Here is a 72,089-nt window from a genome sequence, read left to right as displayed (position 1 = left end):
CACTAAAATGAAGATGAAAATATTTTCGGCATCTTTCAAAACCAGCTGTTCCCTCATTTTTTTCGCTCGACTCTTGGAAGAGAAGGAAACTGCTGGTGACCGCTATGTCAATGAAGTGGAAAAACAAAGTTTTCCACCATTTTATGGATTTAAGGAGAATGTGGTAGGAACCAGTTCTCTGGTCGGATAGGTCTGTGCTACACATTTGCTGAATATAGTCATGAATGGTGGCAGGCTGCTACACCACTGATCGAGTCCAATGCGCCTCGGTTCTTAACAGCCTTTCTACAGTGCTCGATTCATTAGCACTATGAAATGATAACAAACAAGTAATGGCTCGAATATCCCTCCACTGAATTGCTAAAATGTTCAACATGGATCCCCATTCTCCGACGTTCCCATTGTTTACAGTCCCTCAGAATAGCAAGAAAATGTATGTGATTTGTGTTGCACATGTCACAAGAATTACAACCAAGCCTTTTTAATTCTATTAGCAAATTTGGTGACCTGTAAAAGTTATCGAACCATACATTATAGCCTTGATGAACAAGTGGCTGGACCAATTCTAAGACTACCTTATTTGCTAGGCCAAATACCCTACTGTCGTGACTGCCAGTGTAAATGTCAAAATCTATTGTGTAACCGTTGTCTGACGCTGCTAGAACCCACAATTTGAACCTCCACCTAGTTAGTTTATCTTTCATAAACTGTCTCAAACCTGATTGTGACTTAGCCCTAACCATACGCTCATCGACAGTTCTATTTTGGTTTGGCTGATAAAGTTTAAAACATGTGGCTTTTAAGGTGATCGATGAGGTAGCGCAGTTTGCGTAGCCGATCACTGTTACATTCAGTGGCGGGATCAACGATATGTAGCGCAGCCATTATAACCTTGAATCGATCACACGTTGTGAACGCCCTAGCCCATTAGCAGTGTTGTAAAGAAGCCTTGCTCCAATACCGATGAACGTAGGGTAACCATACAATGCCCATGTAAATTGAGGTCTATAAATCGCATTAACTCCTCAAGGGTAACAACGTTCCAACCATCTTGACTATTACCGTAGCTAGGTTTTTGTATAACTAAATGCCATCCCTGGGCATTTGTAATTTTGCAAATATCAGTAATGAGAACCTGTGTGAAAAAGAGGAGGAAAAAATCTATTTCAACTTATCTGTGGTGGATCAAAGAGCACAAGTGACCATGGGGATGTCAACTCATGCAGGATGACTAGGTCTGCAATGGAGCGGTCTTGGTGCCTTGCGGCCTGCATCTTCATGCGTGAAGAATCCTCTGTGTCACTCTCTTCATTGACAAAATGGACTGCAGCAGGTTCTGCAGAAGCATTAGGTGTAGAGGCAGTAATGTGGGCAAGTGTGTAGTGAGCAGGTACAGACCTATCTGGTGACCAGCAACCTGGTGCCTTGAAATAAGAACATAAGAACATAAGAAAGTTTACAAATGAGAGGAGGCCATTCGACCCATCTTGCTCATTTGGTTGTTAGCAGCTTATTGATCCCAGAATCTCATCAAGCAGCTTCTTGAAGGATCCCAGGGTGTCAGCTTCAACAACATTACTAGAGAGTTGGTTCCAGACCCTCACGATTTTCTGTGCAAAAAAGTGCCTCCTATTTTCTGTTCTGAATGCCCCTTTGTCTAATCTCCATTTGTGACCTCTGGTCCTTGTTTCTTTTTTCAGGTCAAAAAAGTCCCCTGGGTCGACATTGTCAATATGTTTTAGAATTTTGAATTCTTGAATTAGGTCGCCGCGTAGACTTCTTTGTTCAAGACTGAATAGATTAAATTCCTTTAGCCTGTGTGCATATGACATGCCTTTTAAACCCGGAATAATTCTGGTCGCTCTTCTTTGCACTCTTTCTAGAGCAGCAATATTCTTTTTGTAGCGAGCTGACCAGAACTGAACACAATATTCAAGATGAGGTCTTACTAATGCATTGTACAGTTTTAACATTACTTCCCTTGATTTAAATTCAACACTTTTCACAATATATCCGAGCATCTTGTTGGCCTTTTTTATAGCTTTTCCACATTGTCTAGGTGAAGACATTTCTGAGTCAACAAAAACTTTTTCAAGTTTTTCAATTTCCTTTTTCAATTTCAGTATCTCCCATATGATATTTATAATGCACATTTTTATTTCCTGCGTGCAGTCCCTTACACTTTTCTTTATTAAGTGTCATTTGCCATGTGTCTACCCAGTTCTGAATCTTGTCTAGATCATTTTGAATGACCTTTGCTGCTGCAACAGTGTTTGCCACTCCTCCTATTTTTGTGTTGTCTGTAAATTTAATAAGTTTGCTTTCTATACCAGAATCTAAGTCATTAATGTAGATTAGGAATAGCAGAGGAGCTAATACTAATCCCTGTGGTACTCCACTGATTACCTCACTCCACTAGGTCGTTGTACACCTACAAGAGGAAGTATTTCACTGCCACGACCACTAGAATGATAGTAAACACCATGAAATCTGAAGGGAAATGACATTTGATTGCTTCTTACTCTTTAAGACGATTACATTCAACAATGAATTCAGTTTGTACTTGAATCTGGGACCAGAATTAGGCACAAGGGAGGAATTTTAAATGGCTCACTATTACACAGTGAATCTATATCTAAAAGCAACCTTTTACTATTTCTTTTAACTTTGTGATTACAGGCATGCATCTCACCAATGCTGGAACAAATGTATGGAATAGTACAATATCATATTTAAATTTACCCTACCCTTGACTAGAAAGGGTGCAGTTCAAGTTCAGAATTTCAATTTTTTTCCAGTTAACGCCTGCATTGTGGGGTTTATGTTTACTTGAGGATTCACTGTAGCATGCATGTGTGTATGGGTTGGTATGGGGAATATTGGGTTGGCAGGGAGGGAGTTAAATTTCTCTCTGTCACAACATGTGGGAATGTGGGAAAGTCATGAATTGAATACATTATTAAATGATTAATTAAGGCTCCAGGCACAGGTATATAAATAGGGTTTTTATTTTAGCCATTGTGCCGTTCTATTTTGTTAATGCGTTTTGTTCTGTTTAGTGTTTTGCTTATTTGTTATTATTAAAGTGTGCATTACTGTCCTGTCACAGGTGGTGTTAGTAGTGGGATAGTGCCCTTAGAGACTCAGATCAGAAGTGCAAGTTTTGCAAAAATATATAAAGAAAAAAGAGAAAGAAAAGAGAAGAGGATGGAGGAGTCCATGGCACTACACGGGGTACTGCCCCTTTTGGGGTGAAGGGGAGTTTCCACCTGCCCCAAGGAGGAAGAAGAGGAGGAGTGGCCAGTCCCGGAGACAAGTGAGGGAGGTGCTGCTGGGCTGAGGGCCCAATCAGGGGGAGCCGTCTCCAGCTACACATCAGGAAAGTGGCCTTGGACCCCTACCTCCGTGATCGCAAGGTTATAAGTGTGTGCATCATCTGCGGGGAGCGGGGGCACTTTTCGATCAACTGCCCCCTCCAGGAGGAAGGAGGAGGAACAGCTGCCAGCTTGATTGTAGAAGGTTGTTCTCTGAGGCAAGCCAAAGAACCAATACCATCTTCAGCACCAAAAAGAGAGACCAACTGGGAAATCTATCTAAGCAACTCGAGGCCTGGAGTTTGTGCTTCATCTACGGGTAGTGGGGGCTCTTCATGATAAAGCATGCTGTTGCTGCTGCTGGAGTGCACAGCACTGCCTTCGCTGCTGGAGGGCCCCACGCTGAGGTCAGCATTGCCACTACCAGCACCACTGCCATGTCCGGAGTTCCCTGTGATGATGTCAGCATTGCTGCTGCCAGCACCACCACATCTGGAGTGCCCAGCACCGCTGCCATTGCCAGAGTGCCCCTGCTATCAGCATTGTTGTTGCTACTGCCGCCGTTGCCGGAGTGCCCTGCACCACTGACAGTGTTGCCGATGCCAGTGTTACCACTGCTGACTGCAGGTCCGGAGGAGCCAGAATGTCCGCTGGCAGCATTGCTGCAGAAAGCGTTGACAGGCCTAGAGTACCCCACACCGCTGTCAGTGTTACTGATACCAGTGTTGCCACTGCTGGCTGCATGTCCGGAGGAGCCAGCATGCCCACTGACAGCATTGCTACAAGACAGCGTTGCCAGTGCAGGCGTTGCCTTTGTCAGTGCCCCATTTCCACTTCCAGCATTGCCAGTGCTGACTGCAGATCTGAAGAAGCCATCAGTTCTGTTGTCAGTATTTCCGCTGCCAGCCTTGCCACTGCTGACTGAACATTTGGAGGAGCCAGCATTTCTGCTGTCAACATTGCTGCTGCCAGCATTGTCACTGCTGGCTGCAGGTCTGGAGGAAGCAGCATTTCTGCTGCTGGAGTGCCCCACACTGCTGTTAGCATTGTCACTGCCAGTGTTGCCACTAGCAGCATTTTGTCAACGGTGGGGACACCCTGGCAGAAGAAGGAGAGGGGAACTCCACCACAGCCCCGATCACCAACTCACCTACAAGGATCCACATGGGGAAAGAGGGACAAGAGGGTAGAGGGTTGATGTTTTGGGGGGGAGGTGGCCGATGACGACGGCCATGTGTGCTGCGCACAGAGGAGGAGGTGTCTGGCAGTGTGCGGGGAAAGCCCTGCCGGTGTAAATGTATATGTTTCGCAGGGAGGGAGTTCAATTTCTCCCTGTCACAATATGTGGAAATGTTGCTGGAGTGTGCATTGAATATATTATTAAATGATTAATTAAGGCTCCAGCCACAGATGTATAAATCATGGGTGTATGAGGGGATAGAATTAATGTTGGCAGTAGAAGTGAATGTATGTGTTCTGTGTTCCATGCTGTGCTGTATTTACGTCCTTGTCCATGTTTGTTTATGAAAAATGCTGTAAAATAAGAATGCTTTCAAAAATAGACATGTTGATAGTTTATATTTCTCAATTAACAAAATACAAAGTGAGTGAACAGAAGAAAAATCTACATCAAATCAATATTTGGTGTTACCACCCTTTGCCTTCAAAACAGCATCAGTTCTTCTAGGTACACTTGCACGCAGTTTTTGAAGGAACCCGGCAGGTAAGTTGGCCCAAACATCTTGGAGAACTAACTACAGTTCTTCAGTGGATTTAGGCAGCCTCAGTTGCTTCATGTAATCTCAGACAGACTCGATGATATGATATGAGATAAAGGCTCTGTGGGGGCCATACCATCACTTCCAGGACTCCTTGTTCTTCTTTACACAGAAGATAGTTCTTAATCACTTTCGCTGTATGTTTGGGGTCGTTGTCATGCTTCAGAATAAATTTGGGGCCAACCAGATGCTTCCCTGATGGTATTGCATGATGGATAAGTATCTGCCTATACTTCTCAGCATTGAGGAGACCATTAATTCTGACCAAATCCCCAACTCCATTTGCATAAATGCAGCCCCAAACTTGCAAGGAACCTCCGGCATGCTTCACTGTTGCCTGCAGACACTCATTTGTGTACCGCTCTCCAGCCCTTCAGTGAACAAACTGCCTTCTGTTACAGCCAAATATTTCAAATTTTGACTCATCAGTCCAGAGCACCTGCTGCCATTTTTCTGCACCCCAGTTCCTGTGTTTTCGTGCATAGTTGAGTTGCTTGGCCTTGTTTCCACGTCGGAGGTATGGCTTTTTGGCCGCAAGTCTTCCATGAAGGCCACTTCTGACCAGACTTCTCCGGACAGTAGATGGGTGTTCCAGGGTCCCACTGTTTTCTGCCAATTCTGAGCTGATGGCACTGCTGGACATCTTCCGATTGAGAAGGGAAGTAAGCATGATGTGTTTTTCATCTGCTGCTTCAGTTTTTTTGGCCGACCACTGCGTCTACAGTCCTCAACGTTGCCCTTTTCTTTGTGCTTCTACAAAAGAGCTTGGACAGCACATCTGGAAACCTCTGTCTGCCTTGAAATTTCTGGCTGGGAGAGACCTTGCTGATGCAGTATAACTACCTTGTGTCTTGTTGCTGTGCTCATTCTTGCCATGGTGTATGACTTAAACTGTCTTCAGCAACCTCACCTTATTAGTTGAGTTTGACTGTTCCTCACCCAGTTTTATTCCTCCTACACAGCTGTTTCTGTTTCAGTTAATGATTGTGTTTCAACCTACATATTGAATTGATGATCATTAGCACCTGTTTGGAATAATTGTTTAATCATATACCTGACTATATGCCTACAAAGTCCCTGACTTTGTGCAAGTGTACCTAGAAGAATTAATGCTGTTTTGAAGGCAAAGGGTGGTCACACCAAATATGGATTTGATTTAGATTTTTCTTCTGTTCACTCACTTTGCATTTAGTTAATTGTTAAATATAATCTATTAACATGTCAATTTTTGAAAGCATTCTTACTTTAAAGCATTTTTTCACACCTGCCTAAAACTTTTGCACAGTACTGTATATATATATATATATATATATATATATATATATATATATATATATATATATATATATATATATACAGCTCTGGAAAAAATTAACAGTTCACTGCAATAGATTCCGTAGCAAACCCAAAATTTGAGACCTTAAGAACACAGCTACAGGTGCAGGAAGACAATGAATACATGGAGAATATCTCAAAGTAAAAAATATATAGGCCTATAGTTTTGGATTGTCAAAAATGTATTCCTTATTAGGGATTTTTCATGTATTGCACTCTTGTGCACGCAGTACAGCAGCTTGTAAAGAATTATACGACAGGGCGTGTGTTGTGTTGCAACAACATACAGCTGTATGTTACAAGCCCTTGAGTGTTTTCCCGCTTATAAAACGGATATATATATATATATATATATATATATATATATATATATACACAGCTCTGGAAAAAATTAAGAGACCACTGCAAAATTATCAGTTTCTCTGGTTTTAGTATTTATAGGTATGTGTTTGGGTAAAATGAACATTTTTGTTTTATTCTATAAACTACTGACAACATTTCTCCCAAATTCCATTTAGAGCATTTATTTACAGAAAATCACAACTGGTCAAAATAAAAAAAAGATGCAGTGTTGTCAGACATCGAATAATGCAAAGATATTAAGTTCATATTCATTTTTAAACAACACAATACTAATGTTTTAACTTAGGAAGAGTTCAGAAATCAATATTTGGTGGAATAACCCTGATTTTCAATCACAGCTTTCATGCATCTTGGCATACTCTCCACCAGTCTTTCACATTGATGTTGGGTGACTTTATGCCACTCCTGGCGTAAGTTTTCTTCCAGGACAACCTTGTACTTGGCTTGATTCATGCGTCCTTCACAAAGACAAATTTGCCCAATTCCAGCCTTGCTGAAGCACCCCCAGATCATCACTGATCCTCCACCACATTTCACAGTAAGTGCGAGACACTGTGGCTTGTAGGCCTCTCCAAGCTGAAAATTGGACTCATCAGAGAAGATGACCTTACTCCAGTCCTCTACGGTCCAATCTTTATGGTCTTTTGCAAACCTCAGCCTGGCTCTTCTTTGCTTCTCATTGATGAAGGGCTTTTTTCTAGCTTTGCACGACTTCAGCCCTGCCCCTAGGAGCCTGTTTCGAACCGTCCTCATCGTGCACTGCACCCCAGCTGCCGTTTGCCATTCTTTTTGTAGGTCACTTGATGTCATCCTACGGTTGCTGAGTGACATTCGAATGAGTTGGCGGTCATCCCGGTCAGTGGAGAGTCGTTTTCGCCCTCTGCCGGTCTGTAGCTTTGTTGTCCCCAATGTGTGCTGCTAGACCTTGTTCTTATGAACCGCCGTCTTTGAAATTTTAAGGATGGATGCAACCCGACGCTCACTGTATCCCTCTGCCAATAAAGCCAGAATTGAACCCTTCTTTTCCTCACTCAAAACTTTCCTTTTCAACTCTTTGGGCATGGTCAATAGTTATTTTTTGACTCTAATTACTTTTGAGGTACTACTAGCACTATTTTGCCATCCAGCTGGTCCTATTGCAAGAGGATAGTGATGACCATAGGAGTGGTTTTTATACTTTTCCTCGTTAAATAAGATTTGGTTCAGGTGATCCCCTAATCAGTACCTAATCAGACACTGGAACGGAATGGCTGCCATACATGTAGAGGTGCTTATTTAAGAAAAAATTGCAGTGGTCTCTTAATTTTTTCCAGAGCTGTATATATATATATATATATATATATATATATATATATATATATATATTTTTAGAACTTAAGCTCATAGACCTAAAAGGGGGTTCTTTTCAACACAAAGTAAGAAACATCAGAATAAATTCAAATGCATTTTAAAAGAAACTCAATAAGTTTCCATGGAATACAAAGCAATACCCCCACCCCCACCACCACCAGACACACAATCTGGATTTAAAAGGAGATGTTTGACATACTGTTACATAAGTGTACCAGTTTGTGCGCCAGAGATTCCCATGAGGTACAAATTCCCTGATTTCTAAAGATTATAAACCAGGCTTTAATTACTGTGAAGTTTTATCAATAAACATACATACAGAACACTGACAAACACAGAGTTTGTTCTAATATAAACACCATGTCCTATTTAAAAGGGGTCCATTTAAATAATTAAAATGTGTATTGGATCTAAATACCACCGTTCTTTAACACTATGTTAGCCCTGCTAGTGTTTACCACCAGGGGTGACTTAGTGACCCTCACTTCCAATACAATACAATAGTTGAGGTCCCACATAGAGCACATTCACACATTATAGTTTTAGCGTGAAGAAAAATAACCTAAGTTGTAATGGGTACAATGTTCAAGTACAAAGATACAGAATATCAGCAGCAGCATTAAATTGGTTACTAGTCCTTTGTAACCAAATCGCTCAGACTAATCAGCTTGCATGCCCTGGAAAACCACTTTGTATTTCACTGTTCACCTCTTTTAGTCATAACAACTGTAGCATTGTCTGTGTTTTGTTACACTAGTGTAGTTATCAAAAATGTAATGGGATTAAAGTCACATGTACAATAAACTACAGGGAAATGTAAAAAACTGGGTGCAGTCCCCTTGGCAACACAGGCTGGGATTATATTTGAATTATGGCGCTATTATCCTTCTTGCGGGTTTAAAGAAAAAAAAAACTGTGATATGAGTTTTTTTTTTTTTGCCATTGTAGCACAATTGCAATAATCTTTATCTTTGTTTTTGTTAGGGTAGAATAGCACAATGTAATATCAACACAGACAGCATGAATAAACAATATTTGTGGATTATGGAGTCTTTAAAGGTTCTTTAACGATTGCAATGCTTTCATTGTAATTAATTGCCAGACTTCCTGGAGAATCCCAGTGGAGAAAAAACAGGAGAGACAATCATTTGTATACATGTTATCTACACAGGAACCGTCCCACTACAATGCCACTGCCAGTGCATAGACCTGTAAAGATTAAAACAATATATGGTTATTTATCCTGGCTCTCAGGCATCATGGCATCTTTTTAAGGTCACTTTGAAGTATCCAGAAGTAGAAGCCTCATGGAGATCATATTAACTCACTCCTTACACCTGACCAGGATCATAGGGGATGTCTAACAATTTCAAGCTTCAAAAGACTTTCTTTGGAAATATTGTAATAACATTTCCAAAGTGGGCTAATTTTATACATGTTCTGTTGCTACACTAACACCTTGAGCACTTAAATTGTGTACAACACCTTAGCATTAAACACCCATACCTTTCTAGGGCCAAGGTGCACTGTAGAGGTCCTTTGTCAGTGTTACACACCCATAAACATTAAATATATATAGTGCTCCCTCATTCTAAGGCTCTCGGTTATAATGCGCTTCAGATATAACGCTCCTACAGCATGTCCCCCCCAATTCCCTAAACTAGTGATTCATGCCATATTTCTACAGTAAATACAGTACTGGCACTTTATAACACAGACACCTTATTCAGCATTCATTCTAAATAAATATTAGGCATATTCCGTCGTCTCTTTCCTAATGTATTTACTTTTTTGCTTCAAAAGGAGCTGCGGCTTTCTCCGGGAGACAGACGCTTCCTCTTCGCTTCAGCCCCGCTCCAGCAGCCGAACCTGGGGAGAGCCCATTCCTTCATCCCCTCTCCCGACCCGCTGTCCTTCTCACACTGAACTTCTCACCGCCGTTTAAACGGGCTATTTATAGTTTAAAAACTGCTAATTAAAATGATCCACAAGTGGGAATGTTACCTTTTTTTCTTTTTTTTGGAAAAAATATAGTGCTGATTACAAGGTGCTTTATGCATGGTTAATTCACAGAAAGTTATATTTTTGCTTCACTATATATGCATTATAGAGAGGGAGTTATTTTATTTGGTATTTTAGTCAGATGTGTGTTGAGTCAGTGGTTGGAAATTCTGGCCTGTGATTTGTTAAAACCTCACCATTAAACTATTGCCCTAAAATCCTCACCCCACCGGGCAATAGTCTCCATCTTTCACGTGATTGGTTCTCATCATTGTCAGTCCCGCCCGTCAAAAGAATGACCTCCACCTCCTGCACCTGTTTTTTTAGTGTTAATCCCTACTGTCCCACACATCACTTCCCATTTTAGCAACTTTGGCACAATTTCTTGTAATGTGGTAAATCGGTGCAAGGCAAAATGCATTATGATAATTATTTCTAATATTTATCAATTATGTAATTTATGGAGAACACTGGTGTGGCTTTTTGCCTTCAAATTCATGTACAGTAATGTTCGTTTCGAATATTTCAGATAGTTTTTCTGCTACACTAAAGAAAATAATTATCACTTCATAATAATCAAAATTACTCCGTACTGCTGTTTTCACGTTGCACTGCTAAGGTCTTCTCTCGCTGGTCAATGAATGAGCTCTGACACAAAACGAAATGGGCAGAGATTTGTGACTCATGCCAAAATGAAATCTGATCAGAATGAAAGCTCGGCCAATCAACATTGTAATTATACTGACGTTAATTGTGGCCAATAGCAGCTAAAAGAAACAGAAGCAGTGCGAGGTAAAAGAACGCAAGCAGCACGAACTGTGCTGAATGAAAGCACATTTGAGAAACTATGTGAGTGGATAGAATGCATCCGCGTTGGATGAAAAGAAGGCGTAGTGTAGGTGTAAGAACCTAAAAGTAAAATGTGCAAACTGAGACCTTTCTTTAACCTATTGTAATAGAGTACCAAATATGCAAACAATTTTAAAGAATCTGTCCAATGTGCTGTCATTCCTTGTTAGACAAACCATGCAGAGTGACATTTATTTCACAAAATGTCTTTCTGCAATGATGGTGGCCAAGGCTAAAATCCTTTTATGAAAGTTCAATAGCTTTACACTTTCACAATCCTGGCACAGACAGATTTCATAGTGCACATGTTTCAATTACCTTCAGAGTCACTAAACAACAATACAACCAACAATAATAATATCTCTCACTGTCTCTTGGAGTGAAAGAAGCAAACTAAATATTTAGTAATTACTTTTTCTCACCAAAATTACATGAATGTGAAGGTTTAAAATTTCAGTTTGTGATTTAAACTACACTATACAAACCCATTTGTATGAAATGTATGGATTTACTCTATTTTAAATGTCCAGATTTCTTGTTATCATTCTACTTTATTTTTAAACAATAATAGTTTAAGACTGCAATATAATACCACTTGGGGTCACTGCTTTGCAATGCAACAGTGAAAATGGTAATGGAAAACATAGTCCTTCTTTTTCATGGTTATTTTTGGACTAATAACAGTTGTGAAATCATCAATGCCAGACTGAGGGACTTTAAAAAATAAAAATAAATCCTGCCCCAGAGTATTTGGATCAGATCTTTGAAAACAAATAAAAGTGCACGGCGTACAAATTAAGATCATACTTTATGTTACTAGCTCATTCCAAACTGGCTACAATTCCCATTTTTCACTTTACAAGACCTTTCTGTAATTAAATACAGATTGGACATTCTGAGTTCTGTATGTTAATTAGTTTCCAAGGTCCCCCAGGCAGTTTAGTTGTGAAAGCCTTTGAGGGGTTTGGCCAGCCCAGTTTCTCTGTGGGACAGCAATGTTGTTTGGGTGAAAATCATCCATCCCTGGCTAAGTCTGGGTTTCTTTTCATGGGACTTTGGTGGATGATTTTGGGGGGGGGGGGGTAAAGTTTTCCTCTAAACTCGCTCTGACATAATCTGTTATATTAGCATTAGTATGCCCCATAAGCAGTACTTAGTTTATCTCAAGCCACTTTAAATTAAATGAAACAACCATCTTTCTACAGTAACCTTTATAGAATTAATATGGTTAAAAGACATGTGGGTGAATCATTCAATCCAGCAAGCTCTTGATCAAAAAAGGTCACACTGAGTTGCTGATCTTAACTGATGACCCATAGGGAGCACTGCATTGGTCTTCATGCTTCTGCTATCTATGAAGGATTGTCTACCATTGTGACCCCAGGTGAGGCCAGGCAGATAGCCCCAGGATGAAGTCTCACCTCCGTGGTTCAGTACCTTGACAACATCTGAAGCCTAGATTCGTGGAAAAAAGGGGACTGGCTAGACAGCAAGAACAGAGGTCCCCTGTCAATCTTGAGTCCCGTCCACATTCATGTCGTACTAATCTTAGTACCCTGCATATATCTGTATTAGTTAACCCTTGTATTCATTCCTGATTTCATTTCCAACTCACTTGCAGCAAAGCAATATGAAAGTAGTCTAGGAGTTAAAAATGCTTAACTTATTTAACCAATAAACATCGATAGCAGCAAAGTATGTATATAGCTGCAACGATACAGCTACGAATTGAAAGCACTTATTTTGAATTTTAACAGCTAAATAGTATAGCAATGCATTAAAAACACTTGGCTTTTGTTTCAGCAGCTAGTTATAGTATTGTGGCGATCTCGGTTAATGCAGGTAGGTGCATCACACAGGACGAGGCAATCCACACACAGGTGGAGGGCGGGCGCGAACCAGAGACCTCTCGCACTAAAGGATAGCGCTGATACCGCTGTACAAAATAGGCGGCTCTTTTGCAAGGAGTGTATATACGGCTTATGTCTCCCTGTGTGATTACGTCACCTACCAGCCTTGGTGCTGCCTTCCCCTGTGCATGCCACACTCTCCCCTGCCAGCCTCAAGTCTGCCCTGGACTTGCTCCCCAGGCTACAGTCCGACGAGTGTGTGCCGGGGTGCCTGTGTCCACTTCTGTCACCAATGTAGCGATCTCAGTTAACGCAGGCAGGCTCATCACACAGGGTGAGCCAATCCACACACCAACGCAGGGCGGGCACGAACCCGGGACTATGCATAGTGCTGATACCGCTGCACAGAAGAGGCGGCTCCTTTGCAAGGAGTGTATATAGGGCTTATGTCTCCGTGAGTTACGTCACCTACCAACCCTGCTGCTGCCTTCCCCCGTGCGCGTACAGTACAGCAACATCCCACTCCCCGGTTCTCTGTATCTCTCCGTCCAATAAAGTGCACAGTGCTTCTCCGTTTCGTCTGCATATCTTCCCCACTCGTCTCAGGCCGATGCCGCTTCCTCTCATTCTCTTTTGTTTGTTCTGCTCAGCTACAGCTTCCCACACCTCACTCTCATCCATATGCATCTTCAGATAGCAACCCGAATGACTCCTTTCTCTCTTTTCTCCCAGTTGTATGCTGCTTCCTGCAGCGCCCTGATCTCAATCTTTAACTGGAACTGGAACTGGAACTGGAACTCCCTCTTGTGATCCCCACACCAGACTTTATAGTAGGTGGCTAATTAAACATTGCTTGCACCTGTAATTGAATCAACAAGTCATTCGCTTCTTACAAGTAATTTAAAATGACAGTTGGTCTGAGGAACGCCCAGCAGCAGTGTATAGAAAACACAATCGAGTTAGTGAATTACAATAAAACACACACAGTACTCAAAAAAGTATCGTCATAATAATAATAATAATAATAATAATAATAATAATAATAATAATCTACACACACTTTTGTCACCCATGACGCACTCATACACACAGCTACACCCACAACCACAGCCTGGCGGACACTTTCCAGAGCAATCGCCCCAGACAACCGCTGCTGGACGCTCTCACGAGCACCCAAACCAGAGTCACGGCTGTGTTGCAGCAACCTGGACTCTTCTCCCAGCACCCAGCTCCACCACTCGGTCAACAACGCAGTAACAGGCACAGAAACAGTGACAGCTTCACTCTGCAAAACAGAAACACACAAACCAACAATGAGGTGGCACAGTGCCCTTTTATAACATAGCTCTGCCCCTTTGTGCTAATCGGGTGCTAGATCAAACAGATACACCATTGGTCCCCAGCCGCACACCAGAACCAATGGGCACAGACAAACAACAACCAATGACAGGGAGGGATACCGAGGACCCTGTGTGCAGGCTAGCTCATAGACAAACACAGGGACAGAGCTAACCTGCAACTTCAGGCAATACAGACAGGGGAAGGATCACGATACAACGGTAATAACAGTACATGAACACAGAGGAAATACAGTACACAAAACAGATGCACCAATCACTACAGTATTATTGGCTGTGTGTCCATTCTTTCGTTGTCTCTTAAACAAACAGTTCCTGTGATTGTACTAAACTGTTTGGAGATTAAAATTCACTTTGTACTACGCGAGAATAAATAGAGGAGCCAGCATTAGTTTACATTGTGCTGCTGCTTTTATTAAAGGACAGGTTAAACTGTAATTGTGTGATCTGCTAACTGATGCCATTACTTTACACAGCCGACATCATCATGGCTTATGTGACTTACAAAAGATATGATCTCTATTCATCCACGAGACAGTGCAGTTTGTGACATATGGAGAATGATGGGTGAATGTACAGACAGACAAGTAAGCAGACAGATTTTAGGAGATTGCATTTTGCACAGCATGATTTAACTGTTAAATAATGCTGTGCTTTTGGGCAATTTGCAAAGCCAAAGGCAGGTTGTGATATAAAGTCTGTTTAAATATATTCATTCTGGTTCTACATATGAATTCTAAGAACAACAATCTAAAGCAAAGGTATAACCAGTCACGATTCCTTAAAAAAACATTCAAAGTAACCCTAGAATATTGCTTTTAGAGTTCACATACATTTCTTGTAAGCATGAAGATGCATGCTGTACTCCATTAACAGGATAGTAAATAAATGAGCTAGCAATGAGATCTGGTTACAACAGCATTACAGTTCTTTAGCTGCAGAGGGACTGCCTGTTCTGTTCATGGCATGGCACTTTATAAGCATGAAGAACTTTCAGCTTACATACTCCAAAATGAAATAATCCCTCTTCATTATAGTATAGCATTGGTAATAATTCAGGCTACTTATGAGATAAATGTGTTTATTGTTATAGCTATTTAAAAGGTATTAATTTTAGGTATTTCTGCGCAAGCATGAGTAATCGACAAAGAACGTTTCAAACAACAATAAAGGCAAAACAACTATTTTACAGATGGATAAAACTAATAATTTAAAAGATTGGAAAAACTGTTCTGTGCTAAGCCAAATTCTTTGAATACATTATGTGCTGATGAGTAGTGTCAGATGTTTAGTGCACTCCACCCGGATGTTCAGAAAGCATACTAGTTTTGCAGTCACAGACGATTACACAGTGATTTTACACATAGCACAGAGTGTTCAGACAGTGGAGTTGTTTATCTGTAATGTCCATTTGTATCTACCTTGTAAGTGTTTTGCCATTAGATGGTGAAAATTTGAACAGCAGTCTTATTTTACTTTGACTAATTTAAATGTAGCCACTTATCAATCAGGCTTGAAGATCAACAGACCACCTCTGGTCAAGGGCTCAGCCTGGGAGGTTTTCATGGACTCGTCTGGCACCTGATAAGTAGGGGGTGTCAAGCACGAGAAAGTCAACCAGTCCTTTAGTTTTCCTCCTTAATCTTGCAGGAGTTCGAAGGCTATTGCCAAGAAGGACAAGGCAAATTTTAACATTACTGGTTAAATCTGGCAAACATCTGAGGTTTGGTGAATCACACATACCGATACTTTATGGAAGACACCTTGACATTAGCAACTTCCTGGTTTATCTTGTGTAGGTTGAACTGTTTTGTTTACCACAGCAAGGGAAGTTATTGGGAGTGTTGTAGTAGCTACCCCTTCAGCATCTACACAGATAAACTCCCTCTGCCAGTAAGCACCCCAAAGTGAGATAGAAGACTTCAAAGGAAGTGGGAGGGTTAAATTGGAATTGATATTATAACAGTCAGGGAAATAGTGGGAATGGTTGGGAGAACAAGCCTTGGGTAACAGATAGTCTGGTAGAAGATTGTCAAATAGGTGTGACAGATGGAGAAAAACAAACACAGAACCTTCCCAGTATAACACTACAATATATGAACAAAAGAAAATGTACAAACAGGAGGAGGCCATTTGACCCCTCGTTGCTCGTCAGGTTCCTAGTAACTGGTTGATCTCAAAACATGTCAAGTCAGCATCAATAACATGGTTAGGTAACCCATTCCATACCTTCACTACTCACAGTGTGTGTCTCCTGCCCTCTGTCTTAAGTCTGTCTCCACTTATTTTCCCATTGTGTGTGTCCTCTTGTCTTGCCATCAATAGCAAGGAGGATGTATGCTGCTGGATCTTTGGTGAACCATATCACGGTTGAGGTAGACTGGTAATACTGGTATAGTATTATATTATTAGATCATCTTATGTTGTCATTTGGGAAATATATTTCTGATATGTAAATTTGTTTGATAAATAACAAACACAGATAAAATCTAAACAAAACTAGAAAAATGTAGTTCTAGCTTCCAAAAACAATGATATGCTGATACAAATTGAAAAGTCTGGCTGTAAGAATGGTGGAAAAACAACTTTAATATTAGTTTCTGAGTAACCCATGGCATATCAATCACATTTTCTTTTATCGTAGCTGTTTGTAAGTGTCTCACAATAACACAGTTGCAGAATCTAATTGAAATGCTTTTATCAACCAAATATTTAAACACTACTGGAGGAAGCCTTATTGTTACAGTTTTTGCTAACAGCCACTAGATGGCAGTCTGAATCCATAGTACAAATGTCGCCTCCACCACAATCCCCTTCCTGGTCCATTTTTGCTTTGTCCTATCTTTCATGTCGCACATCTGAAAATGATGCATGTGTCTGGTGGGTACAAGCTTCTTGGAGATGCACTTCTCACTGTGAGTCCTACTGTTGAAACCAGTAATCCTCTCATTAAAGCATGATCATTTAGAATTGTTTGTGCCGAGCTTTGCTGGTTTACTTTTTGTAAGAGTATTAAACCTAAATCTAAATTGTACAGATGCATTTGGGGAATTACTTTCAGAGACTTCTGGAATAGTCCTGGATCCTACTGTAATGGCATCTTCTCTCTATCTTTATTCTAAAGCTTGTCAAGGCCACTGCTTTTGAAATGCTAGTGGCTGCAATTACTCATCAAGTTGCTGTTACAAAAACATTCAAATCTTACCTACATACATTATACAACATTTACAAAGTGTCATTTGAACCATTTTAAAAAACTAAACTAAACTAATAGCATCTGTTGCAAATCTAGAAATAAACAACTTAAGAATTCCTGAGCACTTTAAATGAAATTGGCCACTTTGTGTCTTAGTTCAGTATTCACTATTTATAATAACAAAGAACCTTTTAGAATGCCTGCAAGACCAGAATTCCCTATGAAGAGCACAGACACCAGAACAGCAGGTGATTTAGCTCTGTGTATCTGTATGGCAAAGTGGTTAACTGCGTGCAGCTGAAGGTAATGCAGCAGTGATTAATAAACAGACAGACAATTAAAATCCAAGTGCAATGTTGTTTAAAGGTTTTTATATCCAATGGCCTGATGGCAAAACAACAGTAAATAATAACAATGTTAATGAAGCAATACAGTGGCATGTATTACTTATTTATAATCAGTAGGTCTGCCCTGAAATAATAACAGTCACGTTTTTAGTTCAACCACATGTAATACATACACAAACACAAACACCAGTCCACAGTGCGTGCTCTAGTGCTCGTGGTGAATGCAATTTTATTTAGTGACAACAAAAGTGCCATGTTATTGATTTGGGTTTAGTGCTGGCCTTTGGCGACAGCTCCAGATCGTGCCAGCCGTCCAATTAATTACAAACAGTATTATTAACGACAAACAAAAACAAACAAAACACTCACGTTTCACAACACAGGTTCTCCTTCTGGTTATTTGATATAACCATTCACAAAGGAACAGATCACATCACTACGTCCTCTTTTTATAATGTCACCCATGACGCCTTGGTCAACAAGCGTATCCACTCCTCCAATTCGTGGATGCCACGCCATTTCCCGTCCAGGTCATTGAGTTTGTATACCATGGTGCTGCCCCCTTTCTAGATGGTCAACTTCCACCTAACCCTGGGAATAAACTGTCATGCCATTTAGTCCAAGGCACCCTGTTTCCTTTACACAGCACTCTCACAGGTCGGGAGGGATATCTAACACCAAGAATCATTCGATCTCTGTCAAAATCTGCCTTGTGGATCCATTCCAGGAAACCTAATTAAAACATATAACAATTCAGATTTGGTCTGACTTGACTTGTTTTATTTAATTATGTAAACCTAGAACAGGTTGTACTGTAACATACTAATATTTAAATTTCTGTATAGAGAAGATCTATACTGTATGTTGATTTTGTTTTTTGACTCTCACATACCGTAATAGTCCTATAATTGAGGTTGTCTTATAAGAACTTGACATTCCACAATTTCAGATTAACCCAATTTTGTGAAATATTGCCATCAAAACCTGTTTCAGTCAGGAAACTCAGGCTATAGTTTATTTATTAAAACATAGACTAGACAACACTACCTTATTATACCTATTTTATACTACATTCTTTGGCCTTTGGCCTCTGGCCTCGCCTTTCAAAGAACCCCTGCCCATAAATTAGCTTGCAGATAAGTGGAGAGGCTGACCGTAGAGAAGACATGGGCAGGGGTGCAGGATAGCTGCCTTCCCCCGTTAGATGAAGCCAAAGAGAAGGTGAAGGTTAGGGAGGAGGAAGAGAACTCTGGCTCACAGCAGGGATGTAATGGATTGAGTTAAGATAGTAATCTTTTCCTTACCGAACATTGGACATGTTGGTAATAGGACGCAGGTAATAAATAAACTTTTGCATTCATTCCTAAGTCATAATTTGTTGATGGCCTTTTGCTGGAAGTAATCACATGCTGCTTCTTTCCACTCAGAACAGATGTGAAAATCAAGTAAAACACAAGGAGGATATTGATACCTGAACAATGGTGTACCCCCAAAGGGTGATTGACATTATTTGAAACATTAAAAAAAAACAATGCAGATGCAATGCAAGTGTGGTGTCCGTGCCTTGAAATAACCAGCCATACAGGGTTAGTTCTTTTCAACTGAGAATCTTCTATTTATTGGACTTTTATATACGTACTGCCAGTCTCTGCCCGACTCTCTATCCACATCGTTTAAGTTCATTTACATCCATTTAACCAATCAGAGGTTATTACAGACGGAACAAATCATATTACAAATGACTGCTGAGTTTCTTACACAACACAAATTTTTATTATTTTATTTTATTTATTTTTTGTAGTGTAAGCGCAGCCACCATAGAAACAGCCTAGGTACAGTCTAGGTTCAGCTGCCCTAAAAGCGGTCTGCTCCAGAGGGGAGCTCTGTGACGGCTTTGGTCTGTTTTATGCTCAACTGTGAACCCATCTGTCCCTGAGATGGCTCATGTTTGCCATGTACACTCATGGACAACGCCCCCATTGTCAGCGTCAAACAGACACAGACAACAGCAACAGAAAGCTAAGAGTATTACTTGGACAACAGCACCAATTAATATCTTTGACAGAATGCTGACAGAGACAGAGGATTCCAAAATACAAACAGACTTTTATATTTGTCCTATAATGTGAAAAGACATTTAAAGGTGTATAATTTATGTGGTATAAATGTGAAACAAGCCTAGTTACCACAAAACTTTATTGTCAAACGTAACATTATGAAAGGCATCATTTTTTAAATTGTTTGACAGTACCACAGTGTGTTGTTAGTATATGGTGAATGGGGGTGGGGGTAACATATACAACTGAAAGTCGCAGATGTTTCTTTTTGGCTGTAAAACAAATGAGTTATGCTTTTGTTGACTAGCAGAGCTAAGTATTTTGCATGGTTAAGAAAATAAACAGGAGTTATTGTTTACATTTATATACTGTAAAGCCATAAATATTTATGAGCCTTCGTATATTGCAACAGGTCGCCAGCTGGAGAAAAATAAGTTTTATGGGTGACCTAATTCAAGCATTCAAAATTCTAAAAGGTATTGACAATGTCGACCCAAGGGACTTTTTTAACCAGAAAACAGAAACAAGGACCAGGGGTCACAAATGGAGATTAGACAAACGGGCATTCAGAACAGAAAATAGGAGGCCCTTTTTTACACAGAGAATCGTGAGGGTCTGGAATCAACTCCCCAGTAATGTTGTTGAAGCTGACACCCTGGGATCCTTCAAGAATCTGCTTGATGAGATTCTGGGATCAATAAGCTACTAACAACCAAATGAGCAAGATGGGCCGAATGGCCTCCTCTTGTTTATAAACTTTCTTATGTTCTTATGTTCTTTCTTATGATTCACCAAATACTTTGGTCGCACATATTTATAGCTTTACAGTATATAAGTTTAACATATTAGAGGATTCTGACAATAGATGGTACTGATATGGAAGTCTTCGATCCTTCAGGGGCTATGTGTGTGCATTCAAGGCCAAAGCTTAGGCCTGTGCTCAGATGATAAGAATATTTAAATCTGATCATCCGTAAGCCAGCTGAGGTCTGAATTGTAAGTGTAAACACACTAGAAATGTATTTAATCATTTATAAAATCGTTGAAAATAACTAAATTTCATTTGAACTAGCTACTATTTTGCACACAGTATAGTTCTGTGAATGCTTATATATGTTCATGTTCTGTGATTATTTCACAAATGAAGTGGCCCCCGAAGGGGTAGAGTGGGTTATTTACAGCCTTCTCATGAGTTAAACAAAACCAGCACTCCATGTGCACTCATAGGCAGCGTTTGCGTGCACAAATCATGACAGTTTTCCTCACAGCGTGTTTGCCGGACTTTTCAGGAAATGCATTTTAACAAAAACATGTAACAAAAAAAATGAATTCACATGTTGTTGCGCACATTCTGAATTATGCCGCTCATTAGCTACTTGCTTGTCTGGTTACCTTTCCAACACGCACACACAAAATGATATAAAATATACTCTCTACTAAGTACAACTTTTACCACTTAGAATTTATATTTGTGTGTGTGTGTGTGCTTTTGTGGAACATCTAAAAGTTACATTTCATTAACACTATAACCGCCTTTTACTATACATTTTTATTTTGAGTAAAGATTTCCTCTTGGAGCTAGCTACAGCTCTTCAGTAGAAAAATTTCGATCAGAAAGCTGCAAAGCTGTAGGCTGCAGCAGCTCAACCTGGATTCTGTGCTGCAAGTGACACACACGCAAGAGAAATCATATTGTAACAACCCATGCATTTGTGCTACAAAAAGGACTTGGTGACTGTCCTTTGTGTTTGTTCCATGTTGTACTGTTTTGCTGAGCCATGCCACAAGCTAACGAGGGGAGGGGGATTGGGGGGGGTGTGTGTGTGTTGGTTGCCTGTCTGTCCGGGCTCACCAATCATGGACATGCATTTGCACCCCCAGAATGCTGTCGGGAGAGGGGGTCAAAATGACATGCCCGGTATTGGTGGGGGCAGATGGGGGGTGCGGTTGAGAAAGAGATAAATAGGAGTGCATGCCTGAACGTGGGGAGAAGAGTTGGAAAGTGAGTGAGTAACAGACAGAGAGAGTCAGAGCGTAAAACAGAACCAGAAGCTGCCTGAGTGTTGAAGTATAGTGCTCTCTCACTATAACGCGGGTCTCGGGGGACACACAATATGAGCGTTATAACCGAAGAGCATTATGAATGGGGGAGGGGGTGGGGGGCGCCGTGGAACACATAACAGCACACATCTCACTAAAATACAAAATAAAATAACTCCTTCTCTATAATGCAAACATAGTGAAGCAAAAATGTAACGTTTCGTGAATTAACCATGCATAATTCAAACACTATTTTTTACAAAAAAAAATTCCATTCCTACTCATGGATCACTTTAAGTAGCAGTATTTAAACTGTAAATAGGCTGGTTAAACGCTTTAGTTCAGTTCGAATCGACAAACAAGCATACCAAGTGCGAGAAGGCACGCAGGTAGGGAAAGGGCAAGAGGGATTGAGTTTGCCCAAGATTCGGCTGCCAGAGTGGTTTTGAAGCGAAGCTGAAGCATCTCGTTTCCTGGAGTAAGACGCAGGTCCTCTCTCAGCAAAAAAGTAAATACATTCTGAAAGATAATCACGTACTTTGCCTAATATATATTTAGTTTTAAAATTAATGCTGAGTTAGACTTCTGTGTTATAAGTGCCAGTGCAGCTTTTCTTCAGTCCAGATACTGTATCAAAAGGGAGAGACAGAAACGGAAGTAGACTGACAAGTTGTTTAAAGTTTGAACAACACCGTTACTGTATTTACTGTAGAAATATTGCATAAATCACTATAATACGGAATTGGGGGAGGTGCTGTAGGAGCGTGGAAAACATCCACAATTAAAATGAAAAAAAAAAAAAAAAAAATATGAAATCACAAATTCACATATTCATTCTGGTACATATTTGATCAATTCTATTAATTTAATTTTTGCCAACAAGATGCTCAGATATATAGTGAAATGTGTTGAATTTAAATCAAGGGAAGTAATGTTAAAACTTTACAATGCATTAGTAAGACCTCACCTAGAATATTGTGTTCAGTTCTGGTCACCTCGCTACAAAAAGGATATTGCTCCTGTAGAATGAGTGCAAAGAAGAGCGACTGGGTTTAAAAGGCATACCATATGCAGACAGGCTAAAATAATTGAATCTATTCAGTCTAGAACAAAGAAGACTACGGGGTGATCTGATTCAAGCATTCAAAATTATAAAAGGTATTGACAATGTCGACCCAAGGGACTTTTTCGACCTGAAAAAAGAAACGAGGACCAGGGGTCACAAATGGTGATTAGATAAAGTGGCATTCAGAACAGAAAATAGGAGACACTTTTTTCACAATGAATTGTGATAGTCTTGAACCAACTCCCTATTAATGTTGTTGAAGCTGACACCCTGGAATCCTTCAAGAAGCTGCTTGATGAGATTCTGGGATCAATAAGCTACTAACAACCAAACAAGCAAGATGGGCCGAATGGCCTCTTCTCATTTGTAAACTTTCTTATGTTCTGTTCTTCACCAGCGCTCCAATAAGTTTCACGGACCTAGTTTAAAGCTAAATGCTAAACTTTATTCAGATGTTAAACATTTAATCTATGTAAAAATATAGTGTTTCATTCCATATACTTTACTGTTTTATTAAATATAAATACAGTACATGCTTTACTCATGTCATTTTATACACATAATGCTGTATTTCTTACTGGTTTTCAAACATTCCACAGTCAATCCAGGGTACTGTTTGGCCAACTGTAAACCATGGCTTTGTTATAAAAGTTGTTAAAGACAGATCAATATCTGTTGACTAACAAGGGCTGATAAAAGTGAGACATGAGGACACTAAATTAAATCTGATATGTTTGCATTTAACCTTGCAGTTTAACTGTTGCAAGATCCCCAAAAATCAAGAATTTGATCCGCTGGTAGTAAGGAAAGATCAGTGATGTAGTTTTCTAAGTGATGTCAACTTTGCTCTGTTCCATTAAAATTACAAACTACCTTTCTGTCTTGGGTTACATAGCAGTTCCCTAATCTGCTGCATGTGCTAACTTTGCATGCAGCAGTGGAGTATGAGTCTGCAAGAGCACCTTTTTCTACAAAACAATTCAATGAAAACAGATTTTTAGCTATGTACTAATATTTGAAAATAAGAAATTTGTATGGAATTTCAACACTTCAATGAGCTTTTATTTTTCCATTAAATGCTGAAGTTATGCATTTACAAACCTATGAGTACTGCTGTGATGTGCAAATAACAAAACAGAAATGCAAAGTCTCTTTCTCTCTAAATAAGACATATGTATGTAAACATTACAAGTATAATACAATCTAAGAAGAGTTAAAATAAACTACTTGTTTTTTTATTTACATGATCACATACACATCTAACAGTATCTACATTTTTGTCAGATGTATACAAAGACATGGAAAAACATAAATATTTGGTTGAGAAACTAAAAGCTGTAAAATAACTTAGTGTGCAGTACAATATATTGTGTTCTGATAGAAAATTCATTTTTTATTCTGTGCACTTTTTAATTTAATAGAAAATTGTTTATTGTCAGTGCACTTTATGATTTAAACCAGAGTAAAACCTTTAAATTGTCTTTATTAAGCTATAAAGACATTGATGTAAATAAATGTAAATATAAGAGAGGTAATGCATATTAGTGCTAATCCATCTATATATGCTACTGTAAGGGGTGTGCACAAACACAAATCATGAAACCTCTGCTATGCAGTTTAAACCCAAAGGAGTCTGTTTTTTTTTTAAATTTTATTTCAGCTTGGTCTAAATACTGCTTTCTATAGATGTGAATGCTTAACACATTCAAATGCACATTGGTGTGGAACAGGTAGCATTTTAATACGCCTTCAATGTATTTGACATTGAATTAATTTCAATTCCATCTGAGTTTTTTTTTTTTTTGCAGTGGAAGTGCACTAAATTGGGACTAAACTTACTAGGAAGAGGTCAGAGATACAAACAGGAGGATAGAGGGTGTAGGTGGAAGAGACAGAGAGAGAAAGGGTGGAACAAAGGTAGTTTTGGACAAGCAGGACAACTCATTTCGAATTTCAAGTTGAGTTTTGCTGTGTAAGTAGATTCTTAACACAGTGTAGTTGTGGTCTGTTGGTCTTTTTGGTACTTGAGTCCAACCCCAGAAGAGCCTGGGGGGAAACACCTGTGAACCAAATGTGCCCAGTGTGAATTGTAACAGGGGCGCTGAACAAGCTGAGCAACATCTTATAAAATCTGCTTAAAACTTTATTGGCTACGACTGCATGTTTTCTTCCCTCAAATAAACTTTTCCAAAAAATGCCTGCGGCCTCCTGTATACATAAAGTAATATTTTTGTAATAGATTTCAATAGAACATCATCAAACGTCCTTCTGTAGATTTCTTTGCAGACATTATATTAGTATACTGTCCAAAGATGAAAGCTATTGGAACGACTATCAGCTCAACAAGCCACTCACATCAATCCTTTCTTTCGAAACATGTTATTAAAACACCTTCTCCACACATGTGCGATCAAAATAAGCACAAAGGCTTTTCCTCTGTAAAACGAAGAAAAGAAAACTCAATAGTATAACATCCTGTGTATGGTATGAATTTGTAAGAAAGACTGTTCACAGGGAAAACGTTTGACAATTTCACTGGAAGATTAGATAAATGAGAAAACATTAAGCACACAATAAAATTAGAAACATCTGACCCTTGCAGCTTAGATAAAGTGACATGCTATAACTGCTTGTGCAATCCAGCCTGGCTCTTTTGTGCAGTGGTTAAGGCTCTTGATTCATACATTCAATGCATGATTCAGCCTCCTGTTACTGTAGCACACTCTTGTGTAAATGGACTGCCCCTCACATGACTGGTGAATTATTTATGCAAATACATCCATGATATTTATTGTGTGTCAATAAAAAATCTGTAACTCCCTGTTGCAAGTCAGTTTTCATGACTCAGGGAGAGACAGCAGATCTGGTATTCTTGAGTAGTCTCTCAGTGGTAGGCAGGTGTGCCAGTATTCACAAACTTAAATGCACATGCTTTTGTCACAAGGATCAGGAGCTACAGAAACACCTTCCTCACAAGGCAGCGCACAACAAAAGACAAAGATGGCACTATACGTCTTACTCGAGGTGTACTCAGTTTAGTACCCAGTACTAAACTGATAAATTACATCTAATAAACCACCTCGCAATGTAATTTAAATTAGCATTCACACAAGAATTATGATTTTAGAATTGTTATCAGTATGACGTAACTTGTTTGAAGTGCCCTGTCCTTGAAATCCAAGAACCAAGAACATCTGAGGCCAAGATCAAGACTGAGATGCAAGTTTTTGTTTATAACATTTGTTATAGTTTTAAATTGTATTTTGGTTTTTCTAAGAATAATGGTTTTAAAAATAATACCTAGTTCTGCTGCTTGTATAGTTAGTTGAATAAATATACATATGTTTAATGGTGGTTGAGGTCTGTGGGCGTTTCACAGACCACAACTTCTTGGACTATTCTCTGTTTACAGTTGCTGACTCAGAGACTCTAGTTTAGCTGAATGTGTTCCACTTGTAGCCACAGACATGTAAGGTAAGCCTGCAGTTTGGAGGTCGCTCAGTTGGAACTCTTGCACTACTAGAGATTCAGAATGGAATGCACCAGTGGTGTTACCTGGCAATGTAAACACTGCCTGCTTGAAGGTAAATGAAATTTGCCTTCCTGTCTGCCTCCACGTTTTAGGAGCCAAAGAAAAATCAGATCAGCATCCCTGGTGTTCATGGCACTCTTCACAGGCGCCTTTTGATCAAGAATGTGGCACCACCAAGCCAGCCCCGGAGAATTTAGCTGAGTTCGCATAGGAAAATATTTCAATTATTTCAATATTTATTCATGTATAAAAAATGAATTCATTTCCTTAAGTAGTATTACCTTTTAAACAAGGGTTATTTGGCCTTCAATAAAGATTTTTTTTTAAGAAAAAGAAACTTTGACAAACCACCCCAACAAGCAAGATTATTTGGATATTTTCCTTATTTCTCAATTTTGTGATTAATGTGATACCACAAAGTAAGAGCACTCGAGGTGTGAATGGGTATCTGTAGCATGGGATTGTGCTACAAAGGTGTTTCAGTACAGATGGGAGGTTTGTGGAAGCGGAAGTACTTGGGACAAGTTTTTATTGCTTTTACCCCTGTGTTTGAGCAGGTGTCTGATGTAATGAACACTGTTAGGTAGAGTTGAGCCGTATAAAGACACACCTTTCTTTCTAGAACAGTAAGTAAGGCTATAGTGAAATTTCATAGAATTTAGTAAAAAGCCAATATCGGAATACTATTTGAGAATTTGATTAAAAAAAAAAGATACTGTAAAGACTCTTATGTTGTTTATTACTCATATTAGAATTGTTATACTTTTTTTTGCCTTTCAAAAAAAAAAAAAAATTGGCAAATTTTAAAGAAACAGCTTTAAGAATATAGGCCTATATGTTAAAAATGTAATGGTACATTCTCCTTATATGTTATGTGCTTGAATGTTGCTTGACCTACTTTGACTTTAGAATGCTTAACGCTTTGAAGACATGAATACGTGAGGGAATGGTGGTGGCGGTGGTGGTGGGGTGGTTCATAATCTATGATTGGCCAGAGAACAATCACAGCCTTCGATGGGGCTGCTATCAATCCATTCACTGGAGGGTCTCTTCTTTTGAATGTGGAGGAGCTTTAACAGAACAGCGATGCAGAAGTCTTAAATTGAAAATGGAAAGGAAGCTGGAGGAAATCCAGGTTTGGGGGACGTTTCTGATAACATTTGCATCCTCTGCCAACCTACATATGCTGAACGAGTGCCATCTGGGTCAATCCTGATAGCACCACACTGCCATTGCGCACACACACACACACACACACACACACACACACACACAGATGTCACCATCGTACAGTAAAAGTACATAGAAAAGTAAACAAACAATGTATGGAAATAGATATCTAGAAATATTTGTTTGGATGAAAGCCAGAGGAAAAACAATATATATGTATATTGTGTCTTGCCTTCATAATTTCAAATATTTAAAGTGTTCTGTTTCATGACCTGTCTGCCCACTGTAAACAATTGGCATGGCCACTACAACAGTAAGATTACTATTCGCTAGGTCTGGTTTGAAGGGAAACAAGGTACAGAGTTTAAATGTGCACTATGCTTGGTGCCTGGAAAGCACTTTGTCAAACAATTTTGAATGTATTTTCTGTGTCTTTTCAAAAGAAAGTGTCAAGACAGAGGCTTCCAACAATACAGCTGCTTTAGCTCCACAGTGACAGAGTCACATGCAAAACCATTTTGCAACATATTTTATAAAACTCAAAGATATAAACACAACAGGAGCAGCTGCTGGATATGTATTACATGTTCAGATCCAGCTGTAATGATTCATCATACTGTAAAAGTTGACACACTGGATGTTGTGATAAACTGTCCTGGGATAATTTCCAAAACTCAATTTTCTGAAAAAGCATGTGTCAAAGGATGGCTTGAGTAGTGTATGTGGTTACGTCAGAACCAGGAAGCAGTACACAGCAGACAGTGGTACGGAATGAAACTGCCTCAGCAGTATATTTATTAAATAACATAATAACCAACACTTTTTAAACAAAGAAAAGGGTGCGTGGGCCAAACAAAAGGTTCATAAAGCAAACAATAACAGAACTTTACAAAATGAGTACCTTCAAACTTAGCAGTCTTGGTAACTTTTGCTCTCTCTCAGTATTACCTTCCTTCTCCTAAACTCTCCCCAATGAGCTTGGAGTGGGTCCTTCTATATTCTGTGGCTGGAGCCTTAATTATCCATTAATCAAACAATTATCTTTTTAAGGCTCCAGCCACATTCCCACAAGGTTGTAGAGATGGGGATTTAACCCCATCTGCACCAACTAAACATTATTATGCCGGCTTTACGCCGGTCTCAAATAGTAAATAACAATAATTACGGACAGTTATCGTCCGCCTGCATATGAATACCTACAATAATAATAATACATATAACATATTTATCCATAAAGGGGCAGGCACCTCACTACAGCATGTCATTTATTAGATTAGTGTTCGTCACACAAAAGTGCCATTGTAGGCAGTGGTCTGGATGTCTGTGGTAGATGTTTGGAAATAAATAGGTAATAAACACACGCATGAGATCAATAGCAATACATTAAAACTCAATAACCAGCAGTCTCACATAAGCAGTTTCCTTCCCTCCTCAACCAGCAAATGTACTTTTTATCATGACAAGAAATCCTGCAGTGTAAGATGCTGAAATGTAATGGTATTTTGAAAGTAGATATTGTCTTTTTTCTGCACTGACATACAGTATTAGCAAATGTACTGATTTAATATTTGCATAGATATTGAAATGCAATGCTTGTAATTGTCAGTAAACAGTAAGTACCACTTTCTTTCTGTCTTCATAACACATTTAAGCCCTGGAATAAGTCTGGTTGCCTTTCAGTGGACTCTCTGATCAAAGGTTTTAAAATCCTGAATGGGGTCAGCAAAGTCAACCCCATCCAATATTTCAAGGTCAGCACAGAGACCAGGACAGATTTGGAATTTTTTTCAGGACAGAGGGAATGCAGCATTTTATTCACACAGAGAGGGGTGAATATTTGGAAAGTCATCAAGAGCTATCTGGATGTGGGTTCAATAAGCTAGTAGGGAATGGATTGGCTCTTCTATTGTTGTTATATATATTTTAACAACAATAAAGCAATAACAAGCACTACATTGCAGATGTATATCCACATAGAGGATGTTCACAGTAGTATGTCAGTAGGCAGTAGGACAAGAGGTTCACAGAGCTGCCCACTGTAGCTGTGAGCCACTGGTAGCACAGAGATCATATAGCCTATTTACTGCCTGCTTGCTCAGTGAACACTGCCTCATACATGTGTCAGAGCGGAAGGACATCTCTCACTCTTCAAATGGAAAACAGATGTAGTTTGAAACCCAGCACTTTCCAATTTCAGAAAAAAAAACCTGCCCAATTCTGTAAGTGAAAGAAACAGGCGCTGTGGCAGGCTCTCTTTCCAGTCAGTGATGAAAAGCCTGATGCTAATGGATTATGAGTACATGAAAATGACTGCGTCAAGGCACTGTTTAAAAGCCTAACGTTTAAACTGCAGTAAAACCTGTACAATCCAGTTCCTAAAATAAAAATAAAAATATTGCCGAAACTATTTGAACCATTTACAAATAAATAAATAGATATGTATTATTGTACATACACAGTATAATAAACACAATAATGCCTCGACAAAATCTTGTTTTACATACCCAATAAGATAATTAATACGTGTAACAGCTTTTCATTAATTATACACTTCTCCCAGCTGAGTTCTAGATTGCATATAATAATCATCAATAAAACACGCAACAATGTTATATCTTTTATAAAGTAAAGTAAAAATAATACAGTACACAATATAGAAAAGCAGATTATTATCAATATTCAGATAGTATCTCAGCTATAGATATCAATTACATGGAAAACCAACCATTCATCAATTGTCTATAATTTGTCTAGCGCCAAGAACTAATAACACTCTTAAGTCAGCAAATAGAATAACATGAGCATGCAAGCAGGAGAGCTGTTTGAGTAAATATGAGACAGTAAATATTTTAAATAAAATGCAGGTGAATTTTTATTAATAGAATATTACTAAACCATAGTTCATTCTTCCGTCATTTGCTAAATATATATTCATCCTTCAATTAGAATTCATAGCAAATAACACCCATTAATTTATTCTTAAAAAGCACCACCACCTCTTACTCAATTCCATAGATCACTTTGATTGTTCTAGCTCTGTTTATCTGGTAATTTACATTCATGAGATATTAAAACTAGCCCTTTTGTTATGAAGCAACATGACACGTCCCTTTTACATTTCACAACATCAACCTTTCTGCAACTATACATTTATTACATTCACCAAGTATAGTTTCTATAATTCTTTTCTGTTCTTTAGTTCAATTAGAGAAAACCTTTATTTGTATCTGCAGCGTTCATACTGTGTGTGACGACTCAGCAGGGCGGTGTCCTTTCAGGCTTTTGTTTAATAATGAAGCCCCTTTATAAGTCATTTAAACAATATTTCAGTTTTCTTCCAAATTTACTGAATCATTTAGGGTGTTTTCTGGATGTTACTTACAGCTGGCAGTTACAATGGTTTTTGCTGCTCATCCATTCTCTGACAGACTAGACAACCTCAGAACAAATGGGTGACTATTACCTAGAGATTTGTTACTGAGAATGAAAACACACTGCAACAGTTTTGAAGTTATACAAATCAAAGTCCAGTTTGTTTTAAACATCAAGCTTAGGGTGAGTTGATGAACTGCATTTTGGATCTGTATTGCTTCTTTGGAACCTTTTAGTTTGGGCCCTGTGCCTTATGTCTTTGTTTTTGCTTGTTACTAACAAAGTTAGCTTCGGCACTTTGACTGCAGCCCTTTGTGTCCGAGTCTCTCTCCTGCCAGTAATTGACCTTGTCAGTGAAAATACCCTTTCACAAAATACTTAAGGCAACTGCTCAATTGTGAAATTATACAAACATATAATAAATACAAAGGCACATTGGGCCATATTTTCAAAGCGTTTCCTCCATTTGTTTTAATTAACTTCTATTTTTGACAGGAAAAATAAAAATCATGTTAATCATGTGTTTTACCTCTAGGAGTTAATTAAAATGATTTGAACATATGACTTATTGCATCCAAATATTGCAACCCATTGCGTCCTGCTTTTATACTGGCCACACAAAGAAAATCACTTCTCCTTGTAACCTTGACTAGTTTTTACAAACTTACAAACGTGTCTCATTACTGTAATAACCAAACAGGAGTACCCATGTTAGAATGTTGAGAGTTAACCAAAGTAAATTGAGGCGGCAAACTTTATAGTGTTGCCATGGAGATGAGGCCAGCTTGTCTCCATCTCACTTCTTTATCACAAATTCCAGGCTCTGGAGTTTTAATTATAAAGATGTTTGACCCTTTACCTACTTCGGTCCTACAGAAAGATGTTCTCCTGTTCGTACTGTACCTGCATGAAGATTTCAGACGCTTTCTTTTGTCATACAGGTTTTCTCCATGTTGCTTTTTTTTTTCCTTTTCAGAATGTCTGAAGCTGTTTGCTTTGTGACTTTGAATTGTCACTTAGCTGTTTTTGTGTTAGTATTGGTAAGCATTCAGCTTTTTTGATAAGTGCAGATTTTCTTTCAAGAGATATCTTGTTGTGGGGACTTTTAGACATTTATTTGTTGTTCAACAACTGCACAATTCAGAATGGCACCGACATCTTGCTTTTTTTTGTTTTTGTTTTGTTTTGTATACTAGCTTTAAACTTAAAAAAGAAAAATCACAAGACAGAGTGTCTGATTGCACAGTCAGATTTATATTGATTTTAGATAGACGAGACTTCAAAATCATGTCGGATTCTAGAATGGACAGGTTCCGGATTGCAATGGGTATCACACTATTCATTTCAATAGGGATTTGACTGAGATCCAAAAATCAATTATACAGAATGACAGTATTTAGAGGTGCTAGATTAGACAGCTTTTACATTATGTCAAACACAGAATATCACTTTGTATATATTTGTAAATTAATCTACCTCCCTTCTGTAGGGTGGTTAGGATAGTTAAGATGCTGGGCTGGGAGGTGCAACATTCTGGGTCTAGGCCAGTGTCTGCGTTCACATTATCATTTGACCTTCACATTTGTGGACAAACAGATGCAGCTTGAAACCCAGTAAAGATTTATTTGAAACTACTTGGATACTTAAATAACCCTATAGAATGTTTACATTTTTGAAAAAAGAAAAACTGATATAATTATATACAGAACAACTACAACTTCCTTATTCCATTTGAAGAACAATTCATCCAATATGTGATTATTTGTTTTTTGCCATTGTTTCACAATGATGAGAGCCACGAATACTATACTTAACTCTACAGACAACAACAACCTTGGACTTATACAGCATCTTTCATGTGAGACACATCAGAGTGTTGTACATTTTTGCAGTAATTTACGAAAGGGCATTAAACATTATGGTGCACCATAATTGCAATTAGTGTGCACATTCATGATTTCCGTATTTACTATTGCAATTTTATTAATTATCATGCAAAATAGTGGGCATATTATGGTGCACACTGATTTCATTGTGCCACACTATAGTAATCAGAGTGAATATGCGATTTGTATGGTAATGCATGATAATGTATTTAAATGAGACACCCCGCTCTGAATAATGAGATGAGCTTTTTACGGCTTTAACCACTGATAGGCGCACTGTTTAAACCTATTTTTCTGGGCTGAAACCAATCTGCATCACGGAGGCATTTCTTGCATTAAAGTTTTCATATAGAGCAGTGACAACGACCTGTAAATAACATGTTATATTAAGCATGAGTAAAGGTGAACTAATGTTATATTTTTTAAATTTTATTTTATAGTTCATTACATTGGTACAAATAATAGAGTGGTTAAATAAAACACTGGACCAAACAAGAAATTATAATTTAAAACAACCTCCTCCACTAGAATTTTGAACTCCTCTGCGTGCAGTTTTTAGTTTGTGTTGCCTCTGCCTGTCCCCTGCGGAGGGCTGCTCCATTGATCACTCATTTTTGGTCAGTGTAAGTCACCTCCACCTTTCACAATATGTCACTGCCCAAAAGACACGCCTCGACTGCTGGGGGTTTTTTAAATCACAGTGGTCACGGGTAAATCTTGGACATTATTGCAAACATTAAATTATTGCTCACAACACATGTGGTTTGAACGCTATGGTATGTAAATTAGCCAAATAGTATGAACATAAATTAATGCATTCTCTGTTAGTAAATGGGCCAGTAAATTTAGATTTATGGTCCACATTAGGATCACTGCTTAATGGGCACATTGCAGCTACATTTGTGCCCTTTTGTAAATGAGGCTCATTGAGTACGAAACTAAATTAATAAAATTGAGATACACAAAAGTAGAAAACTACACTATTAAAACTTAGATACTGAGATAGGCTGTTGCAAAGACCAAACTATATAAATAAGTCCTGAAGTTAGTTTTGAAGGATTGAACAGAATCCAAGGCCCTAATACCTTTTGGAATTGAGTTCCAGAGTTTAGGCATCTAGTTTGAGAAGGCATGTGCTCCCAGAGTAGAGAGTTTAACTCTATGCTCCCATAATAATCCAAGATATTTCAACCTGGAGAGTACAACTAAAGACATGTGTAAAGTTGTATAAAAAGTCTTCATTTAAAGTGTAACATCTGCAATGCAGGCTGACAGCCAAGTAACTGCAAAGGATTCAAGTAGTTTCATTGCCAAATAAATCTGTGCATCATCAGAATAAAAGTGAAAACTGATTCTACGAACTCTGAAAATGTTACCCATATATATATATATATATATATATATATATATATATATATATATATATATATATATATATATATATATATATACACACATACTACCGGTCAAAAGTTTTAGCACACCCCCATTTTTCCAGTTTTTATTGAAATTTAAGCAGTTCAAGTCCAGTGAATAACTTGAAATGGTACAAAGGTAAGTGGTAAATTGCCAGAGGTTAAAAAAAAAGTTTAGGTTACCAAAAGCTGAAAAATAATGTACATTTCAGAGTTATACAAAAAGGCCTTTTTCAGGGAACAAGTAATGGGTTAACAACTTACAGCTGTTCTGCAGCAATGGAGGTAAATTAAGCCTTGAAAGCCGATGCTAACAATTCCTACTTACAAACCCTCTGTCTGTATAAAAGCAGTGTTGGAACAGACTGTGTTACTACACCCTCTTAAGCATTATTTGGACAGTATTGTACTGCAGGAAGTAGTATATTGCTATCATAATGGCGAGAAAAAGGCAATTAACAAAGGAAGACAGACAGATCATTATATCCCTTAGACCCCTGTAGGTCTTTCCTATAGAGAAACTGCAAAGAAATCTAAGGTGTCAGTGCTTACGATTTCCTACACCATCAAAAGACACTTGGAAACTGGAGGAAACTCTGACAGGAAGAGGTCTGGGAGACCCAAAGCCACAACAGATAAGAAGACAAGTTTCTGAGAGTCCACAGCTTGCATGATAGGTGGCTCACAGGACAACAGCTTCAAACACAACTTAACACTGGTTGAAGTAGGCAAGTCTCAGTTTCAACTGTGAAGAGAAGACTTCGAGCTGTAGGTTTGACAGGTCGAGTGGCAGTAAGAAAGCCATTGCTAAGATGGCAAAATAAGAAAAAGAGGCTTGCCTGGGCCATGAAGCACTGCCAGTGGATTACTGAAGACTGGAAATCTTCGGTTCATCACATAGGGTTTTTATATGCCATCGAGTAGGTGAAAGGATGGTTCCTCAGTGTGTGACACCAACTGTCAAACATGGAGGAGGAAGTGTGATTGTCTAGGGCTCTTTTGTTGGAACCAGAGTCGGCGACTTGCACAGAGTGAGTGGCACCCTGAACAAAAACGGCTACCACAGCATTTTGCAGCGCCATGCAATACCCTCTGGTATACACCTAGTTGGTCAGGGTTTCATCCTACAGCAAGATAATGACCCAAAACATACCTCTAGGCTATGTCAGAACTACCTTAGAAGAAAAGAACAAAAAGGTAGGCTTCAAATCACAGAATGACCAGCACAGTCTCCAGACTTAAACCCCATCCAGCTGGTTTGGGATGAACTGGACAGAAGGGTGAAAGCAAAGCAACCTAAAAGTGCAACACATTTGTGGAAACTTCTGCAACAGTGTTGGGAAGAACTTTCCGAACAATATTTGATTTCCATTGTAAAAAGAATGCCACGAGTGTGTTCGGCTGTTACAGCTGCAAAAGGTGGCTACTTTGATTTGAGTAAAAAATTTAGATTAAATTTTGTTAAACAAAACGATTCCATGATTTCTTTTTTATCTCCAATTGTTTATTTGTTCTATGCTTTAATTTCAGAGTACATTGAGACATTAAACTGCGTAAATTTCAATAAAAACTGGAAAAATTGAGGTGTTCTAAAATTATAATTATATATATATTCCTGGTACAAGAGGAGAATGTATCCAGGGACACAAATGTCTATTTGGTAAGATGTAAAACATTCCAAGTCAGTACTTTTCACAGAATCACAGTGTTCTAGATGGTGAAGTAAAATGCTATGATCAACTGTGGCAAAGGCTGCTCTCAAATGTAATACAATGAAGGCAGAAAGTGAACCTGAATTAGAGTTGATCAATAAGTCAGGCACCACCTGCACCTGCACGGTGACCATGTAAACCAGATGTGCATTTTTCCAATACGTCACTCTTAGAATGATAATTCTGTAGTTTGTTGAGCTCTACAGGTTCTAAGACCTTCGCCAAAAATGGCAAGTTAGATATTGGCCTATAGTTGCTCAAAACATCAGGACTAAGTTCGAACAACAACTCATTCAAGGGAAGAACTGTCTACATTTATCAATGGATGCCTCCTCAAGGAAAGTGTTTTTACAAACTGGATTCAACAAATGACCAACAGTGGTAAAAAGGTGTTTAGGATTATTTCCCACAATCATTTTAGACTAATACAAAGCTCTTGCAAGATTTAGATATTTTTTATACTTGTTTTGATGTTCCTTCCAAATCTGAAAATAGATCTGAAGCCCAGTTACTAAGATATGTGTGAGTGGTTATTTTCCCATATTGTTTTGGCATATCGTCCCTCCTTGTTTGTCTCCAGTAAATGGCCAACATTACTGTTAAATGCTGCTTTTTCGAATGTACTTGACACTCTAAAAAACTAGCAAAACCTGCTGACAACCAATTGCAGGCAAAATAGCGGAAGTGTCATGGTGATCTTACTATGCATTCTGTCTACACTAGTGTAATAGCTTAAGGGGCAACAACATGTAAAGTTGCATCGTATTTAATACTTCCCTGTCAAAGTGGTTAACAGTGTGCAGGTGAAGGTAATGCAGCAGTGATTAATAAACAGAGAGACAATTATAATGCAGGTGCTATGTTAAATCCAATGGCCTGATGGCAAAACAACAGTAAATAATAGCAATGGTAATGCAGCAATACAGCAGCGTGTATTACTTATTTGTAATCCGCGGATTGGCCCAGAAATAATAACAGTCCAGTTTTTAGTTTCACAACATAGGTTATCCTTCTGGCCGCATATCCCACCGCTCAGAGTGGAGCAGAAGGAACACTCGTCTAAATCTGCTTTTCCCATTACTCCCCCCTCCCAGGAAAAATAATCTGCATTTTGGTCATCTTTCCCTGCATGGTGTACATGAAGGGCTGCAATGCGAGATACCACTGAGTTATCCAAGCATTGCTGTCCTTCATTGTGCTTAACCACTTGAGTGGGGCGTGGTCAGTGACAAGATCAAATAAATGTCCTAGCAGGTAGTATTGTAAAGATTGAGTAGCCCATTTAATGCCAGACACTCCTTTTTGACCACGGAGTAGGTCCGCTCCCAAAGGATAATTGTTTTACTGAGGTACAGGATGGGGTGTTCTACTCTATCTACTGCTTGGGACAAGACTGCACCCAAACTGACATCTGACACAACAGTGTGGAGGATGAATCTTTTTGTGAAGTCTGGAGTGATGAAAGTGGGGGCCTGGCAGAGTCTCTGCTTAACAGTATCAAATGCCCCCTGACATTCTACTGACCACTTAATTGAATTTGGTGCGCTATTTTTGGTGAGGTCAACTAAGGGATTGACCACTGTGGCATACTCTGGGATGAATCTTCAGTAATAACTAGCTAACCTTAGTAGAGACCTCACCCTAGCCTTGGTTTTGTGGATTGCAGCATCCACCAAAGCCTGGACCTTGGTGACAACGGGTTTCACCCTTCCATTTTCCGTTATAAATCCCAAATATTGTGTCTCTGTTTTGGCAAATGCACATTTTCTCTAGTTAGCTGTCAACCAGGCTACCCTTATGGTGTTGAAAATGTGTTTTTTCCTCTAGAACTGCAGTTTAATGGGATCTGCCAGTATCACTTTGTCAGATCCAGAGTAGAGATAAAACTAGCAGTTCCCAGTCTATCGAGAAGCTCGTCAACTTGAGGCATAGGGTATGGATCGAACTTGACAATAGTGTTTACCTTCCTGAAATCAACGCATAAGCGGTTGGTGCTGTCCTTTTTGGCCACTATCACAATTGGACTGTACCACTGGCTCCTGGAAGGCTCAATCACCACAAGTTCGAGCATCGCCCATACCTCTTTGCTAATGACACTCCATCAACTTTCTGGGATCCGGTAAGGTCTCGTACCATGACACCTGGTCGGAGAGATAATGGCATATTCAACAAGGTTAGTTCCACCAGGCACATCAGAAAAAACATAACTGAACTCCTCAATTAACTTATGCAGCTCTTGTTGCTGATTAGGAAGTAACTGTTCCCCCATCGAAATGTCTTTTATGCTAGAGGTCTCTAGACCGGGGCCTAAATAATTCACTACTTTGCCTGGGGCTATAAATAAGGCCCCCCTTGCCTGCGAGGGTTTTAATAAATTTACATGATACATTTCTCTTTCATTACAGCTATCTGGCTGTGTAATTTCATAATTCACCTTTCCTAGAGCCCGAATCACTTCATATGGCCCCTGTCATTTAGCACGTAGTTTTGATTCGGAGGAGGGAAGCAGCAGCATTACTTTTCGAATTTTTGTTGTAAGCCTGCTGTTGCCAGTGCTGATCCGAGTTCACATTGTCCTTGGCCAAACGACCAACCAAATCCAGGTGATCTCTCAGTAGGAGCACATGCTGCAGTACATTTTTGGATGAGCCTTTATGCTCCTCCCACCCCTCTCTCAAAAGAGGCTGTAGGCTGAGAACCCTGTTGAACAAAAAGGAGGTAGGGGAGAAGTGATGCCCAATGCTTTTTTTCTTGGTTCACAAATCGTCTCAGCATCTGCTTTAAGGTCTGATTGAAACGTTCAACCAAACTATCCCTCTGTGGATGATAAACAGATGTCCTGATGGGACATATTTTTACTAGTGTGACCCAGAATCAGAAGGTAGCAAAGGGCCCACTATGCCCATTGCAATGCGTTCAAAGGGGGTGGAAATAATCGGCAGTGTACCAAAGGGACGAGGCGCACTCGACCCGACGCTACTCGCTGGCAGTCTGGGCATTTAGTTCACCCACAAGTAACACATACACAAACACAAACACCGGTCCACAGTGCGTGCTGTAGTGCTTGTGGTGAATACAGTTCTTTAGTGCAAACAAAAAGCGCAGTGTTGTTGATCTGGGTTTAGTGCTGGCCTTCGGATCGTGTTAGCCGTCTAAATAATTACAAACAGTATTATTAATGACAAACAAAAACAAACAAAACACACACATTTCACAACACAGGTTATCCTTCTGGTCATTTAATATAACCATTCAAAAAGGAACAGATCACATCACTACATCCCTTTTTTATAATGCCACCCATGACCCCTTGGTCAACAAGTGCATCCGCTTCTCCAATCCACGGATGCCACGCTGTTTCCCGTACGGGTCATTGATTTTGTGTACCGTAGCTCTGCCCCCTTTCAAGATGGCCGACTTCCACCTCACCCTGGGAATAAACTGTCATGCCATTCAGTCCAGGGTACTCTGTTCCCTTTACACAGCTCCCTTGCAGGTCGGGAGGGAGATCTAACATCAAGAATCATTCGATCACTGTTACATTCCCCTAGATTCTTCTGTTATCTGTATTCATAGAGGCCAGTTAACTGTTCTTTTTAGTTCAAACTGTGTCTATGCTGTGTGTAAGCTCCGATTTGTGTAGCTCCAGACACATTATTAGGTAGGAAACAGTCAAGGTGCCCACGTTTATGACCCAGCTGTTCTTTTGCTTTAAAATCGATGAACTATAAGGAAGTGTTTAACTACCTAAAATCAATTACTGCTGGGAAGTCCCAGCTGGCTTTGATGTGCATTTTTTCAGCCTGGTAAACTGATACGATAATCAATCTCCAAAGGGCATTTAATACCGTAGATCAACATGGGCTCCTGAATAAGGTTAGTCATATGAGTCTGAGCAGAAAGGAACAACTGAGCTGGCAGCATTACACAGGTACAGTAGTTCTAGCTGATGATATCAGCAATTAAAGTCCCAAGTGTCTCTGTCTAATTCTCTATATACTTTAAACAGAGTAAAAAATCATGCTAATGGTAAGGAACACAGAGGATAAGATCATCCAAGTGAATGTTTGCATTTCTAAGAAGGAAATTAGAAATCCACAATGGGCATTAACTACTACGTAATTGGTAGCTTCAACAGTTAGGGGGGTTCTAAGCTAAACTCCTTCCCTCTCCAGAAAGAGTTGCTTTTTAGTTTGCTTGGTCACCTGATTGATCCCAAGAAATTTCTCTTGATTTATTTATTTATTTATTTATTTTGCTTTCTTCATTCCAGCCTTCCTTTCTACATGACAGAAGACTTATAAGATACAAGTGAAAACTTTGTGCTTCAGTATCCTTTTAGGGCCTACATGTAACCTACCTGAATGATTCACAGGTGTTTGGTCAGATTCCAGCTATAAAATGTCCTGGCCTAAAGGTAATCTGCAGAGGCAATATGAATGTCTATAAACACAGTAAGTTGCTAAATTACTGTGCACATTTACAGGTGTAAGATTGTATCGCTGTAAAGAAAAAGCAGTTAAAGTACATGATTACAATTGCAAACTCTTCTTCTCTATAGTGAGGGTTTTAAAGGATGTAGGCTTATGCTGGGGCCTGTTTTCTGGCTACCATTGGTGTTCACTGTTCAGCATTGTATGGGTTTCATTATTCTAGATTGATCTCCTGAAAGATACTGTAGCCTAGTGATTGTCTCTTGTTTATTTTAAGTATGGCATGTACAGTTTCAATGCTGCCTGTGGCTACACGCTGATTGTGTTGGCCATCAAGCCAGGGCCCCCTTGTCGGCCTCAATGTGTTCTCATCACATCCTGCATGTTTTAATGAAAAATGAAAAACACATGTTGAAATCAAAATAACACCAATTATTAGAATTGCACTTGTGGCAAAGCCAAGGTTGTAAAAAGATAAGGTTGTTTGCTAAAAAGGTTTTCCCGGTTCACATTTTAGTTGCTCCAGTTTAAAGATGCTACACAAGAAAATAACCTGAAATGCCTGAAATGTGGCATGCAACCCTCACCTTATTTCTTAATTTCTGTAATATAGATGATACATGAAGTTACTTTTACTGGACCACTGTATCCCTGTGGCAATTTGGCCAGTGATTGTGAACAGGTGTAGAGGTAATGCAGTGCAAAGGAAATCACAAACAATTGTAATCCGGTATGAAAGTGGTTTTAATTGTAATCCGGGTCTGGCGACCAAATAATAAATCCCGACAATACACAACGATGTGTATTTGTCACAGAGACGGCCGAAGTGGGAGGCGTCAGAAGCAGGAAATGAATACACAAAACAGGACGGATGAAATGAAATGATGATGGCGCTTGCTTGCGCCGGTTTATTGTAAAATAAAAGGGTTGAACAAACAAACAGAAACAGGACACGGCACTGGTAGCCAAAATAAACAGACAAACAAAAACGGACTAATACTAAACAAAAATACGATGAGCAGATTGACAAACAAATACGGTGAGTTAAATAAACAAGTATCGTGCTGGTCCCACCAGCATGCAATAGCAATTGAAATTGTAACTCTCCTACTCTCTCTCCCGTTCTCCACTCACCGAACACCATGCTGTTTTTATGCAGCTGTACCAAGACTCAATTGTTAATCCATCATTCAGTTGGAGTCTTGGTACAACTGCACGTGAATTAATAAGAGTGCAATTCCCCGTGCTCACATATTATTACTTTTTACTTGCACGTGAAGTGCTGTGCAATCCTCGTGCCTAAATACAGATATACATTTTAAACACTTGTGTTACACAGACCCGTTTATATCCCATGTACCAATGACTATACACCAACATTTAACACACAACACGCAACATATAACAGAAAACATACACAGGGGCGGGCACTTTGTCACAGTATTGCACGGAGATAACAACAGGGTTACAGTCCCAAACAATAATCACAGACGTATCTGCCCCACAATAATACGGCACACGGTCACCAGTCCTGGGTACGTGTGGTCATGCTCATGGTGGGTGATAAACAATGTTATTTCGTGACTGTATTAGTGCAGTGATGATCAGGCTTGTGCTGGCCCAAGGCGACAGCTCTGGATACGTGTTATCTGTCTGGTGGTTCAATAAACACAGACAGTTACTAACAGACAATACAAACAAACACAACACTCATGAATATTCTTTTACGTTCTTTTTTTATTTCTCTAGCAGTCACTACTGCAGCTCTCTCGGTCCTTCCAGGTTAAAGCGCAAACCCAAGCGAAGGAAAAGATTAGCATTTCTCTGGCCCCTTTTATGCTACTCCGCATGATCACTTGGTAAATGATTCCGGCTGCGTCTATAGCTTGCAGCTGCTACCTCGTTTACCTTCTGGGTGAATACGTTCCTGCAACAGAGTCTCGTTTCCATGCAGGCTGACCGACTTCCTGACCTTTTGAAACTAACTGTCAGGCCAGCCCATCTTTTCTTTTCCTTTCACTATTTAGCACCCTCACAGGTCGAGAGGGAGATTTACAACCAGAACTCATTGCATTTATGTCACAATCCCCTACATTCAAATGCTTTTTTTTTTTGTTCTTTCTTTAAATTTGTGAAAATGTTGAACTGTATCAAAAGACTTACAATGATTTATTTGTACATGCTCCTTCTACAGATACATACTGATATGTAACTGGTCTGTTCAGTACGTGAGAGTAAGAATAAAGATGATAATCTGTCCTATGTTTTTTTAAACTGTTTACTCAATTCATCACTCGCTCTTCCTGTATATAAAGCATCATTTGTAACAATTAATAATGAAACTAACACTGAAATATTGGAAATTCCCTGCAGTCCCCAATTCTAATTCTTATTACAGGAAGAAAAGACGAAGCTGAACTCTATTAATCCAATAGGGCACTTTTTATAAATCACAGAAATTCAGCTGCATTATTTTTTATTTCATGCTTGTGAATATAAAGCTAAAGGAAGGCGAAGGATGATTTTACAAGTATGCATCATTAGACAAAATGCCCAGGTATTTGGAAAAATTGAAAATATTTATTACACAGTAGGAAATTTGGAGAGCGCATATTGCCATATGATAATTTCAGGTTGTGGTTTAAAGCAAGTTCAACAATAATTTATCTGCTCCTTCCTGCTAGTTACTGTACGACTGCTTTGTTACTCTCCTCACCTTCACAGACATGGCCACTCTGTTAAGTAGTAAATTAAGAACATTGTGGTACAACAAATTTGTTTTCATATTATTGATCTTTGTATGTTTCTGATGATTAACTTTGGAATTAGCAAGCAACAGATCTGAAGGTTAACTAGTCGTTAATTCACCTGTCTGAAACCCTAAATTGGCTATGTCTTCAATGCCTGCTGGCATTCAGAATGCAGCGTTCTTTTTTAGAATTTTGATGTTATTATACCATCATAATATTATATTTTTTCTAGATTTTGACGCAGAGCTGCTTTAGTGCTTCCCCACTATTAGCAAAATGACATTCTTAGGCTTTTCAAAACATCTCTGAAAAGTGTTGAAACAGGTTAATCTGTTTATACTGTGCATTTTTAATAAATAAATAAAAAATGCAATATACAAGTTGATATGTACCTGCAGACTGTGACTGATATATATATATATAAACAAGCACCTATTAACCTTCGTAGCTAAAAATAAATAAATGTAATTAGTAGTAGCGGTAGCATGTTGACACAACTTTAGCACAGCACACAAACTAATCCCTTTGTGCTATGAGGGAATCTTAATCAAAACATTTAAACATTCTTGGAGATATAGAAAAACCGAGATCAGTAGAATGATACAGTTATATTTGCTGTAAGCCCAGATGGCCACAAAAATGTAAAATGAGCAATTCTGTAATATCATTCTAAAATCTTACAAAGTCCTTGTAAACACCCCTTTTAGTGCTATGTGTGTTTCATTACTGGTATGCTATAGGAAATATTAGCATAGCCCCTCCTTAATCATCATAAAATGATATCCCCTGGCGTGGCACTTAAGTTTGTTGTAAACTCATGTCAAAATAAAAAAGGGTTTACAGGAGATTTGAATTCCCTAAGAAAATTACTCTTTAAAAAAAAAAAAAAAAAAACCTACATCTACATTTTTTGAAAAATAAGTATTAATAATAATCTTTATTTTTATAATTTTTATATAGCGCCTTTCACAATGGACACACCATCACAAAGCGCTTTACAAGATGCGAGACTATTGTTCATGATCTTGACTCTTCCACCATTTTAAATGTTCTTTTGGGATGCCTGTGAGTAAAAGAAAAAAAAAGAAAGTTTGAAAAAAAAAACAGCTGATTTTTGGCTGTCTATGGTTAAGATAATTGTTTGTTATATAACTAAAACATGGGACAGGGATTTCAGCTGCACACCCCCCTATCAAACTACCTCACATTACAAATTTAGCTTTTATCCGAAGCAGACCTAGTTGAAAAAGTAAGCAGATACAGCAATAGAAAAAGATACAAACATAACAGGATATTAAACTGATAATACATTTAATAGTATAACAATGTAGATGATATGAAGTAAACCTTTAAATTATGTTAAGTTTTGCTTTACATTTTTTTGGATTATAAAATAAATACTTGGTATTGAAGACAGCCCTTGTGGTGTAGCCTCATCCAATATAATACTAAACTTCACCCAAGTGTGCGTGGGACTTAATAGATTTACTTTCAGTTTCTTGGCATCCCTCTTAGATAGCAACCTGTCTATCTTTTGAAGATTCTGTCATAACATGTATATATGAAACAGCTTAGATGCTGAGTTTCCATGGATCACACCAAATTAATTTAACTCTGCAGATCAATTCTATGTCTAGGATGAAAAAGTGTCAAAACTACCGTGCTACTCTTTCAGAATTCAAACTTGTGTCCAATAAGCAATGCTCTGCCTGTACATTGTTATGCAACCCCTGTTCCTGACAAATGTATGTTTAGTTTAGGGTTTATATGAAACACTGTGGCATGCATCTACATTAATATCAATGGATATACACAATAGTTCCTACATATTTAAATTGTTAATATTAATTTAAATTAAATGGTTTATGTCAGGGCTTTGTTTGCATGACTTTACAAGTATATTTTTTGTAATAACCTTCTCTTCTATACCCCACAGATTGTTTGGATCTCAGTCTGACCACCGGACCACCCCAGGAATCACACACAGATAAGTAAAATGGTTGTTCTTTATTATGTCAAACAAAAAGTCAACAACAAGAACTTATACCCCCTAAAACAACAATAGTTTCCCCAGGGATACTATAATTTAATATCCACATGGTAAGTACAGTATAGTTCACTTCCACTGGAGGATTCCAAAATGTCCCACACTGGTGAGTCTTGCTTATCGGGGTGCCTGCAGGTGATACAGCAGTCCATTTTCTTTGCAATCCGTCTTCTGGAGGGAAAGAGAAGGTAAGCCCCAGAGACAGATAAACTACAGTACAATGCGTACACACTAGTAATACAATAATGATATTCTCCATTCCAATGACACTCCTTATGTACTGGAGTCGTATAACAGTTAACAATAACTAGAGCACTAGCATCCATCAGACGGGACCCTTGCATAAACAACACAAGTTATACTCACAGTCTCTTGTGAAACAGTATTCTCATAATCTCCACAATGCAAAGAGTACTTGACTTTCTTTACTGTGATGTAGAGTCTTCACTGCATTTAGTTGTGCCATTTTGTTATGTTCTGCTTCTCTTCAATGTATTTGTTGCTTAGGCTCCAGTGCTGCTTCTCTTTCATTCATGTCCAAAATGACCTCGGTCCAGTTCCAGAGTGTTCCTCCTGTGTTCTCTCTCTTCCTGTTCTTTTAGTTCCAGTTACATAGGGGAACTAATCAAGTGTGGTGCTGATGACTCGCACCTGACTAAAATGAAGGTCCCAATCACTTGTGACCATGCCCGTGGTAAAATAATTAAAAGGATAAAACACATACATAAACTCCTTATTGGGGTCTCACTTTGGGTATATAAAACACATAGATTTAACCCCTTATTGGGGCTTCCCTTTGGGTATACAAATAAATAAAACACACAGTGTAAAAAATACAATAATTAGTGCAACTAAAACAGTGTACATTAAAAGCAATTAAAACTTTGAATAAAACAATGAAAACTTTGGTCACTTGTACATTTTTTACAAAATGTTTGTCACATTTTCTTACATTTACTTGGTTATTTTTCACTTTTTTTTGTTTTACACCATAAGGCAGTTTCTAATAATGTACTGTTATGTGTAGGATTCACACATTTAGGTAATTAAAAAGATTACTCAGCGATGTTTAGACACAACTGGTACTGCAATATGACTGTTTGAAAGTCTACTGTTTTTGAATTGGATTATTTTTCTGCACAGCATTAGCATGTTTATGATTTAACTTTTGTGTATCTCAAAAAATTACAGCACAAACCATGACACATGGACCAAGACTTATCTTTATATCTTCTCTCTTCCTATTTAGGTTAGATGGTTATGGTAAAATCCTTAGCGTTTCTATTATTTTTTTATGTGGAGTTTTTTTTTTTTTTAAAAACTCATGGAACTTTCCGTAAAAACAGAGTTTGACATGTTATATTTGTACAGTAGTTTTGGAGTTAATCATGCTTTTTCCATTTTCATATGTAATTTAGCATACTTGCCTGTGTTTTAAAAGGACATTACCATGCTTTTACATTACCACACCTTGCTATTCTTCTATCATGTTTCAACACACTTAAGAGTTAAGGTATAAGGTTGTTTTTTTTTTTTAATTAATCCTACAGTCTGCCAGCCCTAATCAAAGTAAACAGTTCCCATCTCAGTTAAAAATAAATTGTCAAGATGAAGCCCTTTGATTCCAGATTAATGAGCATGATAAACAAAGCAGACACTTTTAGCCCTGTTTTTGTTTTGTTCTGTTCTTTCATATCCTCTGTTGTTTTACCATTCCCTGCCTTGTTCTGTTTGCCGCAAATGAAAAGCAGCAGACAAGTCCTTGGCAGGGACATAAGCGTACTGCAATAATTTACTGTAACTAAAGAGTCTAATATATATATAAAACATATATAGATAGTTAATCATCTTTGATGAGAATGGTCTGAACCACTTCCGGAGTGAGCATGTAAACTCGTAGTGCACACCGTTTGAAGTGTTCTCAGGTGGTGTCAGGGAGCCTGCTGTGTCTCTTATCACCTGACTGCATAACGGCATGTTTCCACAAGTGATGCATGTGCCTTGGTACAGGAAAACAGTGACTAAAACATCACATAGGCATCAGCAGCAGGGCAGTGCCAATTCAGCACCATAGGTAGACATAAAGTTTAATTTAATTCAAATTCAGATGGAATTGTAGCATAACTGATTTTATATTTGCTACCCATTCACACTGAGGTCAAGTGAGGGATGGGTAGACATTGTGTGAAACCAGGCAAGGCTTGAGCATGCACATTTCCATACATAGTGCAAAGAACTGCTGCAATGACACAGCAGTATTCCTCACACAATATAGAGGTTGTGACAGATGACAGAACCCCAGCATCAAGGTTCAGAGGCTAACCTGTTGTGTGCTGTGAAGCCATTTCTTGAAAATGTAACATTTATTACATTGAATAATTCATCAATATCATGTAGTACTTCTAGGCAAGCCCAGGTCTTTTTGATTACTAACTTTTGTGTATAATAGACCCATCATCTGTACAAAGACATGTTTGTCTTGCCATAATGCCAATATCTATAACTTAACAATTTAACAAACAGACAATTACATTGTCAAATTACCTATCATCAAATTACCTATGCCAAAAAAGATATTTACAAAACATGCTTTAGTTTCTCCCATCTGTAAGAGTTACCCCACTGGAAACATGACTGAACATGTCATCTGTGCCTTTCTAAATTACATTTCTTATAGACAGAGGTTAAGAGGAAAACAAGTTTAAATTATATTAATGCCTCAAACAAGATCTAGTCATCTGAAATAAACCAAATGTACAGAACAAAAACTTTGTAGCCCATCTACAAAGATCTGAAGGAGGATGATGGGGAGAATGACAGGACACATTGGGACCACATATCTCAGGACTCTTAATCCCATGTATAGCATAGGGAATTACAGAAGTACGGCAGCCAGAATTACTGGATAAAAATCCCAGTAAACTGCAAACTGTATAATAGATTACGTTTTGGGATAAAGACTACACAGTCACATGAGAAAAAGAATTGCTTGAGCCAGAATCACAAGACAAACTATGGTATTTTCAGAATTAGTTTCAATCAATAGAAACATGATACTGCACTCATCTTTGATTTCATAAAGTGAGTTGTTGGCAACATGTTACATCAAATGACAAAGTGCACCCTGTATTGTCTCCAGAATCATTTTTTTAAATTTTATATTTAAACTAACATCTCAACGTGTCAATCAAGTGTTATCCAGGATAGAGACTATGAAGACAGGGCTTATAATCTCTGAACACAGGACAGAAAATAATAACAAAGGAGAAGCAACTTCTCAAGCTTTATTAAATATATACTTTATTTTTTTTGGCTGGATTTTGAAGAGATGTGACAGATATTGTACCAATAGGCCCACTTAGAAAAAAAAAAACTAAATAATGCATGGTTTACTTCAAGTATTTTAAAAGGAACAAAATGTTTTGAATTCCTGGTCTGAGTCTTGGAGAGGATGGTGGAAAAAGATGCCAAATGTTGTAATCATTGTTAGTACTGGTACTGGTCTGAAAAAACAAAGGGGAGATGTTGGGCAAATGCATTTCTTCAGTGGTGCCTTCAGCAATGATTGATTAATTCTGACCTAATGTGCTGGGACACTGGGGGAACAGAATGGTGTCAGCATTAGCACCTATACATATAACTGTTGACTATGCCATAATTCTGTGATAAAGGATATGCAATTATAAAAAGCAGTATGGAGCAGATGAAAGGACTCACCGATGAGAAACATGCAGTTAACACCTACGGAGAAGACCATTTCTTATATGGGGTTACTTTGGTAACTTCCTTTCCCTGCAACTAAAATAGCTGTGAAGTCTTATATTTTACGCCCAAATATAAGAAAAGGCAAACATATCCCCTCAGAAATTAAACTGAATCATCAGAATCTGAACTTGGACTAGATAGTCCAATTACCCTGTAGTCCCCATCATAAATAAATGTGATCCTCGAGATAGAGGTATGAGAATCAAGACTTTTTATTAACCCTTCTATTAGGTTTTGGGTCTATTTGACCCGAATCTAGTTTCCAATAAGCTTAATTGCTATTTACCTTTTCATTTTCTGCATAATATTTTATGACTTTTCTTAAGTTGGGGTCATGAACTTATACAAAGACAACAGAACCTTTGAGATGTATACAAATAAGATGTTTTCGGTCACTGTGACCCATGGCATTTATCTATGTAGATTTATGTGCAGGAATAAAACAAACTTCTTCAATTTGTTATTTTATTATTGTTATTTTATTATTTATTATAAAAGAGTAAAACCTTTGCAAATAAAAACAGTTAATCAATTTAAGGCTGTTTAAATTAGTTTGAAATTGCATCGGATCAAAACATAACAGATGTACCTAAACTCTGAACAGAATAGGAGGGTTAATTCATCAGTACTTCAAGTCCCTTCTCATGAATTAAGATATCTCAAGAAGACAAACATTACGCTGATGATGTTTCTCTTCAGACAGTGTTGGATTCAAATGAAATTATTGCATTATTGCTAATGTAGTGGATTAAAAAAAATACCAGATGACAAAACAATATCATAACTGTGTGTAATTCTTTGATGCTGACCCTACATACAATCAGTTATCTTTATCACAGCTTGTTTTGTTCTTTGCTAATTGGTGTTTAAAATGTAATCATATTATTAGTGAAATTTTACTTTTTAATCTGTGATTGAGTGCTGAAGTTGTGGATGAGGGGAATGGATCTCACAGGGCTGATGTCTCTACTTCATAAAAGTTTCCTGCATTTCTCAAAGTATAACTAACATCTGACAATGAGGTTATGGATTTCCCAAGCAATGGGTAAATGACCTGGGTTATTACACTATTTCCATATCTGTTACTTCAATTAAAAAATCAGTTTGTAGGAAATGACCAATCCCATTGCTTCTGATGTCATCATTCAGTCACATATCACCACATATAGTGGCATTTGCCAAGGTAATGGGTACTCCAGGGGAAGTCTCAACTCTCTGGTTTTGAGGAGGTGGAAGAACAAGGAGATCTACCACTCTGGGGAGTTTCCATTGAGATGCATCACCTCATTTGTAAGGCATCCAAAGCCTAGTGTGTAGTAGCAAGCAGGATCTAAAACTACCTTTGGGGAATGCAGTCGTTTATTTTATTTACAGAAAACTAACATTTAGAAAGCTGTAGTAAGAGGTCGGGTGCACCTCAGGAAACGCTCTTCTAGCCAATCAGGGACTCCCGGTCAACTAAACCTTGAGCAAGCCCCCTTTCAATCTATTGGCTGTCAGTGCATCTCCTCTAAACACCTGAGTTGCATGGCAGTAACTTAATTGGAAATTAATTAAACTGCAGAGTCAATTCAAAGCGATGACATCACAATTGAGATTTTCTCTCATTTTCATGAAAATCGCTTTTTAAAATTTAACTATAGTAAAAGCATAGCAAAGTGTAAGAAAGTATAGTGAAAGCTGGTAAAACATAGTAAAGGATAGAGAAGTATGGTAAAGCATATTAAAAAACATAGCAAAACAGGGTAAACTATGGTAAATGCATAGTATACCCAGGGTGAAAAGATGATAAAACTTCAAAGATACTGTGGCAAACCTTTATAAGGATAACAAATGCTAAATTTGTAATTTAGCATTTGTTGAATTTGAAAAAGCTGATTTTGTAAACTGCTATATAAAAAATAAAGTAGTACTTTGTAAAAAATAGATTTATAGTACAACTAACCCTAACCCAAATCACAGCCTTAACTCCATAGTGGTTGGCTTATATTATTACTTGGGATGCTAACACAGCAATACTTTGGCTTGCAATCCTAACTTATACAGTGTCCTTTAACACAAAATCAGTAGATAGTTATAGTTTAATATGTTTCAAGGTCAAAGTCAGGAAACGCAAACTTGAAGACCCCTGAAGCTTGTTCTTGAGCCTGCCCAACCACAGGCTGGTTTATGACCTGTATGTGTCTCTGCTTCCATCACAACCCTGCAGCTGGTGCCCTCCCTGTTTGTTCTTTAATACCATTTACCAGCAAGAGGTACTATGTATCTGTGGTTCACAGTTATACGTCAGTGCTCCAAGCTTGTTTTTCTCTCTGCCTGCCAGCACCAAGACAGTTTAATGTAGTTTGTCGTTGTCAGCTATCCCATAAAGATCATCTTTCATTCAATACAAAACATATGGCTGGATTGTCCTCCTACTTTACAATATCAGCAGGAATTTGTTTTGAGCGGTATGGAATTTTACTGAGGCACCCATATTGTGTTTATAACCTAGAAGCAGTTTCAAGCATTTCAAATAAAAACAAAACTGTTTGGAAGACTTGTAGAATACACTTATGCCATATTAACAGCCTACATTTTGATATCCAATGCTTTAATATTCCATATCACAAATCTCAGATTCACACAATTCATTTTACATTTGCACATTTTCTTTACACAATATGTAAAGGGAGGTCATTTAGCTACACAGATACCTAGACAACCGACTCTATCTGTCAACAAGTGATCCTCCAATAGCCGTTGGGTATTTTGTGTGAAAATATCTGCCCATGGATTAGTGTATGCTTATTCCATAAAAGAGAAAATAGCATGGCATACCTAAATAATGAAAATGAGCCATACCTTCTAATGGACAGTGTAATAAAAATAAACTACAGCACATAAAGCTAAATAAATGAATACATGAATAATGTATTGTCCATAAAATCAAACTCACATAACAAATATTACTACATTCAGTTGAGTGGACATGTAATGTTCAGTACAACAGCAATGCAGTACAGCGATCTTGTCTTGTCAAAAGCTTAGGATGACCACTGCAGTGACTTTCAGCAACACGACTGGTACTTATTGTATCAGACTTTGTTAAATACTAATGTAAATGCTTCCATACATTAACCTGTATTCGACACAGTTCAAGTTTCTTATTCAGCCAAATCTTAGGGCATTACCTGGAGGAAAACTTTGCAGGGCCATTGGCAGACAATATCATTAACAATGACAACATCATGTGTTTGCAAGAAATATTACAGTGACCCTGATACAGTTTCACTAGGTTATTAATATGGTATTATGGTATTGAAATTACCAGCGTGTATTGGTTCCTAACAGTCAGATGCCATTGGTTTGGCAAATTGTCTGTACCATTCTCCCATTGTGATGTCACTGCATTGCCACTGAAGATAATTTGATATGGAACATAAAATAATTTGACTAAAATAATAAAATAATAATAAAATAATAATCTGCATTTGACACAAATTTTAAAAAATGTGACTGGAAGATTAACTATATTATCACTACAGTCAACACAGCTCGTTAATGTGAAGCAACATTTTTAAGTATTGATTTTTAATTACAAGACTACCATGATCCCACTAGCATGCAGTTTCAGTGCTGTTAAACTTCAGTGAACTACACTCTGCAATGATGTGTCCTTGTGGTTGAAGATGGTATTAGAAAGTTGTTGTCAGAACTGAATAATGGATAGCCTATTAAAGCTAACCTGATTACAAAGAACTGAGATGGTCGGTACACAGCTCATCCCCACAGTGACCGCACCCAACAATCAGGATCCTAGTATTTGCCCAAGTTGATGCCACCATAAACAACAAAGGCCATTGATTTTCTTCTGGCACAAGAAACTGCAGCACGGAACTTTAATGGCAGTAACATTTGATTAATATTCTCCACTAGATAAGATGGATTTCAGTCTGTTCCTGGGTGCCAGGTAGAGGCTACTCACCTACTTACCGGAATACTGCAGCTGACTACTTTACAGGAAGCTGTGTGCCTTGGATAACAGTAAGTCCTAACTTTCAGGGGCTGTCACCAACAGGATCTGTGTCACTGTCTTCCAGCCTGGCAGGAAAGGGAAACATGATTAGAATTACAACACTGCTGGACCAAGCTTGGGACAATTATCACTGCTACATAATATTGGATGAGAAACATGATCCTGCTGTGAAGTGGATTGGTTGCTGAGAACCTGCAAGATTACTGTGAGTGGTATATTAAAACCTGCCTTCACTGAGTAAACCATATGTTTCAAATCTGTTGAGTTAATTGCTGTATGAGTTAATTTACTTACGCAATGTTCCAGTTAAATATTTCACTTTCTGATTTACACAATATAAATAAAGCAGTTAAATATTGAAAACAGTGAATTATCAAATGACTCTTACACAGTAAATACTATTACATGTACAATGTACTGCCAGCTTTGTGAAATAGCAAGGAAGCATTGTATTTACTTAATGTAAATGTATTACCTAGTACAATTTAAAGGAAAAATAATATATTGCCTTCTTTTCGTTTTTTGATAATTTATTCAAACGTGTTTTTTTTTTTTTTTTTTTTTACAGTACTTTGCACACAGACAACCAATCACCTAATAACAGAGCTGTGTGCCCAATTTGTGGTAAAGATACTTGGGTAAAGAGTTCCTGCTGTACACAACTAAAGTTATCCTCTGGAGCTGTATTTATCATGTAAATCCAGTCAGCTTAAAAGTGCCTACTTACTATCAGGAGCACACATAACTCAGATTTTAATGTTGACAGATTACATCTGGATAACATAGTCCTATATGCTTAGCTAAAACAAGCCTGATAGTGATTTCAATCTTTGAGGTCAAATAGATCCCAGATGAAAGGGCTGGAGCACTCTGTAACAGGCTACATAAACATGCACATGCTGTACTGTGGAGCAGCACTTCATCTCCCTGCAAAGATCCCTGTTACCTCAACCTTGAGGTATGTGCTAAACTGGAGACTGACATTTCCTCAATAACAAGTTGACAAATGGTTGGCAAACATGCTCTCTACACTTTGTAACCTGTGTAGGGCCACAAGTTCTATGACAGCTTCTTAAATCAACCTGAGAGGTTCTCTCTCCTTTGACGTCACAGGTATGGTGCATGACGCAGGCCTCACTTCTTACAAAAACAGAAGAGTGGATTGCAGCCTGGGTGTGTGAGGAGGGGCTGGCAGGATGATTGCTGAAGGATGGTGAGGAAAGCTTTTCTCCTCCAGAAAGGCTCCCCTCATGAGTGTCTGTACAATCTTAACCGGTTTGTGTATGCCAACACAAGACCAGTGTGTGTTGATTTACTGCCCTCCTGTTCACTTGGTTAACCCCAAAGCTCTAATACTCAACCTAAGACAGGCAATTCTTATTGCAGAGGGCTTTTGTTGTTGTGTCTGGTCTTAGATCTGCTATACCGAATAAAGTAATATAGTACAAACTTACAAAACATTTAAATCTAAGCCAGCAGGTATCATTTCGTATCATTGTACTTACCTTCCTACCTACCTACCTACCTACCCTAGTTAAGCCAATCAGAGGTAGAATTAGAAACATTTGTTCAAATTGCTTTTTTTTGTTTAAAATCAAGCTTTTTTGCTTTGTTGTTGTAAAAGATAAGCTATCAAAGCAGTATATTAGCTTCAGGGTGGCGGAGAAGGAAGGTTTGACAAATACTAATCTGCTGAAATCAGAGCAATCAGCAATGTTCTGCTAAAGGGTTACAAATCTTATTTTCTTTCACATGCAATCAAACAAGCTTTACTCTAAATACACTGAAATATAGAAGGAGGCTGAAATAAAATGCAGACCCTGCAACTAGGTCAAGGTTATAGGGTCTAATCTTTTCAATTTTATATCTTCTGCTCTTCTTAAACTTTGAACACTGCTCACATGCCATCTTCAACATCTGTGAGGGCTAACTGGGGCCCCTCTGTGTTATGTAATATTTTATGATAGATCTCTGTATAAAATAAACCTTTATATATACAGTATATAAGATGCCCTGGGGGCTAGGTGCATCACAGGGTGCATGCAGTAGTTAGACATTGCTAGATCCCACAACTTGTTTTTTTTGTCTTTTAGCAGAAAACTACAAGTTTCAAAATTAATTCCTGCTAAACACAATCACAGAAGTTCATTTACAGCAAGACAAAGACAGTGGGTCCCAGCCAAAGCCACAACATTTTCAGCAGAATAATCCAGTGAGTCTGTTTGAGAGAAAAGAGCTAAGGCAGCCCAAAATGCCACAACAGATCCTCACATACTTTTAAGTTTGGTTTAAAATTATGCAAAACAAACATATACGGACCAATTTCAAACCAGCTATCCTTATTAGCATATTTTATTTACATTTCAAATCCGACACCGCAATTGCTTTGTGTTTTTTTAAAAATCTTTTTTTTACTCCACTGATATTTTTATAAGGTCTTCTGAGATCACAGGCTATAGAATTGCTGCACCCCCTATTCTAAAAACACATTCCTTGCATCGTAAATAACAATAACATGCACATTCCCCACAACTGTGTGGCAACTGCATATATTAGATCTAGCATAGATGTATGTGGAGACTGTATTTGACATTAGGTCGGAACATCTTTGGAAATCGGTTTACTAACCTACATTTACCCCCATTCTCTTTACCGAAAACTGTTCCAATAGGGGAGTCCACACCCAAGGCTTAGGATATTGCAGAGAGGTGTGTATAATGTACTGGGTCATTTGACAGTATTCCAGAGCCGAAACACTGCTGTAGCTTCAGGAAACAGACAGTGTAACATCTTGTTTGTGTTTAGCTGAGTTCATCACTTGTTTTTCTACCACACTGTTTGGAAACACCCACCAACCAAAACAAGTCTCTTTGATCTGTGAGGTACATACCACCATGCTGTTTTTAAAAGCATGGGAATATTTAATTTACATTTCAAATCCGGCACCACAGTAGCTTTGTTGTTTATGCCTGTCCTCCAATGTTGGTTTTGTTTTTACCCTACTGATACCACAGGCTATAAAACGGCTTCATCCCCTTTTTGAAGCACATTCCTCACATCACAAAGGTCCACCTCTAATAACAAGCACATTCCAACATCTGTGATTTTGTCATATTTGTGCTGCCAGGGCCGACGAGAGCCTTCATGGGCACTGAGAAAGGATTGGTATGTGAGCCCCATTATCTCAATCATTCCCCCATAATGCTCGGAAACAATGAAAAATGAAACCGGTATATATGTTACTACATTTATTCGTCTTTAGCCGGAATTTTGTGAGACGAACAGACTCAGACACGTTCAGATTGTTCGATGTGGAACAGGAACACGGTTTAACCTTTTCACAACGTTTGTTCTATTTTTCTGTTCTAGCATCATGGCTGACAATGATTTGGGGATGCTGTTGTTTGTGCTTTGTGATGATTTGTTTTTCAGTCAGAAAGTTCCAAGCAGTGTTTATATCATACGTAATAAACTATAACATTAATAATATTATTATGGGTTAAATATATTGAAGATCTCATTATACAGTACAGAACAATGTAAGTCGAGACTACGCTTATTGTAGTTTGCCAGTATTGCATGTACAATTGTCATTTATCTGTAAGAATACAGGGAATCAGCAATACAGCTATGGCTAACAATTTTGCATCACCCTATATAATTTATTTTGTTTCATAAAGTCGAATGAAACCTGCTGAATAATGTTATGCTAACATATTGAATTACATACTGCTTTGTAGTTTTCTGTATTCGTAACGAAAAACTGACAACATTGAAAAATATGACAAAATCTAACATGAAATACTGTGCTGCACTATTATTATAGTTTCCTGTAGACTTTTGTGATACAATTTTCTAGTTTGTTGATATTAAACAAAATATTAAAATGTTGTTCATATATATACAGTGCCTATAGAAAGTCTATACCCCCTTTCAAAATGTTCACCTTTTAAGAACATAAGAACATAAGGAAGTTTACAAACAAGAGGAGGCCATTCGGCCCATCTTGCTCGTTTGGTTGTTAGTAGCTTATTGATCCCAGAATCTCATCAAGCAGATTCTTGAAGGATCCCAGGGTGTCAGCCTCAACAACATTACTGGGGAGTTGATTCCAGACCCTCATGATTCTCTGTGTGAAAAAGTGCCTCCTATTTTCTGTTCTGAATGCCCCTTTGTCTAATCTCCATTTGTGACCCCTGGTCCTTGTTTCTTTTTTCAGGTCGAAAAAGTCCCTTGAGTCGACATTGTCAATACCTTTTAGAATTTTGAACGCTTGAATTAGGTCACTGCGTAGTCTTCTTTGTTCAAGACTAAACAGATTTAATTACTTTAGCCTGTCTGCATGTGACATGCTTTTTAAGTTTTGGAATAATTCTGGTCGCTCTTCTTTGCACTCTTTCTAGAACAGCAATATCTTTTTTATAGCGAGGTGACCAGAACTGAACACAATATTCAAGATGAGGTCTTACTAGTGCATTGTTGCCTTATAGCCTGGAATTAAAATGAAATAAGAAAAAAAAAAAAACATTTATCTACACATGCTACCCCACAACTTCCAAGTGAAAAAAATATTATAGAAATTTGTAGAAAATTAGTTAAAAATAAAAACTGAAATAGCTTGGTTGGATATGTGTCCACCCCCCTTGTAATAGCAATTCTAAATTAGCTCAGGTGTAACCAATTGCCTTCAAAATCACATACCAAGTTAAGTGGCCTCCACCTGTGTTAAATTGTAGTGATTCACGTGATTTCAGGATAAATTCAGCAGTTCCTGTAGGCTCTGCTGGGTAGTGCATTTCAAAGCAAAGACTCAACCATGAGCACCAAGGCACTTTCAAAAGGACTCCAGGACAAAGTTGTTGAAAGGCACAGATCTGTGGATGGGTATAAAAAATATCAAAGGCCTTGAATATCCCTTGGAACACGGTCAAGACGATTATTAAGAAGTGGAAGGTGTATTGCACCACCAAGACCCTGCCTAGATCAGGCCATCCCCCCAATCGAGCAAGAATGAGACTGATCAAAGAGGCTACCAGGAGGCCAATGGAAACTTTACAAGAGTTACAGGCTTTTATGGCCAAGACTGGTCAAAGTGTGCATGTGAAAACAATATCCCAAGCCCTACACAAATCTGGCCTGTATGGTAGGGTGGCAAGAAGGAAGCCAATACTCAAGAAAGCCCTCTTTAAATCTCAATTGAAGTATGCAAAAAAACACTCAGGAGATTCTGTAGCCATGTGGCAAACAGTTTTGTGGTCTGACGAAACTAAAATTGAACTTTTTGGCCTAAATGCAAAGCGTTATGTTTGGCGCAAACCCAACACAGCGCATCACCCAAAGAACACCATCCCTACTGTGAAGCATGGTGGTGGCAGCATCATGTAATGGGGATGTTTCTCATTGGCAGGAACTCGGGTACTTGTCTGGATAGAAGGGAAAATGAATGGAGCAATGTATAGAGAAGTCCTTGCGGAAAACCTGCTGCTCTCTGCAAGAAAGCTGAAACTGGGAGGGAAGTTCACTTTTCAGTATGACAACGACCCAAAGCACACAGCCAAAGCTACGCTGGAGTGGCTAAGGAACAAAAAGGTAAATGTCCTTGAGTGGCCCAGTCAGAGCCCTGACCTAAATCCAATGGAAAATTTGTGGCATGACTTGAAGATTGCTGTCCATCAACGCTCCCTAAGGAACTGGACAAAGCTTGAAAAGTATTGTAAAGAAGAATAGTCAAATGTTGCCAACTATGGTGTGCAAAGTTGATAGAGACTATCCCAACAGACTCACTGTAATTGCTGCCAAAGGTGTTTTCACCAAGTATTAACTCAGAGGGGTGGAGACTTATCTAATTATGCTCTTTCAATTTTGTATTTTTAATGAAAACTCTGAAACTCTGAGGCACTGACACAACAAAATATGAAAAAAGTTCAAGGGGGTGTAGACTTTCTATAGGCACTGTGTGTGTGTGTGTGTGTGTGTGTACACATTGCTGTGCAAAACTCTTAGACATGTTACATTTTTCTACTCTGATGCATTATGAGCATCAACAATTTATTCGAAGCCTCCACTAGTGTTTTCTACTATTATAACAATCATGAAAGGAAAAACATTGAGTGAAATAGCTTGCATCACTTGATTTTCAAGGTGTGGTATCCAAAGCATAATCAACAAGTACAGAGAAACATCATCTGTAATTGACAAACCCAGGACTGGAAGACCCAAAAGCTGTCTAACAAGTCAAATCAGATTGTCTGTTCTGTTTGGTTTGTTAGGACTTATCAGCCAATTAGGGAAGAGCATTATGAAGGGTCTATATTGCGATCACTTAATGATCAAATTAAATGGCTGCTTCAGTCATAAAGACAATAGATGTAATCATACAGTTAAAGCAGGACAGATTATGATATTTATTAATTTTTTTACAATTACATATTGTCTTGCCATGTGTTTATAATGCTGTAGCCTGCACTAACCTATTGTTTTGAAATGAAATGATGACTGGATTATCGATACATACTGTACGGTTCTATAGCAGTAGTCACAGTCCACATTGATTTTGTTTGTATTTTCTTTGCTGGCCTGTCTTAACAAACATAACTCACTTTGAATCACTACAATTCTAATACTCTAAGGGAACATGATGTGTCAAAAAATAAATAAATAAACAGGCCACACAATAAACAATGGCAATAATAAGACAAAATAAACAAACAATAAATAAATACATTATATGAATAAAATGCAAATATGCGGAAAATTGTAACAGTCTGTACTAATATATAGAAAATATATATATTATCTATAACAAAATTTTTTCGCAATGTAAAAAAACAAGTTTGAAAAAACACAACAGCCATTTAAAAGTGGAGGATATCAAACACAAAAGCCCAAGTTGGCAGAAGCAGTTGGGGCAACTTTGCCAACATCAAGCAAATTGGCACAACTGGAAAGGTGCTGGGGCCCAAAGTTTGAAATGTACGCATTTTTTCAGTACCAAACAATAATAATGAGAAAGCGTCTTCGAATTCAATTATATAACTTCTCTGAGCACTTTTTGTCGGCTTTTTTCTTAGCTGGTCATAGATGGAGATTTTATTTATTTATTTATTTATTTATTTATTTTTACTTGGGTCAAGGCATGAGATTATAATAAAGAAAATTCAATGGTATTCCTTTCAGAATGTACATTACATCTTTTCACCCTCAATCAGCAACACAATGGGGGAAAAACAGCTAGTTTATTTACTTTATATATTATATATTTTAGCTGGAGCGGTTGAGCGGAGCTGTAATCACAACAAGTGGAGCGGAATGAAAAAAAGAGCCAAGAGGAGCAAAGAAAGAGTGGAGCAGAGCAAAGGATATCATGAGCGGTGAGTGGAATTGGCAGTGCCTCGCTCCGCTCACATTCTCTGAACACAACACAGACGCTCGCCGTTAAAATATATTGTCTTTAACACAGGATTTGCACATCACAGGAGAGTAGAAGTGAGTAAAATCTGTATCTCTTTTATGAGAAGTGGGCAAACGATATTCAAAGTGGGTAAACGTCGTTTACCTGTGTATACACTCGACTACACCACTGAGTAAAACTCTAAAGAAAAGTTTAAAGTACCTGGTATTCTCCCATTCAAGTACCAACTAGTCCTGAAAAGTATCATTTTAGTTCTTAGCAGACACCCTTATCCAGGCATTTTTTTTTTTTTGCATACAATTACTCATTTATACAGTTGGGTTTTTTACTGGACCAATGTAGGTAAAGCAGTAGTGTTTTCCCTACCAGGGAGGGAACTCGTGACCTTCCAATCAGGTGCACAGTGCTCTAACCACTACTTCACATATGCTGCAAGTGAAGAAGCACTAATATCTCGTTGTATAACTATTTTTCTTTTTTTCTTTTTTTTTTTTTTTTTTTTTTTTACATGAAATGTCAGTTGCTCGATAAAAGCATCAGCCAAGTCAATTCATATAACATTTTTCTGGCTTGCTATTTATTAATTTATTTATAAATTTGCAATATAAACATTAATTTCTACATTTATTTAAAAATATTTATTTCTAAATATATTTATTCCTCTATGTATGTTTAAATCATTTATTTATTTCTACCTAATAAATGATTCCTTTATTTATTTTTAATTAAACAAGGAACTACAATTTATCAGAGATCAGAGATTTAGACAAGGAAGCTACATGCCACTCTTGTGTCCAATTTCATTCTATGGTATCTACCAAACAGGAAACCGGATATTGTAAAACAGGAATAGAGCATTTCCAGAATTGAGCAGAACCTCAGGTTTTCAGCGAAAGCTGGTCAGGCATGGATGTAAGCTTAAAAAATTAACGCATTTCAACAACAGCGCTGTGACGCTGAGGGCTAAGGCCATGTGCTCTTTAAGGACTTCATGTTTCAAGTTCAAACAACTGTATTTTTTTAAAATTGTTTTTGGTGTGATTTGTGCTGTTTTAAATCATAAATAAATTGTTTAATATAAATGGGTGGATATCAAACTTCTTGCGATCCCTGGTTTATTTTGACGTTGACCAACATGTTGAATCACATGATTGATAGATGTCTGGTGATTTAGCTTTTCTGTTTGAAAGGTCGCTACACACGCTTAAAAAAATAAAAAGTAAGAAACGAAAGAAGAAAAAGAAGGAGAAGAATTTTACTTTAGTTTGATTGTGTATAAGAGGTATTTAGGTTTTAGTTTTCCCGGCCTCTCAGCTCTCTCGTGGGCCGACATGCTGCTTTGCTAGTTGAGTCCTATTTTAGACTGTAAGTTCTTGAAACCTCAGTCAGGGTGTGGCGGGGTGCCCCGCCCCACTGCGTATTGTGATTTAAAATGTATATTTATATTTAGGCACAGGGCTTGCACAATCACTTCACATGCAAAGTAAAGTATGTATTTGTATGTGGGCACGGGGACTGTACAAATTAGTTCACGTGCTGGGATTCAAGTGAATGATTAATTAGCAATTGAGTCCTATCTCAGCTATATATATAGAGGCACAAATTACTCTCAAGGGGTTGGTGTGTTCAGAGGAGGAACGAGAGACGTGAGTCGTGAGAGAAATTAACTAAAAACGCTTGCTACCTGTGCTGGTTTTACACCAGCAAGATACTTGTTTTGTTTTGTGTCTGTTTTGCTTGTCTATTTGTTTTGTTTGTTTCTGTTTTGTGAAAACTGTTTGTTTGTTATATTAATCTGCACACCAGCACAATTCATTTACCACTCTGTGTTTGACAGCCTGTATTCCCTGTTCTGGTCTGCATGATTTCCTCTCTGTCTCTGCCTTTTTTCTGTTGACCATGATCATATTTTGTATGATGACAGAAATCCCCTGTGCATCTAAACTGGAGGTGATTTTAATAATAAATAAAACATGACATAATAAAAATAAAATGGCTCTACTGAATGGAAAAGGCTCTGTTATATATAACAGACACATTTCAACTGAATGACTGCATCAACTGCCCTGCAAGAGCTAGGGTGTCAAATCTGAAACAAAGACAGGGGATTCCAGGACATCACTAAGGGATCTGCCAGATCCTAAGTAGTAATACATTCCATTACCACAGGCATAAAATATACACAAATTGGCAGAGGAAGGCTGGAACACACCATCCAGGACAAGAACCAGTTAAAGAAAGTGAACCATATACCAATAAAGGAGGATGACACAGAATAATCCAAGCAGAACTGACACAACTCCTACATCAAGAAGAACCATGCTCCATAAACACAACAGCAACTCGAAATCCCAGAACCAAACCCAGGAGGAATGAGCCCATTGGGAAACTCTGAAAACACAAATCAAACTGATTATTGTTCTACTGTACCACCCTCTAAAACAAGCCAAACACAATAAAAGTCTTACATAATTTAGCAATTTCATGAAGAGCAACATATTACTAATCCAACTAACCCTTTTGCTGTAAAAAAAAAATGCAGTGAATGAGCTTGACTCCTGCATCAAGAATAAAAAACAAAAACAGTTGGCAATGCCGAGGGCAATGCATAAACCATTATTAGTAATAACACAGTACACAAAACTGCTAAATGGATATTCTTTATTGCTTTGGCTTTCAAACAGAAACACATCTATCACAGAGGAAAGGCTAAATATTTGCTGTTTTTTTGGTGTTCTGATAATAGAACATGGATTTGTAATGGTTGATCTAAGGTTTTATAATAAATGACATTGCCTGATTGGTTCTTATATTCGGTTACCTGTATAGGGAGGGAGTTTCCCTACAAATAATTCATGATTAAGTCTTCTTTACTTTTTTGTCCCCAGTTTTATTATGCTATTTAACTCTTTATTTATGTTAACAAGGGAGATCACTGTTATATCTAAGATATGACCATCTTATCCTGAACAAGACTAATGATTTCACTTATCCCCTAATACCACAGTTATAATAATATCATCTACTGTATGTGGCTGGCATTCTGGCTGTCCTGAAGTCTGAATAGCTAGATATCCATCCATCTGTCTCATAATTCAATTGGAGCAAGCCTGAGATTGCAATCAGTAACTGTGGCAGGGCAGAAGCCCTGCATGTGTAAATAAATGTATAGTTTGTAAATATTATGTGCAAATATGAATATAAAATGTGTGTTAGATATGGCAGGACTGGAAGTTAAGATTCCAGCCCTGGTTGTTTTGGGTGTGTTTGTGGTGGTGGTTGGCAGGGATGGGGTTAATTCCTATCCCTGCCAAATATATGTGCAGAATGTGGCCAGGTGTTGATTGAATTATTAATTATCAATCAACCCTGGCCACATGGTATTTAAGCAAGGCAGGAGCTCCATTGTACTGAACTGCCTGGGAGAGACACATGCTACTGAATGATTGCTTGCCACCTCACTATGATAGCACTGCTTGGGTGATGGTTCTTTTTCTTTGTTCATTTTGTGGTACGTTATTAATTAGTTCCAACCTTTATTTTGGTCTGTGAAACATGTTCTGTTTTATTATTTTTGTTTAATAAACATGCGCCTCACTGCTTAAAACCTGCAGTTGCTGTCTCTGAGTTTATCCACCCAGCCATCCTGTCACAGTAACTAATGATACTGATAAGTGAATATCAAGGTACCTTAAATGCCAACAGGGCCGGTATGCTTTTATGATAGCCACCACCAAGTTATCTGTCTATCCACCGTATCTGTGGCAAATCTTCATATACTGCAGATATTTCCATTGCTTTCATGGGATCCCTTGAGAAGATGGTTTGCTCATTACCTCGTGCACAGTAAGCTGGCAGCTCCCCACGAGAGGGAAGGAAATGGTTGACTCTGGTTCCCAGAGAGCTCCTTATTCAGCACTGGCTCCTTGCATTACCAGGAATCTTCAAACCACAGTTCATCCAGGCTAACACTTTCCAATTCCAACAACAAAACCCTGACCCACTTTCTGCAGTGCTCTGCTTTCAGAGACTCACAGTGTAAACCAGGTCCAGAAGCATGACTGAAGGCATGTATCTCAAGAGCAAAGATGTGTTGGAAACAATGCTCCAGAGAAGGTTTTGGGTCTGGGAGTAACTTACCCTCTAATTTTAACAATGAGAGAGTAAAATGTATTTTCAGGGGGTAAAATGCAACATTACCTTGAAGTCATGAGTAATCTCAACAAATACTGTTCAATCTTTAATGGCAGTAGGGTAGGCATTAAAAAAAGAGCCTTCCATTTTAACTGCAATGTTACATTGAACTACTGTACAACCACGTATGTGTTCTAAAAGGTTCTTTATCGGCTCAGCACATTTTTTTCAGGGTGTCACACTGACTCTGCAAATTGAATATATATATATATATATATATATATATATATATATATATATATATATATATATATATATTACAGTATTACAGTACATCCTATGACAAATTTATATTTATTTTCATTTAGTCGTTGTCAATTAGTTTTATTATTATCTCCCAATTTGATATGTCCAATTACTTTTTTTTCGGCTCAGCTCACCGCTACCACCCCTGTGCTGACTCGCTGTCCTCCGAAGCGCGTGCTATCAGCAGATTGCCTTTGTTCACACTACGGACTCACCATGCAGCCATAGCTTCAAAGGATGACACAGCTCTACGCAGCTGACAGGCAAGCCCTCAGGCGCCCGGCCACACTACAGGGGTCGCTGGTCCCCCTGTGCGCTGCCCGGCCCGTGCGCTGCCCCCTGGGAGTTCCTGTCCATGGTCGGCTGTGGAATAGCCTGGACTTGAACCGGTGACATCCAGGCTATAGGACACATCCTTCACTCCATGCGGTGTGTCTTTACTGGATATGACACTCAGGAGCCCTTGTTACTGATATTTTAACATTAAATTCTTAAACTCAGTGAACATGTTAAAACTTCAATATAAAGCCATACAAATAAATAAAATAAGGAACTGCATTAGTAAGTTATATAACAGTTTACTATTTTCTTTTAAAAGATGGTTCCAATTGGATTTGCAGCTTCAACCTGTATAGCTTTAAATTGTTCTTATTCTTACTGTGATTGGCTGTAAAGACAACAGGGCTAGCCAGTGATTGGATAATGTTTTCTGGGTAGGTTTTCTTGTGTACAGTTTCTAGTAACTGAAGATACTGTAGTCTGGGAGGTGTAATTGTTAGTGGAAGTTTTAGGGGAGGTGGGAGGGAAGGTAGACAAGCTGTGCAGCAAAATTGCTATGAATATTTTTATGCATTAAATTAAAATTCTGTGCGTATTTTCAGATTTTTGGCTTTCTGAGGTTAGATTTCTTTTGGAGGATTGTGCAGTAGAATCCCTCAGGTTTTGGTAAAGTACTACAGTTTTTTTTTTTCAATCCTCCTTATTTCTCTCCTCTAATGCATTTACCAGAATATTCCCTGATTTGTTGGATATTCAAAGGAAACACCCCGAAATGCAGTGAGCATGGAAGTGATCTAGCTCTTAGCAAAGCTAAGCTCCTTGTTTTTAGTCTGGCTAAAGCCCCTTTCACACTGACATGATCCACACGGGTCAGAACTTATCCGGGCAGGACCTGGTGTAATGCAGGTTGGGTATGCCATTTCACACTGCTTTTGATAATGCAGGGTTGACCTGGGTGACAAATGCAAGTAAACAATATGAGTATCAATGCCCTGGAAGCAGCTTGTTACAGATGCTTCTATCCAAGCTTCTATGGATTGAGCCGGCTGCCCAAATGTTGATTAGAGAAAATGTTTCTTTCCCTGCTCATATCTGGCACTTGGTCGTGTATAAAAACAACAAAAATATGGCTAAACAGAATAAAAAGAAACGTTCCTTTCACACAGGTGTGACTGTTGTTATTTCGTCGGCTCATGAATGGCCATCAAGCATTCATTCTTGCTCAACCCAATAAGAGAGGCAAGATGAGGGAGAGGCTAAAGTATAATTTCTTGTTTAGAATAACTGGGCCAGAGCTGATAGGTTCTTGTTTTTTAATGACATGTATTTGGGATTGATAGAAGTAAGCCAGTCTGTGGAATGATACCAAACCATACCAGATACTGGAATGAACTGCGTGTCAGTGTACATTGTATGCTGTTTTTATCTAACTTTGGCAAGAGGTGCATCAGAGCATTATTAGACTACAGTTCAGCTGCACTGTAACTGCAACGTGAATGGGATCTCAAACAGCGTAGATCTGCTGATATCTTTACAGCTACTTTGTGACAGTTTAAATGTGACACTGGCATGCAAACCAATCATTACATAATGCCTTAATACATATCCAACATATGTATGTACGAATGAATGCATGCATGTACGTACGTACTTAAGCATGTATATGTGCTTATATGCCTGAGAGTTTGTATCCCTGTAAGTGAATGCAGCGGTGTTGTTAGTTATGGAAACAAAGCCATCCAGTTAGTAATAAAGAGCGTTCACCTCCTGGTGGTGCCTGCTTGAACTGTATATGGAAATGACAGAGCCGTAGTTACTGCATTAGCTTTAGGCAAGCTTATATTATGGCGGATGAATAGCAGAGAGCAAATCTGCAGACCACCATCTTGCCAATAGTATAGTCGAGGGCCAAGGCAGTCATTTTGGTAAGGGGGTGAGGCATGGGGAGTTGTACCTGTCCCGCTTTGCCCATTAGCTCTACACATGACAACTAGGTTTTGGGACACATCAGCACAATCCCAACCTGTCATGGTTTGGGGCCTACACACATCCAGGGGATTAGAGTAGAGAGTTTGTGTTGGACCAGCAAAGAGCTGTGTGCATGGAAACCAGAGATCTGGCCTACCTATCAAACACATCTCTGCTTATTGCATTACTGGCCTTCCTTCCGAGTGAGATCCTGGCCTCCTCCTGCTCAATTAGTGAACCGGATCGAAGGGTTTGGGAATTACATTAAGGGGGATGATAACAGTGACAGGAAGCCACTGGAAAGGACTTTCTAAGAATCCACCCAGGCAGCTGGAATAGTGAAATGCAAAGAAATAATACAATATATGAAGATGTGAAAAAAAACCTCACTGCTCATACACATACTGAAGCTATTCATTTTTAAATATACATATTTCGTCATTATATATGTGTAAAGTATTATGACACAGGTTTTGTTTTGGAGGTTTAGTTGTCCTCCATTATACACAATGTGTATTTTAAGTTATTAACCATTGAATACATAATTGGGATTCAGTGTCTGATAACGCTGTTTAATTATTTTATATTGTTTACAGTATAATGACATGTAATGTCAGATAACTGTTGTTAAGTGCCAACTATGCATGTTGCATCATGTAATTACACAGTAGTTACTGTGAAAGAGCCGGAGTAATTAATAATTAGCACCGTTATTACAGTGTAATGCTTCACACGCCCTATAATCTAAAGCACACACATTTTTGCTCTCTCATTGTTGGCATATTTGTTCAGCATTATAGCAGTAGGCATCTTTATTATGTAGGCTTTAGATTATTTTAATCAGGCTATTTAAGTTTTGTTTTAGGGTTCTAAAAGTTAAACAACCCCTGAGAGATATAGGATGTAATAAATTGAGGTTCTGTGCTTCCACATACCAGTACTCTGAGTTAATATACTCACCATGATACCCTTAAAGAATCTGATGACATATCACAAATTCATCCTCATCAAACATTGATTTTGTTAAATAAATGAACTATTTCAACCGTAAAACCAGGCTGTGCCCCAGACAGCTTCTTCCTGCATATGAGGAAATTTCATCCAACATTCAACTCATTTCAGCTGTGCAGTGCTACAGAAACTGCTGATGCTGTGGTGCAGATGTGCTGCATTAATTCTGCAATGCAACATCACGAAAGAGAAACTTTTCTTTTTATTTATTATACTGTCATTTGTGTTTGAGCAAATAAAATGAGCGAACCCAGAATGGACAATAGCCAAACATGTATTATTGTAGTCTATTGATATATCCAGACGCAGATGGTATCCATTACTGATACAAGCAAAACAAAGGAGAGAAATGACACCTCCAGACCATGAAGCCCACACAAAATGGTTTTGTTGGTATTATAATACATCTTCATTACAAATTGACAGGGTATGACTTGTACCAGCTAATTTTGAAAGTTGTTTAACTTGATACACATTAGTATTTAGAAGAAATCTGGATACAGTACCATTCATTCGACAAGCTTCTTTTCCCCTACAGTTTAGAAAAAATATATATATTTACCATGTTACACTTTTTAAGGATATATTTCCCATATAATGTGAACAGCTTTTTTAAAATCTGCATAGCTAAATGCAACTTTGGTGGATTAATGTTTCCAGACATGCCTGTAAAACTTCAGCTAGCAGGAGGCTGCAATACTCTGGCTTCAGTCTCTGCTGTTTAGTTGATTACTATTAGTAAACATTTTATGAAGTGATACACCAACTGTGATGAAATACAGCACTAGAATTGTACAGGTACAGTGAGAACCTACATATCCTTTACCTACTGGTAAAAGAAATGTATTTTGCATCAAGGAATCTGCTTGTTGGAACTTGCCTGAACATGCCTAAATGAAGAAATTAAGTTTAGGGCTGATACCGAATGTTTCAGTCTGCAATTAGAGCCAAAAATACTGTATAACTGACGCCTGAAGAACATCAGCTGCCCACAGGCTTACACACCATGAATGATGCATGTCTACTAAACATACTACACAGAGTATTGTGCAGTACATGCACCCGCTATCTAACGTTCACATACACACACAAACACTTGTGCAGTTGAACACATGCACTCACTCCCCAGCAGCTACAGTACATTAAGATTTTGCCTGATTTGATGGTAATACCTGATGGTTTTTGAATACTATAGTTATTGCATTTAATAGACTTTAAAACATGTTTCATATTATAATGCTTTAAAACAGCAGGATTGTATTCCACATTAGATATTTTCAGACATTAATTAGATGGATTTAAAATAATTTATGAGAAACCTGCTTCAGAGTACAGTTCAATACCGCATTTAAAAAAAGTCTCTGTAATGAAACACAGACTTTCCAGTGAGGCACTGAAGGATAACACTTTATCAGACTTCAAGAAGTTTGCAACTTAGCTGCTTGTGTCTCAGCTTTCAAAGCAAGCCCCCATTTGGGTGCACTTACCCTCTGTGCCCATATGCACAACACAAGAGAGGGGCATCAAATGGTCAGCAGTATGTAGTCACAGTAATCCCCATTGGGATGCCAATATAATATTGTCTGTTTCCCTGAACACAATCCTAGCAGAACTAATATAGATCAAGGCATTACCAGCTATGGGAAAGACAATTCCAGCAGTGGGACCAAATATTACTCAGTATTCATGTTCTCGAGAACTGCTGTAATACTGATATGGTACCAGAGTATTGCAATGGAATATGAGTGTGTACTGGTTGATGCCACTGCTCTAACCTCAAGTTTTTCAAAGTTGTCACTTCGTACTTTTCATCCAAGAGCTCATACTTGTATTCCTTTCCTTACACTGTCATTGTCCCTCATTACAGAACAGTTGCATTAGTAGTGCCAATGCTTTGCTATGGATAAGAATTTGGCAAGGGGCCACATAGCTGCACTCTACTATAATTTAATATGCTGTGTGCATATTGACTTTTATTGTATAATAGATTTCATATGGTGAACTGTGGGTGAACAAGCGCAATGTATTCTTAACAGTTTGTTGAGCAAATTCAAGATTGGCCTGTGTAATTCTATTGCAGTCTTGTGGGTAATTCTGGGGTACTCTGGGGATGTACATTTCTGGACTTACACTTTTACTAAACTCAAAGTAACTATGAAATCTATTTACTGTACAACTTTTCCTTTTAATAGCAATCAATAAAATTTGTAAGCTGTTTGGAATTAACTAAATGCTGTTGTTTCTTAAAGTCTGTTTTTAGAGACCATGAGATATCAATATTTTACTTGGCATCCATAAGATGGCAGCATTGTACTTTGAAAATCATTTTTATTCTGCCATTTTTCCAAAACAAAGCAGCTTAATACAGAAGCAACCTGAATTACAGTATGCTATCTACAGGATTTCCTAAGAGTTTGCTCTTGCTGATTAAAGAAACAGCTCAAAATTAATGATTTAAAAGACAGTACTCTTTAATAAAAGACCACCAATTCAAAAGTTCTACAGTCTCACACTTCATTATTATGAGTAGCATGCATCTGATCAGAATCAAGCAACTTACAAGGTTGGACTGCATTATAGATAACACCCAGACTTTACTTTTATAATACAATAGCAGCTTCATGCAAAATACCTATGTATGCTTCCCCCCCTTCTAATTGGTGCAGTTAGACTTTATCATGTTCAATGTGTCTATATTAGACATATAATCATATGTGACAAATACACATTTTACAGATAATTATAAATAATTGTCTGCCTATTATGAATTGACTGCACTACCATTGTATTATTTCTTAATTAAAGGGTCACAGAGCACGCTGCAGTGTTTACAAGAAACAGAATCTTAAATTAATTATACAGTAATCATAGCAACAAATAAAGAAAAAAATCCATTAAATACAAGAGCATCCTTATATTCCAGCAAGAAGTTTCACTATCATATTCCTTTGTTACATATTAATATAAGAACAAAAAGTTGGAATATTAAAATGAAAAGTTAGTTCTGGGTGGAAATTGATATCGTTCCCAGTGTAAATCTTTCTTCTTCTCTGTTGCAGTAGCGAAGCCTAAGCATCAGTTTCCATCTGCCTGCATTATTGACAGCTGTCACTGTTTTAGGGCCAGGTCACTGGCTCCTGCTTTATTAGTTTGTATTTGAGTATTTTCCAAGGCTCAATGCGCAAGACTGGGATTCACATAGCTGTACCCCACAGAATGAAAACGTTTGTAAAAATCTATTATATACAAATCCATACATATTGTATACCTGTGCCAATTATCTTGTCATCTTTATTTTTGCAGTCTTGACAGCAAATTCTTTCTTTTCCTTTTTTTTTTTTTACCTCCATGTACCATAGGTCAGTACCAGAGGTCAGTAAATATAATTTTGTTTACTACCATCAAATCAGAAAAGACTGGTTCTGGTTTCATCAAGTAGTTAACTTCATTTAGCTGCTCTGGAGTGCATGCATGTAAGTATTCACTTGCATTTGTGTGTGAAAGTTGTTGTATATACTCTACAATTATGTTTCAGAGAGTGTGAAGAGTGGACCAGTGGATATTGAGCACAATACTTTACCATGTCCTCTGTCCCATGCCTTTTTTTTATAAATATTTATAATCAAAAGTAGTACTTACTGTTGATGTAGAAAGATGTTCTTTCATGTTATGTAGAGAGAGAGACATATTTGCATACATTCATCACACCAACTGTATATTGCACTGCTTCCAGCTGGTGTCAATAGTAATCTTATTTATGATTGCTTTGGATGATGAACTCTGCCTTTTCTTTTGGTTGTTTAGTCCATTGCATACAAAGATTTAGTTTAGATTTAAAAAACACAAAAAAACATTCAGTTTCTGTATTCAAACTAGATTATTCTGAAATTTAAATAGCTAAATGACCTTGCATTAAAGTTTAACGAATGTACTTTATCTATCACATTATTTTACTGTCTGTATGTAAAGGAGCACC

The sequence above is a fragment of the Polyodon spathula genome, chromosome 9 (genome assembly GCF_017654505.1).
Source record: "Polyodon spathula isolate WHYD16114869_AA chromosome 9, ASM1765450v1, whole genome shotgun sequence".
Taxonomy (NCBI): Eukaryota; Metazoa; Chordata; class Actinopteri; order Acipenseriformes; family Polyodontidae; genus Polyodon; species Polyodon spathula.
Note: the sequence above shows the minus strand (reverse complement) of the source record.